The following is a 72089-nucleotide window of genomic DNA, read 5'->3' as shown; positions in this document are numbered from 1 at the left end:
GCATATTATCTTTCTTATTAATATTCTTAGATTTCTGAGTTGATTTTTGTGTATATCTGGATTACTGGTTTCTACCACTTTTGGAGGATGGCTTTCTCCTTTAAATGTGCCTTTGAATATTTGTTTTATATATTGTTTTAGCTTTAGTTACAGTTGTATTTTGTAATATAATCTCCCTATACCTTTGTTTGCTATAGTTGATGGTAACCATAGTAGGGACCTGGGATATTCCTGTGATTCTTTTTGCTCACTGAGATATATAACAGACTGGTTCCAAAATGTCTTATGAGGGAGGGATAGGAGTGAGGAGTTTCTCATGTGTTGGGACCACTCCCTGCTTGTGCTGCGGATGCACCTGGCACACAGACTCCCAGTTAATATGCACCTCAAGAGCTAGAGATGTGAGATATGTTCTAGCTCCATAAGAACATGGTATCATGGACTCTTAATCATTGCGTCACTCAAGAGCTCCAATAAGCACGAATGCTGAGTAGAGGAGGCAGCTCCCACAGATGCTGTATGAGAGGGTTGCTGGATCCAGAAGAGTAACTTCAGCTCTGTGACATCAGTGCAAACAGTCATGGGCCACTCCTCATGGATTGTTTGCTGCATTGGGTGGGATTTAGGATTCTCAGGACTGAGCATAAGTGAGCAACAGCACCTGAAACCTATCAGCCTCTGTGAGAGAGTGTGAAGCCCTGAGCCCCAACAGGGGCCTGGATATAACATATGGACTCTGCACCAAAGAACCCAGGAAGCAGGGACAATGTACTATTTCAGGAGGACCCCGAGAGAGAGTTCACTTCAAAGCCTCAATGAGCAAACTGCTGGTAGGGTAGGCGGGGCACTGAAGGCTGTCATTCCACTCATACTCATTGATTACCTCTTTATGAGTTTGGAAGCACACCTACAGGTATGATAGCCATAAACATTTTCTCGAAGACATGTGAGGTGGGTTAACTTATATAAGCTATTCTAAAAGTTCTATTCCATGCCACAGTTGTAAATGAAGAGAGTGTCATAAGAAATGTTGTATTTTATGCCTTGGTTTCAATGACTGATTTCATAAATAAAGAGACGATGACATTGGAAAGTGTTTTTTCTTTTTCTTTTTCTTTTTCTTTTTTTTTCCCCACAGGCAGAGTGGACAGTGAGAGAGAGAGAGAGACAAAGAGAAAGGTCTTCCTTTGCGGTTGGTTCACCCTCTAATGGCCGCCGCGGTGGCGCACCACGCTGATCCGAAGCTAGGAGCCAGGTGCTTCCTCCTGGTCTCCCATGAGGGTGCACGGCCCAATGACTTGGGCCATCCTTCACTGCACTCCTAGACCACAGCAGAGAGCTGGCCTGGAAGAGGGGCAACCGGGACAGAATCCAACACCCCGACTGGGACTAGAACCCGGTGTGCCAGTGCCACAGGCAGAGGATTAGCCTATTGAGCCGTGGCGCCGGCCTTTTGTTTTGTTTTGTTTTGTTTTTGGAAAGTGGTTGTTAACACAAGTTTTATTCATGGATCTAGAATGTATTTTTATTGAAATTTGCATGGGTATGCACAAGGAATTGCTGACATACATTAATTTAAACAAAATAATGAATCCATGGAAAAGTAGAACTACTAAATTTCCTAAAATATATCCCATATATAAGTATGATAGCTTCTCCTTTCTGGTAATAATTTCTTCCTTTTCTAAAACAGATGAAATATAGCACCCAAAAGCATTAATTTTTTGATGATATTCTCATTGTCTTTAGAGTTCACACTTCCCTGAGGCACCAGAAGTTCTTTGCTTAGAAAAGATTTCCTTTCCCTTTCTGTTAGATAAATGTAAATAGTAATTGTGGTAAGGACTTAATTAATCAGAATAGGTGACATGAAACACATTAGAGCAAGATTTGCAATTCAAGTGGTTTGAATACTGATAAAGACAACAACAAACGGTTTCTTAGGTAGGACAAAAATAAAATTGGCAAGTTAACTGTAATGGTTTCCTAATTGAAAGTAATAACCGAATATTAAAAAAAATACCCTTTGCTATACACCCAAATTTAATGAAAATGTTAATGGGTGAGTGAAGCATTGAATGAAGTCTTCCTTACCCTTGTCCTTGTGGCATGATACGCATTTACAATTTATAAAGCTTAATGTTTTGACTATCATACCTATATTGCAGGTCTCCAAATCTCTTTATTTTTAGATTGGAATTAAAATTCATAAGCATGCTGCTCATACATATCAAAGAAAGACATGGAAAGTGTGTGTTTGAGAAAAAAAAAAAATTAAAAAGCCTGCCACTCGCTCCAAGCACATATACACCTGGTGTCCTAATTTTTGAGTTCCTTTTCTAAAACAGTCACTCTAGAGTTTAACAGTAGTAAGATTACACACAGGACAGAAAAAATATAGTGAGGTCTATCTGGTATGCTGATATCAATATGGTTCTATTTTTAAAATAATAGATAAAAACACTCAACAGTTATTATTTGTGTACAGACAAAATATATCAAAGGACATATTTTAAAAGTTTAATGAATATATTAACTGGTGATTGTTGTACAAAAACAAGTCAGAGGAAAGTTATAAAACTACCAAATTATTTGAGCTGGTCATTGAGTTGTAGTGGGTAAAGTCACTGGGACATTCACATTCTATATCATGGTGGAATGGATCTTGTCCTTCACCATCTGCTACCAATCCAGCTTCCTGCTAACCCATTATAGGTGCTTGAGCCCTGCCACCCACTTGGCAGTGGGTGACTGGAAGTACTAGGCTCCTGATTTGGCCCAACTCAGACCTGGCTGCTGTAGGCATTGGGGGAGTGTACCAGTGAATGAAAGATCAGTAAGATCAGTATCTCTCTCTCTCTCTCTCTCTCTCTCTCTCTCTCTCTCTCTCTCAGAGCAAGGGAATTTCTGACCACCATTAACATATATATATATACATATATATATATATATATATATATATATATATATTTACTTTGAACATACGTATCATTTCATTTTTCTTGTAGGTATGGCTACAGCATGTTTTTATCTCTCAGGAATTCCAGGAATTAACCTAAATGATTGGTCCATATGGCAGATTCTTAGTAGATCCTTAGAGTCTCTACTTAGGGAAAATTTATAGTGGTGATTCTTAAGGAGTCTGGAAATTTTCCACATACTGTTGGTAATTTTACTTGGAAAAGGTATTATAATTATCTAAGTGCTCAAAATAAAGAGAATTTATCTGTGATATTGTGTCAGGAACCGCTGATTTTGTAGTCCAAAGGCATTTCTAATTATCCTCTCTCTTACTACCTTCCTTTGTATTTCCCAGAGAGCCATATACTTACTGTCCCAATCTCCCTTGCAGCTAGTTGCAGCTAAATTACACATTTTTAGCACATAGTAAATAAGCAGATATATTTTGTGATGGAAATGCTTGGGGGAGAGCTTCTACTTTTAGGACTAAAACAAAGGCCATATCTAATATATCCTTTCTTTCTTTTCTAGCTTGAGGACAAAAACCATCCTGCAACATCACTGAATTTTTTTTTAAGATAACCTAAGAAATAGTAGTGATGCAACTGAGCTGCTAAAACAACAATACCATTTTATATCTTTAGTCCTATGTTTCTGTTCCTTGTGGTTCAGTTATTTCTTAGCTGATTAGTGAATTTATAATTCAATTAACACCAAGCAAAGATAGCACTGACATGATCGTGGGTTGAAATGATTGGTAAATTTGACTTTGAAAATATTAAAAGTCTACTATATAGTATCAGCAGAGATGTCTTTTTAAAAAAGGTGTTCAATGCTTACTAAACTTTTATGTTTATTAAAATCACCTGGGGAGCTTGGTAGCATGAACATTCCAATTCTGTAGCCCAAGTGTGGGGCCTGATATTTTTGAATTCTCACATTCTTTTGCTTAATTGGCAATGATTTTGGTCTACACAAAATACTGTGAGCAACAGGTTCTATGGCTCTCATTTTTCTGCATTGAAATCTCTGTTAGTAACACAGAAAAAGGTACTATTCTTTTTGAATATGATTTGTCCCCACCAAAAAATCATTTGAGGATTGTTCTCCCAGTGTTGAGCTGCACTGAGGATTTAAGAGGTAATTAGATAGCTAAGAGATATTAGTGCATTTCTCACAAGAGTGTTTCCATTCTTGCAAACATGATTGGTTACTATGAGGGTCAATTGTTTTAGGCAAAATCTCCACTCGTCCTCCCCCATATCCCTCTACAGCACATACTTTTCTACACTTTCCCACTTACCCTTCTGTTTTCCATTAGGAGGCCCTCATTCTGCTCCTAGACTTCCAGAATAATGAGAACAATAAACCTTATTTCTATATAAAATGATTTAGTCTCAAGCATTGTGATTTAGTCGTAGAACTCAAACTAAGACATCTCTCACAGAGGTCATATACTCTTTAGTTCATTACTGTGTCTTCATTGTTGGTGATCCTTTCTTCCTTTTTGCCGTTGGTTCACTCTCCAATGGCCGCTGCGGCTGGCGCATAGCACTGATCCGAAGCCAGGAGCCTGGTGCTTCTCCTGGTCTCCCACACGGGTGCAGGGCCAAGCACTTAGGCCATCCTCCACTGCCTTCCCGGGCCATAGCAGAGAGCTGGCCTGGAAGAGGGGCAACCGGGATAGAATCCGGTGCCCCAACCGGGACTAGAACCCAGTGTGCCTGCGCCGCAAGGCGGAGGATTAGCCTGTTAAGCCACGGCGCCGGCTGGGTGATCCTTTCTTAAAGGTAATGACTGCTGAATAAACATTTGTTTAAGTAATAAATATCTCTTTCCAACTGGATGATAAATGCTAAAATAAGCTGCTGACTTGGCGGGATTAAATACCTGATTATGATCAGTGTAAGGTGTTGGGGGAGCTGAACAAATGGAAGCTTTGCATGTGAAAATATCTTTGTAGACACTTAGGGACAATAAACTGAGGACCATTGGAATCAAGAGAGAGCTATTTGTATGTATTGGCATCACTCTGTGTGTGTGTGTGTCTCCCTTTATCACTCTCTTTGTATCTCTGCCTTTCAAATAACTAAAATAGATCTTTAAAAAATTTCTCTTAAAATATCATGTCACATCATAAAAAATGTTCTGTTAATTATAGTATTTTACAAAGTTACTCGAGTATCACAAGATGACAATGCATTTAAAGATCATTATCTTCTTATACTATTCCATATCATTTGTTTTATGTTTCATTTATTGCACAATTTTTTTTTTAACAGCATGACATATTCGTTTACTAGGGCTGCTAAGACAAGAAACATAGACTAAGTTACTTTCACAAGAGAAACTTATTTTATCACAATTCTAGATCCTAGAAGTTTGAGATAAGGTTTCAGCATTTTAAGTTTTTGTCCTAAGACTTCTCTCCTTCAATTCTGGGTAGTATGTTTTCCTTCTATCCTCTTGTAGTCTTCACTTGGTGTGTCCTGTATCTTTATCTGCTTTTTTGTTTTAATAAGGAAATCAGTTTTATTGTGTTAGACTCCATCCTCCAATGATTTCATTTTAACTGATTATCCTTATTTTTAAATTTCTCATCTACAAATAGTCACCTTCTATTCTAGCAGTTAGAATTTCAAAGCATGAATTTAGAGGAGACACAATTTATCCCATAACACATAACTAAGGATTTTAAATTATTGTCAAATATTTTGTCAACTAAAAAGCTACAAAGATATTAAAGAATCAGCCAGTGAATAAGGAATTCCTTTTCCTAAACAGGATAAATAGAACATATAAAATCCATGTCTAATATGTTTCTTTGATATAAGTGTATTTCTATTTTTCTGGTGTACATTGTCATTGTTAATCAGTAAATAAATGTCTTTGCCCCAAAATAAACAAACACAAAACAAACACAGAGACCTAATTAATTAATGTAACTCTTCAAGTGTAAATTTTCAGTATATCTGTATCGATACAATACCTCATCATGCTCATCTCAGGTCATTACATTCTGTTCTTGACTTGGAGGAAGCAACTCTATATTGTGAATTTCCATTTCCCTTTTTAATTTTTTTAAAAGATTTTTTTTTATTTATTTGAGAAGCAGAGTTACAGAAGAGAGGAGGAGAGCATGTGTGTGCATGTGTGTGTGTGAGAGAGAGAGAGCAAGAGAGAGAGAGATAGGGAGAGAAAGAGAGAGAGAACGAGCACAAAAAGAGATCTTCCATCCGCTGGTTCATTCTCCAAATGGCCCCAACATCCAAGGCTGGGCCAGGCCAAAGACAGTAGCTTGGAGCTTATTCAAGGTCTCCCCCATGAGCACAGGGGTCCAGGGACTATGGCCATCTTCCAATGCTTTCCCAAAAGCATTAACCAGGACCTGGATCAGTGGATCAGAATTTGAGCAGGAACAATCGGGTCTTGAACTGGCACCCATAAGAGATACCAGCATCACAGGAAGAGGTTTAACCTACTATGCTACAACGTTGGCTCCTCCATTTCACTTTTATTAATCTAAATCTGGATACTGGTTATGCTGCTAAAGCCAATGCAAACATGATAGTTGAATTTAAGAATAGCAGTGTGTGATTCAAAAAGGCTAACTTCTTTAAAAGATTTTATGATGTTTACTTTGCACTTCATTGTGTGTGTACAATTCTGACAATGTTTAAAGGGTACTATAAGGAATAGTTTCCATCATGAAAGAGTAAAGAAACAAAATTGATTGAGCGACCATGGTGAGAGATTTTAGCATTTTTTCAAATATAGTATTTGTACAGTTATAGATGTATTTTCAAGTCTCTACTGGCATTCAGAGAATCTAGTGGATTTAAAATGAAAGAGAGGGAGAGGGAGAGGGAGAGAAAGAGGGAGAGAGAGAGAGAGAGAGAGAGAGAGAGAGAGAGAGAGAGAGAGATGAGCCAGGTGGGAGAGACCTGGAAGGAGCTCCTGGCTCCTGGCTTCAGATCAGCCCAGCTCTGGCCATTGTGGCCATTTGGGTAGTAAATCAGCAGATGGAAGACCTTTCCTACTCTCCCACTCTCTATCTGTAACTCTGCCTCTCAAAGAAATAAATCTTAAAAACAAAAACAAAAACAAAAACAAAAAATCAGGCATTGTGGCACAGTAGGTTAAGTAGCTGCTTGCCAACCAGATATCTTACATCATAATTCTAATTTCAATCCTGGCTACTCTGCTTCCTCTCTAGCTTCCTGCGTATGTGCCTGGGAAAGTAGAGGGTGACAGTTCAAGAACTTGGGCCATCTGCGATTCATGTAGGAGACCAGAATGGACTTCCTTGCTAGTGGCTTCACCCTGGCTCAAACCTGGCTGTGTTGTGGCCAGTGGGAGAATGAATAAGTAGATGGATTCATTCTCTCTCTCTTCCCCCACTTCCCTTTCCAATTTTACTTCCCTCTCTCTGTTGCTGTTCCAAATACATTAAAAGAAAAACACTTTTAAAATTACAATGACTAAATTACAAACAAAAAAAATCAAACACTAAAAATAAATCCTGGTTTCATGGTAATGAAATTGAATACTTTTATCATATTTTTATTAAGGTAATTCACGATTGTATTCTTAAATAATTTCAATATACTTGTCTCAAAATACCAAATAGGCTTAAATTATCCTAAAATAGCTTTTTCTATTTTTAAGTTTTTATTCATAAAAATGTATTTAGTTGAAAGCAGAATAACAGAGAAAGGAGAGAGAGAGAAAGAACGACTCTGCTATGGCCTGGGAAAGCAGTAGAAGATGGCCCAAGTCCTCGGAACCCTACACTCGCGTGGGAGACCTGGAGAAAGCTCCTGGATCCTGGCTGCGGATCAGTGCAGCTCTGGCTGTTGCGGTCATCTGGAAAGTGAACCATCGGATGGAAGATCTCTCTCTCTCTCTCTCTCTCTCTCTCTCTCTGCCTCTCCTCTGTCTGTGTGACTCTGACTTTCAAATAACTAAATAAAACAAAAGAAAGAATGAAAGAGAGATATCTTTTCTTTGCAGTTTTTTAGAAGCTTTTATTCAATAAATATAAATTTCATAAGTACAGCTTTTGGAATCTAGCTGTTCTTCCCATACCCACCCTCCCACCCCCACTACCATCCCACCTCCTACTCCCTTTCCATTATATTCTTCATTAAGATTCATTTTTAATTATCTTTATATACAGAATATCAACTCTATACTAAGTAACGATTTTGCCAGTTTGCACCCACATAGACACACAAAGTACAGTCCTGTTTGAAGACAAGTTTTACCATTAATTCTCATAGTGCAACTCATTAAGGATAGAAAGATATCTTTCACCCACTAGTTAAGTGTGTTTCTGTAGACATCTTCTTTTCCCATGATTATAACCAATAAGGGAGTGCACAAGAAAACAAAAGTGAACAGAATCATTGCAAATCACTGAGCACTTCTTTGTGTACAGTCAAAGCATTGGTAAAGGCACATTCTCAGTCTTTTCCTACAATCCTATCTATCTATTTCTTTTTGTGTGAAATTCTGGAGGACTCCCCAACCATGGCTGCCCAGCAGAAGATGGCCACAAAGATGGCCTCCCAGCAGAAGTGCTTGCAGTTCATGGTATAAAATATTCACTACTGCCAGCCATCTTCTAGCCCTTCACACAGCTGTGGGGACAGCAAGCAGCAGGGAACACAGCAGCAACAGTGGTATAGCAGGTGGTTCATATATGTAAAGGAACATCTCAATAATTTTGTTTTTGTTGTTGTTGATACTCACAGAACTACACAGTCTTACATACACTATCCCAGAGACTACCAATCAAAACTTAATTATCTGTGTCCGATGGGTAGATACTTGGTATTTACACAGTAATTTGTAATTTTGATGTTAGCAATACTGCTACTCTGAACTTCTTTGTATATATTTCCTTGGACAGGCTGTTTCTCTAATGTAGGGATTAAGTAGAATTATTGTGTAACTAGAAATGCATATTTTAAATTTAAACTTTTTACATTATTTTGTAGAACTTCTGTATTGTATCTCTGTTTTATCATTGCCATGATACTGACATTGTATGTCTAATAAATACAGAGGAGTGGACATCTGGCACAGTGGTTAAGTCACCACTTGTGACATCTAATTCCCAGAGAGAAGTGTCTGGTTCAAATCCCATTTCCCTGATTCTAATCCAGTTCCCTGTTAATCCTCAAAGGGAAGACAATATATGATGGCTCAAGGAATTTGGGTTCTTACCACCCATGTGGAAGACACAGACTTAGCTGTGAACTCTTGCTTTTAGCCTGTCCTAGCCTTGGCTGTTGCAGACATTTGAATATAAACCAGTGAATGGGAGATTTGTGTGTGTGTGTTTCTGTTTTTCTGACTGTGTCTCTCTTCCCATGTCTACCTTAAAAGTAAATAAATTAGATAAATAAATAAATACTTAAAAGGAGAACTTGTGCTGTTAAATATGTTGTTATTTTTACAGTGCTTATTTTCAATGAACCATCTTTCTATAACGTGTATTAAATATTGACTCTATATCCACACATACATATATTTGAATTTATCATCTCATTCAATTCACCAATGCCAATCATACTCATTGTGATCCCACCTGTACAATATCTTCATCTGCAAAACATACAACGAGGAAAAAAGAAAAATTGAAACCTTGCTTTCTTTATTATAATTTAATGAAATTCCCACTAGAGGACAGTAATATTTTGGATAAGATAAATTAAGGTGAGCCATGGGGCTGAAACAGCTCAGTTGGGAAAGCGTTAGACTAAAGGTGAGCCATGTGTTTAAGCAAATGTTGAGGGGTTATCAACATCAGCTGTTTATGCCTTCATTCATTCATCATTTAGTATACGCCATTCACTGTTCAGTGGTTTATTTTTTTAACCATTCAAAAATGTTAGAATTTTTAAATGGGGAAGAATTTATCATAGTAATACTGGGACTTAAAATCATACAGAAAATTCTGGTCGGCAAAGATTTTGCCGTTATTTAATTTTTTTTATTTATTTTTTATTTTTTTTACTTTCTGACTTTTCATTATACCTTTTGTGTGATTGAGATGATGAAAATTCCTGGAGTCCTTTTCTCCATCTGAAGTACCTTTCATGCCCTATTCACTGGAAATGATCTGCCAGCAACATAGATAAAGAGATACATCTTTAATCTCACAAGCTGTCTCCTTGTGCAGGATCAGGAAAATGATATTTCTTTTAACAGTTGTCAGCATGCTTGACATCTGCCACAAAGGCTTAGGCTCTATTTTTATTTTTCCTATTGAAATCATGCTTCGACACCTGCCCCTTTGATACTTTAGACTGATGCAGTAAGAACCGAGTGCTATTCAAAGAACTCAATATATTTCTTTTCTTTTTTGTTTGGTTCAAAAATAAGCTTAAAAATAAAACTTTTCAGAAGGATAGATACGTGGAAATTTTTAAATTGAACATAATACATCATTATGCTATGAAACATATTTTCTTGATAAGCATATTTTCTTGACTTTAACATATTTTATTTTCCCCCAAAATCCTAAAAAGATATTCAAAATTATCTTCTATTTTTTCAGAAAAAAACATTTACAGCATTAAGTATAAAAGAAAAGGCATATATTGTTGAGTTCAATCAACTGACAAGTGATGTAGTAATCTTATACACATATATAGTAAAAACAATTATTGGTTTATGAACACTTTAGGTTTATGACACTTTGTAGTGTTTGAAAAAGTCATTGTTTAATACAAATAATAGGAGAGTATATAAATAGTCTAGAAGTTAAGAATATGATAGTAATGATTATCATTGAATGTTACCTTCATCTTCTAGTAAAGAAAATATGAAAATAATGTCCCTCCACAGCAAAAGCAGTGCTAAGAGGAAAGTTTATAGCAATTGGTGCCTACATCAAGAAGCTGGAAAGGAACCAAACAAATGAATCTCCATGCACCTCAAGGATTTAGAAAAACAGCAACAAATCAAGCTCAAATCCAGAAGGAGGAAAGAAATACTAAAGATCAGAGAGAAATAAACAGAATTGAAACAAACAAACAAACAAACAAAAAACAATACAAAAGATCAACAAAACCAGGAGCTGGTTCTTTGAAAAATAAAAAAAAAAAATGACATACGATTGGCCCAAATAATCAAAAAAAGGAGAGAGAAGACCCAAATCTATAAAATCAAAGATAGTAATGGAAATGTAACAGACACAATAGAAATAAAAAGAATCATCAGAAACCACTACAAAGAGATGTATGCTAACAAATTGGGGAACCTGGAAGAAATGGATAGATTCCTGGACACATACAACCTTCCTAAATTGAGCCGTGAAGATATAGAAAATCTAAACAGACCCATATCCATGGAAGAAATTGAATCAGTAATAAACACGCTACCAAAAAAGAAGAGCCCATGACTGGGTGGCTTCACCACCGAAATTTACCAGACATGTAAAGAACAACTAACCCCAGTTCTTCTCAAGTTATTCAAAACAATTGGAAGGGACGGAATCCTCCCAAATTCTTTCTTCAAATCCAATATCACCTTAATTCCTAAGCCCAGAAAAGACACAACAGAGAAAGAAAACTACATACCTATCTCCCTGATAAACATAGATGCAAAAATACTCAACAAAATTCTGGCAAACCGAATCCAACTGCACATCCCGGACTAAGTGGGATTTATCCCTGGTATGCAGGGATGGTTCAATATTCGAAAGTCAATCAATGTAATACATCACATTAATAACTTGAGAAATACAAATCATATGATTATCTCAATAGATGCAGAAAAAGCATTTGACAAAATACAATACCCTTTCATGATGAAAACCCTAAGCAAATTGGGGTTAAAAGGAACATTCCTCAACACAATTAAGGCAGTCTATGATAAACCAATGGCCAGCATCATATTGAATGGGGAAAAGTTGGAGGCATTTCCATTGAAAACTGGCACCAGACAGGGATGCCCACTCTCACCATTGCTATTCAATATAGTCCTAGAAGTGTTAACCAGGGCCATCAGGCAAGAAAAAGAAATTAAAGGGATACAAATGGGAAAGGAGGAAGTTAAACTATCCCTATTTGCAGATGACATGATACTATATATAGGGGACAATTGGAACTCATAGAAGAGTTTGGTAAAGTAGCAGGATACAAAGTCAATGCTCAGGAATCAACAGCCTTTGTATACACAGATAATGCCAGGGCCAAGGAAGAACTTCTAAGATCAATCCCATTCACCAAAAAAAAATAAAGTACCTTGGAATAAATTTAACCAAGGATATCAAAGACCTCTATGATGAAAATTACAAAACACTAAAGAAAGAAATAGAAGATGACACAAAAAATGGAAAAACCTGCCATGCTCATGGATTGGAAGAATCAATATCATCAAAATGTCCATTCTCCCAAAAGCAATTTACAAGTTAAATGCAATACCAATCAAAATACCAAAGCCATTCTTCAAAGACCTAGAAAAAACGATGTTGAAATTCATATGGACAAACAGGAGACTGAGAATAGCTAAAGCAATCCTTTACAATAAAAACAAGGCCAGAGGCATCACAATTCCAGACTTCAAGACATACTACATGGCAATTATAATCAAAACAGCCTGGTACTGGTACAAAAACAGATGGATAGACCAATGGAACAGAATAGAAACACTGGAGATCAATCCAAACATCTATAACCAATTCATATTCAACAAAGGACCTAAAACCAACCCCTGGAACAAGGACAGCCTCTTCAACAAATGGTGCTGGGGAAACTGGATGTCCATATGTCAAAATATGAAGCAAGACCCCTACCTTACACCTTATACAAAAATCCACTCAACATGGATCAAAGAACTAGAGATGCCCCACGACACCATGAAACTAATTGAGAGCATAGGGGAAACCCTTCAAGATATTGGAATACCCGAAGAATTCCTGGAGAAGATCCCGGAGGCATGGGTAATCAAAGATAAAATAAACAAATGGGATTACCTCAAATTGAAGAGTTTCTTTACAGCAAAGGAAACAGTCAGGAAAGTGAAGAGGCAACCAACAGAATGGGAGACGTTATTTGCAAATTACACAACAGATAAAGGATTAACAACTAGAATCTATAAAATGATCAAAAAACACCACAGAATCAAAACAAACAACCCAATTAAAAAATGTGGCAAGGACCTTAACAGACATTTTTCAAAAGAGGAAATCCAAATGGCCAACAGACACATGAAAAAATGCTCAGGATCCCTAGCCATCAGGGAAATGCAGATCAAAACCACAATGAGGTTTCACCTCACTCCGGTTAGATTGGCTTACATACAGAAATCAACCAACAACATATGCTGGCGAGGATGTGGGGAAAAAGGGACACTAATCCACTGTTGGTGGGAATGCAAACTGGTAAAGCTACTATGGAAGACAGTTTGGAGAGTCCTCAGAAACCTGAATATAGCACTACCACAGGACCCAGCCATCCCACTCCTTGGAATTTACCCAAATGGAATTAAAGGGGAGAAAAAAGAGCCATTTGTACCTCAATATTTATTGCAGCTCAATTCACAATAGCTAAGACATGGAATCAACCTAAATGTCCATCAACGGATGACTAGATAAAGAAACTATGGGATATGTACTCTATGGAACACTATACCGCAGTAAAAAACAATGAAATCTGGGCATTTACAACAAAATGGAGGAAGCTGGAAAATAGCATACTGAGTGAAATAAGCCAGTCCAAAAGGGACAAATATATGTTCTCCCTGATCAATGGCAACTAAACGAACATCTAAAATGATACCCATTGAAGTGAAATGGACACTATGAGAGACAATGATATGATCGGCCCTTGTCTAGACTGTTGAGGAACAACTTACTATTTTATTCCTTTTAGTATTGTTGTTGTTGTTGTTGTTGTTGCTCTGTTTGTTCTACATAAGACCACTGGTTGAACTCTGTAATCAATGCACAATCATTCTTAGGTGTTAAAATTAACAGAAAAGTGATCTCTGTTAAACATAGGAGTGGGAATAAGAGAGGGAGGAGATATATAGGTTGGCACATGCTCATTCAGACTTACCTCCAATGGTGGAACTAGAAATGTGCCAGGGGCTTTCAACTCAATCTTACCAAGGAGGCAGGTACCAATGTCAGCGCACTTGGTAAAGTGATAAGTATAAATACACAGCCGATCAAAAAGATAGGGTATGTGTCAAAGAGATTTCACAAATAAGACCAGTGTAAGCAAATAATGAAGGATAGAATTAAAAGGGAGAGAATGATCCCGCAGGGGAAGCAGGACACACAGCAGACTCAGAGAATGGTAAACGCCCAAAACAGCACTCCTGCCTCAGAATCAACCCTTGGGACATTCGGATCTGGCTAAAAGGTCCCTGAGAGTCTCACAGGCATGGAAAGCCATGACACTGTGGCAAAAACAATCTGAATGAAAGATCCTGGTGAACAAGACCCCAGCAGAAGGAACAAGCCATCAAGGAGAGAGGCACCTTTCTCTGAAGTGAGGAAGGAACCTCCACTGTGATACGGCCCTGACTAAACAAGTTCAGAGTCGGTGAACTCAAGGGACTTCCATAGCCTAGACAGCTCATAGCAAGAGTCTCGGGTGATTGCTGATGTCATAAATAAGAGTGCCAATTGTTAAATCAACAATGGGAGTCACTGGGTACATGCTCCCCACGTAGGATCTCTGTCCTTAATGTGTTTTACTATGAAACTTAAAAACACTACTAGTGGAACAATACCCTATACCTTGTGCGGTTGTGTGAATGCAGCCTGTTGAAATCCTTGCTTAGTATATACTAAGTTGATCTTCAGTATATGAAGTTAATTGAAAATGAAACTTGATGAAGGGCGGGATGGGAGATGGAGTGGGAGAGAGGAGGGCCACGGGAGGGAGGGAGGTGGGGGGGAAGCCACAACAATACAAAAGTTGCACTTTGTAAATTCACATTTATTAAATAAAAAATAATAACTATAAAAAATAAAATAATGTCCTTCTAGTAAAGGATTCATTATGTATGGTTATTATTATATTCCAAAAATAAATAATAAATAATATGTGGGGAGTGCAATAGTTGAAATTTGGTTTATTCCTCCAAATTCACATTGAGGCTCAATCTTCTTTTGTAATATTGTTGAAGTCATGTGGTCGATAAGAGGCATTTGGGGTTTTGAGGGCTCTGCCTCATGAATAGATTAAATGGATTAGGGCTTTTTTCAATAAACTAGGTTAGTACTCTTGACACTGTATTGGGTTCTTAGGACTGTTTAGTTATTGTGAGAGCAGGTGATTAATGAGTTCATTTTCCTCCATTCAAACACTTGCTTCCTCTATCACCATGCGATCTCTTTCTCTCTCTCTTTCTCTCTCTCCCTCTTTCTCGTGCATTCTGACTGTGTTATGCTAGCCATCATGAGGCCTTCACCAGAAGCCAATGGCCGTACCAAGACTTGTAGCCCCAGAATTATGAGTTAAATAAATCTTCTTTCTTTAGAACACACCCCATTGCTTGTGTTTTGTTATGGCAACACAAAGTGGACCCAACCAAAGGAGTGGTATCAGTGAAAAATATGTATTATGCAGTTCCAATCTTTTGTCCCCCATGGAAAATTCCCTTCATCACACACACACACACACACACACACACCCCAGAAAACTCAAAGAAAGTTCTGACACATGATGCAATATAAATTAACCTGAAAAATACAATGCCAACTGAAATAATTCAAAAGCAAAAGGACAAATTTTGTATGATTCCACTAAAATTGTACTCATAAAACTGGTAAATTATAGAAACAGAAGGGGGTTGCCAGGGTTTGGAAGGAAAGGTACATTGATAGTTATGGATACTTACAGAGATTTGTTTGGAGTGATTAAAATTTTAAATACCTATTATAATTATGGTCATATAATATTGTAAATGTAATTATATCATTGAATAATTATATGTCTCAAATGGTTAAAATAAAAATGTGCATATTATATATGTTGTATCACAATAAAAATGTTTTAAAATCAAAATAAGCTATGATTATCTTTTAGAATTTTTTTAACTTTTGATAAAATAGAATTGATGTGTCTATGTTAGTGGAGAGTACTGTACTAGTTTATTACTGTGTAGCAAATTAGTGAGAAATTTATGGCTTCTCTCCAAATTATTTATAAATCTAGTTTCATTTGATTCTTTATTAGAATATCATACATTGCAGTCAAATTTTTGCTGCCTCATCTGAAGCTTAAATGGGGCAGGATCCACTTTCAAGCTTTCATTGTAATAGGCTGAATTTCATTTATTCAAGTCCTGTTGCACTGAGGACCTGAGTTCCTAGTTGACTACTCCCAGAGGCTATTTTATCACACAAGCATCACCCACATATCCACATGCTTCCTGCTTCCATAGTCAACAAGAAAGAAAATATGCTATTAAGACAGAGTCTCAAGTGTATATAATCTAATCATGGAAACTGTTCCATACCTTTGCTGTATTCTGTTGATTAGAAGCAAATTACTAAGACATACCCTATTCTAGTAAAGCAAACACCTAGAGGATGAGGTCATTGTAAACCATTTTAATGATTTATAGGACTTCCATAAGTTCTGTGAATTTTAATAAATATATAGACTTTTTTGACAGGCAGAATTAGACAGTGAGAGAGAGTGACAGACAGAGAGAAAGGTCTTCCTTCCATTGGTTCACCCCCCAAATGGCCGCTACTGCCTGCATGCTGTGCTGATCCGAAGCCAGGAGTCAGGTGCTTCCTCCTGATCTGCCATACAGGTGCAGGACCAAGCACTTGGGCCATCCTCCACTGCCTTCCCGGGCCACAGCAGAGAGCTGGACTGGAATAGGAACAACCGGGACAGAATCTGGTGCCCCAACAGGGACTAGAACCCGGGATGCTGGCGACACAGGTGGAGGATTAGCCACCCCACATATAGATTTGTTTAACCATGTCAACATGGAAGATAATATATAGTCCCAATGTCCCTGAAAACATTTCTCTGACTCCACTGTATAGCCATAGCCATCCCTACACTGAACCCTGGCCAACCACTGGCCTCTTGCCCATTGTTAAGGTTTTATCTTCTAAAACTGTCAAAATATATTTAGAATCACACACTGTATGATGTTTTGAAATCTGCTTCTTACAATCACCTATGTCTTTGAAAGTCATCCAAACTTTTAGATGTGCCGAGTTTGTTTCATTTTCCTATTGATTAATATTCCACTGCATGAGTGTGACATCCTTTGTTAATCCCTTCATTTTCATATGTGTTCATCCCTTTCACATTTGGACAGTTTGCTTTATTACTATTATGGATACAAGTGTTATGAAATTTTTGTAAAGCTTTCTTTGAGAATATTCATTCTCATTTTTTAGGCCGACACTGAGGAGATTACAGAAAAAATGTCATGAGGTTATAAGAAGTTGTTGAAATATTTTCCAGATTGCATGCTGTTTTGTATTCCTATAACCACATAGAGGAGATAAACTAGTTCCTTATCTCAATTGCACTTAATATAGTAAGAATTTTGCTTTCTCTTTATTCTATTTTGCATTATCTACTCTAGCAGTTATGGAATGGTGTCATATTACATTTATAATTGTATTGTTCTAATGACTAACAATTCACTAATTTTGTGTGTGTTTCCTTTTTGTCCTTTATTCTTTTTCTGGTGAAATCTATATTCAAGTCCTTTACCTAGTTTTTAATTGATTTGCTGTTTTTCTTAGGATTATATTTTAAGAGTTCTTTACTTGTCATTGACATAAGTCCTTTTTTATGTACACACTTTTCAAATATTTTCTTTGCAGCCTGTCTTTTGTTCCTCAAGTACAGAAGTTTTAATTTGATAAAGTTTAAATTATAAAATTTTCTTTTATATATCATGTTTTGCACATCATGTTTATGGTGAACCATTTCCCTAACATATATTATGAATATTACATCAACTTGATTTTCTTTTAAATGATATAGATTTATTTTTTTATTAAAAAAATTATTTTAATCAACTTTTGTGTACTGTCTGAAATTTTGGTAATTTCTTCATTTTGTATTTTCTTCCTTTTTATATATTTAAATGATTTTTTAAAATAGTATTTCTAATTTATTTTTCACTTTCACTCAATATCAAAATTGTCACATTTGTTTGGTTGTATTTTTGGAGATCAATCTAGTATATATTAAGTAAAGATTTCAACAGTTTACACCCACACAGAAACACAAAGTATAATATACTGTTTGAGTACTAGTTATACCATCATATCACATAGTACAACACATTGAGGACAAAGATCCTACATGGGGAGTAAGTTCACAGTGACTCCTGTTGTTGATTTAACATTGACACTCTTATTTATGGCGTCAGTAATCACCGAGGCTCTTGTCATGAGCTGCCAAGGTTATGGAAGCCTTTTGAGTTCACCAACTCTGATCTTGTTTAGACAAGGCCATAGTCAAAGTGGAAGTTCTCTCCTCCTTTCAGAAAAAGGTACCTCCTTCCTTGACGGCCCATTCTTTCCACTGGGATCTCACTCGCAGAGATCTTTCATTTAGTTGTTTTTTTTTTTTTTTTTTTTGCCAGAGTGTCTAGGCTTCCCGTGCCAAAATACTCTCATAGGCTTTTTAGCCAGATTCAAATGCCTTAAGGGCCGATTCTGAGGCCAGAGTACTGTTTAGGACCTTTGCCATTCTATGAATCTGCTGTGTATCCCACTTCCCACATTGGATCATTCTCTCCTTTTTAGTTCTATCAGTTAGTATTAGCAGACACTAGTCTTGTTTATATGATCCCTTTGACCCTTAATCCTATCATTATGATCAATTGTGATCTTAAACTGATCACTTTGAGTAGTGAGATGGCACTGAATTTGGAATCCCCTGGCACGTTTATAACTCTACCGTTTGGGGCAAGTCCAATAGAGCATGTGCAGAACTTTAGAGCATGTGCAGAACTTTACATCTCCTCCCTCTCTTATTCCAACTCATATTTATCAGGGATCATTTTTCAGTTAAATTTATATACCTGAGAATAATTGTGTGTTAATTAAAGAGTTCAACCAATAGTATTAAGTAGAATGAAAAAAATACTAAAAGGGGTAAAGTATTTAGTTCCTCGACAGTCAGGACAAGGGCTGATCAAGACATTGTTTCTCATAGTGCCCATTTCACTTCAACAGGTTTCCTTTGTGGTACTCAGTTTGTTGTCACCAACCAGGGAGAACATATGATATTTGTTCCTTTTGGACTGGCTTATTTCACTCAGCAGGATGTTTTCCAGATCCCTCCATTTTGTTGCAAATGACCGGATTTCATTTTTTTAACTGCTGTATAGTATTCTATAGAGTATATATCCCATATTTTCTTTATCCAGTCTACATTGATTAAAGATCTAAATCTACAACCTGACACCATCAAATTATTAGAAAACATTGGAGAAGCCCTGCAAGGTATAGGCACAGGCAAAGACTTTTTGGAAAAGTCCCTGGAGGCACAGGCACTCAAAGCCAAAATTAACAATTGGAATTGCATCAAATTGAGAAGTTTCTGTACTGCAAAAGAAACAGGGATGTGAAGAGGTAAGCAACAGAATGGGAAAAAATGTTTGCAAACTATGGAACCGGTAAGGATTAATAACCAGAATCTAAAAAAAGATCAAGGAACTCCACAACAACAAAATAAACAACCCACTTAAGAGATGAGCCAAGGACCTCAATAGACATTTTTCAAAAGAGGAAATCCAATGGCCAACAGACACATGAACAAATGTTCAGGATCACTAACAATCAGGAAAATGCAAATTAAAACCACAATGAGGTTTCACCTCATTCCTGTTAGAATGGCATTTTTCACATTTAAAACCATATATTTATAATTAATATGTATTTGAACTAAATTTTATTAGCCCTTTTTTAATTTCCAGATTATTACATGATCTAATATATCAATGCATTGAGATGGAAAAAAACAATTCCTCTTTGGAGCTATTGTCCTCCTATGAAATTAATGACCATTTATTTGACCAGGTTGTAATAACTTGTCATGAAGATTTAATGTGAATATGTCTTTGAGATCCTAATTTAAGACTTTTTTGGATGCATGAGAATCCCTAGAATTGGGATCAGATCAGATAGTTTATTTTTTGACAGTCCTTCATACTCTTTTCCATAATGGCTTCACTTTATTACATTCCTCTCAACTGTTTACAACAGTTCTAGCTCCTCTACTTCCTCGCCAGCACCTGCTATTTTTTTCAGTTGCTGATAGTAACTTTTCTAACAGATAATGGCTGATGCTTCATTGTTTTTCAAAAGGTTTACATGTCATTTTCAGAAAGTGAATTATTTCTAGAGCTCTACTATAAAATGTAATGTCTATAGTCAAAAATTTAGTATTATACACCTAAAATTTATCAAGATGGGAGATCCTATGTTAAATATTCTCCACACAAAAAGGAACAGAATAGGAGCAAATGAAAAATAAAACAAAAATCAGAAGGGCAGGAAGTGATGCAAATATTTATTAACAATGTGATTGTTTACAGGTGTATTCATATTTCTAAACTTACCAAATTTTTTATTATCTATTAGATATGTACTGATGCTAATATGTCATTCATATTTCAATAAAGCCATTTTAATAGTTACTAAGTAAAAAATGTTTGAATACTTGTAATTCTATTATACAAAATATTGACAACAGGAAATGCTCATATTTATGTATCTGTTACAGCTTCATCAGTCTGTAACTCTGTCATTGAAAAGGAAACAGAATAATCACAAGACTAAAAGAGAAAACATTATTAAGAAACTGGGATTGATCTCAGATACAGCTCAGTTTTCTACTGTTGTACCTGAGCGAGTATGAACAAAGGAGCTCCACACATTGATAAAATTTGATGGTCCTTTATTTGCCGGCGGTGGAGAGTGGGCTCACGCCCTAAAGAACTCTCGACCCTGAAGCCTAAAGCAACAGGGTTTATAAAGGCAAAAACCACAAAATCAGGAGGGGAATTCATGGTTGCTAGGAACAGGGGGGAATACATGGTTACTGGGGTCAAGCTGACCTAAAACCTATGGGAAACTAGTATCAATTATAATCTTGACAATACCTGTTACAATCTTATAATCCTGACATTAATCCAGGTATTGGTTTTAATTATATGTAGGACATAGACAAATTACATTTTTATCATTAGCCCAGTTGCAACCTTTTTACTTTCAAGCTTGAACAATCATGCTAGGGGGTTTCTATGCTCTGCCAAGTGTGATGTAGTGGACTGCTATTGTTCTACTGTTTTAGATCATAGTTTCACCAGAGTCTCACGGCGGGGGGGGGGGGGGGGTGCTTTCCCAGAATGGAGTCTTAAGTGCTCCAAAATGGAGTCCCTACTGTCAAGGTGCTACTTCACTACCTTCTTAAAACATGGTTTTGCTGGCCCCGTGGCTCAATAGGCTAATCCTCTGCCTGCGGTGCTGGCACACAGGATTCTAGTCCTGGTCGTGGTGCCAGGTTCTGTCCCAGTTGCCCCTCTTCCAGGCCAGATCTCTGCTGTGGCCTGGGAGTGCAGTGAAGGATGGCTCAAGTGCTTGGGCCCTGCACCCACATGGGAGACCAGGAGGAAGCACCTGGCTCCTGGCTTCGGATCAGCATGGTGCGGCCATTGGGGGTGAACCAATGGAAAAAAAAGACCTTTCTCTTTGTCTCTCTCTCTCACTGTCCACTCTACCTGTCAAAAAAAATAAAAATAAAAAAATAAAAACATGGTTTCACTTTTATGCAGTAATGATGTTAGATTAGGTTAGGAAAAAAAAAATGTTGTTTATATTTCCCCAAAATTTTTTGTTGTTGATTATTTTTCATGAAAGAGGAACTCTGGATACCTGATATAATGTCAATAAAAATAAATTTTATTTTTTTACAAGAAAGGAATAACAATAACTCTTAAATATTTTTCTCTCAACATAACAATCCCCATGGAATTTGCATTGTATTTGTACTTTCTGAAAAAAACAACTTTAAATTCTAATCTTCCATTTTTTTATATATTTTTAATTTTATTTTTATTTTATAGATTATTTATTTGAAAGTCAGAGTTACACAGAGAGAGGAGAGGCAGAGAGAGAGAGTCTTCCATCTACTGGTTCATTCCCCAATTGGCCGAAACTGCTGGAGCTGAGTTGATCCAAAGCCAGGAGCCAGGAACTTCTTCTGGGTCTCCCACGCAGGTGCAGGGGCCCAAGAACTTGGGCCATCTTCTACTGCTTTCCCAGGCCACATCAGAGAGCTGGATCAGAAGTGGAGCTGCTGGGATGGGATTCCAGCTGGTGGCCGTACGGGATGCCGGCACTGCAGGCTGTGGCTTTACCTGCTACACCACAGCACTCACCCCACTTTTTTATACCTTTAAAGCACTTACATATATATTGGTTTCTAAAAAAAATTGTTTTTATTTTTATCTTCCTATTTTTAGTAACATTTAACATGATATTTATCTCCAAGCTTTTAACACTGCCTTAAAATTTTGCATTACTTATTAAAATCATCATAGCAAAAAAATATGAACAGCTAGTCTTCTGAATGTGTGTGTGCATGTACATGTATGTAATACCTAAATCTCTGATAATAAGTTACATAAAAGGTAGTTCCGGGATAAATTATTTTTATATTTGTAACACATTAATGTACAAGCAGTTATTCGTGATTTTTTTTTTTTTTTTTTTTTTTTTTTTTTTTTTTTTTTTTGACAGGCAGAGTGGACAGTGAGAGAGAGAGACAGAGAGAAAGGTCTTCCTTTGCCGTTGGTTCACCCTCTAATGGCCGCCGCGGTAGCGCGCTGCGGCCGGCGCACCGCGCTGTTCCGATGGCAGGAGCCAGGTGCTTCTCCTGGTCTCCCATGGGGTGCAGGGCCCAAGCACTTGGGCCATCCTCCACTGCACTCCCGGGCCACAGCAGAGAGCTGGCCTGGAAGAGGGGCGACCGGGACAGGATCGGTGCCCCAACCGGGACTAGAACCCGGTGTGCCGGCGCCGCAAGGCGGAGGATTAGCCTGTTGAGCCACGGCGCCGGCAGTTATTCGTGATTTTAAAATGAAACTTGCCACAGTGACAAATTTAAAATGTTTCATTCTGAAAGCCTCTTTTAAAGTAGTTTCTGATGTGAAAAAGCACAATCTTGCAAATATTTTAGGTATTTTGGCCTTTTCCAGTTCTTAAAATAGCCTTTAGAATTCCTTTTGACTTTTAAGAACTTATCCAGATGATCTTTTTGCTGAAAACTTCGTCTACCAAAAGGTCAAGAAAACTATGGAGATCACTTAAGGAGCTATGTAGGTTAGATGCTTAATCTTAACGACTGTTACTAAGAAAATGATCTAGTTAAGATGATGAATATTCCTCAATTGATAGGAATAATTGAGGCTTTTTCAGAGTTATTTGAATATTCCCTCTGTTTTAAAGAATAATATATTTTTCAATGAAATCAGAGTTTAAAAAGTTCAAAATGATTTTTTTTCATTTAATCACAGGTTTCTTCAATTCATGCATTGTGTCAAACTTTAAAAGAAATTAAATCTAGTTATCAAATATTTAGAACTGTGACCTGCAAATTATTTTAAACATTACAGAGAAGTTCCAGAGTGTGATCCCAGTGATTTTCATGGTAAGGTGACAAGTGCAAATGTTCCAACATTAAACAGATTTATGGAAACTAGCTCCATGCTCTGCTTCTCTGTCTCTCTCCAAGAAATGCATGGTAAGTTCAGCTGTGCATGTCCACTGCTGGGACATTAGAAAATCTGTGCTAACTCTTTTTTTTAGCTGTATATAGAGAAGTCATCCAATTTTCTCTGAGAGCTGTCACCCATATACCCCTTCCCTTTTTTTGTCTTCATTTTGTCTATTCTTATGGAATTGTAGAACTCCAATTATTAGTTATTTATACTGTCTTTTAGTCACAGCTGGAATTGGTTTTGCACAGTTATAGGAGAACACAACAATCAATTTATGCTCAGACTCACTTTGCATATGCTACTATACTGATCCTTTTGGGTATGTGTCATAATTTTTATCTATATCTGCAACAACCACTTTTTCATACTACATTTTAAAATTAATGAAGCTTATGACTATTTTTTAACAATTGCAGTATTTGAGCCTACTTTAAAATGTTAGAATATAAAAACTGCTGAAAATGGTTTCCTGATTCATTAAATAGTCTATGCTTTATTTTTTGGTCAGAATATGGTTTTCAGATTTCATTAAGATCCCCCTTTCTGAGGGCAATGTCATCTAGGTGGCGCTGTGAAGACTTTCACCCAGGATGGCTCCCTCCTGGGAGTCTCCCCTCTAGTTCTTGAGTCCCCTCTTCCTATAGACTTCTGGAATCTGATAAAATGGGTTGAGGTAAGAGCAGGCCCCGGGAGGGAGGTTACCACTGAGGAGCTCGGGCCGCTATCAAGATGATGTAAGTACTCATAACTGGCTCTCAGAAACCGCTACAACAGCAAACACTGCAGGAATGGGAGTCTAGATGTCAGCCAAAGTCTGCGGCTTGAGTCTCCACACGCTAATGCCTCAGAATGACTCCACAACTGAGGGACTTCAAAGCAAAATATCTTGTTAGACAAACTCAGTGTTTTGGCTTTGATATGGAGACATTTTCTCTAGCTCTGAATTTACTGGACAAATTTTTATCTAAAATGAAGGTACAGATCAAGCACCTTGAATGTGTTGGTCTGAAATGTTTTTATTTGGCTGTAAAATAAATAGAAGAAAGGAATGCTCCATTGGCAACTGACTTGATCTGAATAATTCAGTATAGGTTCACAGTTTTAGACTTGAGAATGGAAAAGATTGTATTGGAGAAAGTATGTTGGAAAGTCAAGCTACTACTGCCTTTCAGTTTCCTTCTTTTTTTTTTTCATTTATTAAACTTTTATTTAATGAATACAAATTTCCAAAGTACAGCTTATGGGTTACAATGGCTTTCCCCCTCCCATAACTTCCCTCCCACCCACAACCCTCCCCTTTCCCGCTCCCTCTCCCATTCCATTCACATCAAGATTCATTTTCAATTCTCTTTATATACAGAAGATCAGTTTAGTATATATTAGGTAAAGATTTCAACAGTTTGCCCCCATATAGCAACACAAAATGAAAAAAATACTGTTGGAGTACTAGTTATAGCATTAAATAACAGTGTACAGCACATTAAAGACAGAGATCCTACATAATATTTTTTTTAAAAAAATAATTAATTTTCCAATTTAACACCAGGTTTTTTTTTTTCATTTCCAATTCTCTTTATATACAGAAGATCGATTTAGTATATATTAAGTAAAGATTTCATCAGTTTGCACCCACACAGAAACACAAAGTGTAAAAATATTGTTTCAGTACTAGTTATAGCATCACTGCACATTAGACAACACATTAAGGGCAGATCCCACATGGGATGTAAGTACACAGTGACACCTGTTGCTGACTTAACAATTTGAAACTCCTGTTCATGGCGTCAGTAATCTCCCTAGGCTCTAGTCATGAGTTGTCAGGGCTATGGAAGCCTTTAGAGTTCGCTGCCTTTGGTCTTATTCTGATAGGGTCATAGTCAAAGTGGAAGTTGTCTCCTCCCTTCAGAGAAAGGTACCTCCTTCTTTGATGGCCCCGTTCTTTCCACTGGGATCTCACTCGCAGAGATCTTTCATTTAGGTCTTCTTCTTTTTTTTTTCCCCCCAGGGTATCTTGGCTTTCCATGCCTAAAATACTCTCATAGGCTCTTCAACCAGATCCAAATGCCTTAAGGGCTGATTCTGAGGCCAGAGTGTTGTTTAGGACATCTGCCATTCTATGAGTCTGCTGTGTATCCCGCTTCCCATGTTGGATCATTCTCTCCCTTTTTGGTTCTATCAGTTAGTATTAGCAGACATTTGTCTTGTTTGTGTGATCCCTTTGACTCTTAGACCTATCAGAGCCATCAATTGTGAACTGAAATTGATCACTTGGACTAGTGAGATGGCATTGGTACATGCCACCTTGATGGGATTGTATTGGAATCCCCTGGCACATTTCTAACTCCACCATTTGGGGCAAGTCTGATTGAGCATGTCCCAAATTGTACATCTCCTCCCTCTCTTTTTCCACTCTTAAATTTAACAGGGATCACTTTTCAGTTAAAATTTAAACATCTAAGAATAATTGTGTGTCAATTACAGAGTTCAACCACTAGTACTAGAACAACAACTACAACAACAACAACGAATACTAAAAAGGATATAGTATTACATTGTACATCTAGAGTCAGGACAAGAGCTGATCAGGTCATTGTTTCTTATAGTGTCCATTTCACTTAACAGGTTTCCCCTTTGGTGCTCAGTTGTCACGGATCAGGGAAAACAAATGATATTTTCTCTTTGGGACTGGCTTAATTCACTCAGCATGATGTTTTCCAGATTCCTCCATCTTGTTGCAAATGACCGGGTTTCATTGTTTCTTACTGCTGTATAGTATTCTATGGAGTACATGTCCCATAATTTCTTTATCTAGTCTACTGTTGATGGGCATTTGGGTTGGTTCCAGGTCTTAGCTATTGTGAATTGAGCTGCAATAAACATTAATGTGCAGATGGCTTTTTTATTTGCCAAATGAGAATGGAAAAGATTGTATTGGAGAAAGTATGTTGGAAAGTCAAAGCTACTACTGCCTTTCGGTTTCTGCAACTCAATCATTCACTCATTCAAGAGAACTTGTCATTTGAAAGGAGAAATAGCCCTTAATTTTGAAAGACTTGAAGCTCAACTTAGGGAAGGTATGTCACTGCAGCATCATATTCTCTAGAACAAAGTCTCCTGTGTTGGCTTTTTGTATCATTTTATTAGAGATCCAAGCACAGAAGTGTGTAGAGCTAACAGAAGGAGTAGAATATCTTCAGAAACATTCCAAGATAAATGACAGAGATTTGACCATCTAGCAAGACTTTGTATCCAAGTGTTTAACTCTGTATTCATCAAACAACTGTTCAAAGTCAAATATTCAGAATTTGAAACGGATTGTTTCTGGGCCTACTGCATGACAATTGAGGCATGATACTATAGAATAACTCACTTTTCAACAATTCCTGAAATGGCTCCTCTCCTTAATTCATGAATTTTGATCATTGTAATTCTCCATATAGAGAAAATTACCCAGGGCTATAATTTTCTTACAACTGAAGAATTAAAATATCAATTGTATTCAAAGTCAACAAATGGAGTTGCAATAGCAAAGGGGAAGTGACTTCGCTGATCTGGTCAGCTATATTTGAAACTATTTACCATATACAGTACCCCAAAGGTAAAGAATTATTCAACTTCTAGTAAGTATGTTAGTCATTTCATTAATCAGTTTAAGAAGGTATCTTCCTCAACAACCCAAGTTTTAAAAGTAGTAGTAATATCACATTTTCTTATTGCACATTATCTTTCTCTATATAGGCTGAAGCTCTGGCTCATTTAAAGATATACTAGCTGAGTATCAAACTTTTGGATTAAACTTTTGGATCATATATGGACTAGTTTGAGAATGTTAGCTTATAAGTAAGATCAACATGAAGTTGGACAGTGTATTTTATAGAAAGCAAGATACAGCAGATCATTGTTGACATTGGGTGTCTGGAAACTGCAAGGTGTTTCAACACTGTAGTTACTATGATATTTAGAATTCTAGAAAAGTAGTTACATGCATAAAATTAAATTTGGGGTCACTGCATATCCATTTTTGCTGTTTAAATTGCTTAAATAGTAATAATGGTTTATCTTTTTCCACTCAAAATTAAATTAGTGTTTAACATAAAAAAATCCCCTCTTCCTGCAGCATTTAAATAGTTGATGTTTTATTTACTTATTTTTTTTTGTATTTTGAGTGTTACCATTAATTTTGCTATTGAATTCTTATGTATGTATTTCATACATACAGATTCAGGAAAATAGTGATACTTCCCTCCCTCCTACCCATACTCCAACCCTTCTTCTTTTTCTCTTCCATTACTACTCTTAATTTTTTCAAAGATCTATTCTTTTAGTTTTAAATATAAATGCCCAAGAAAGCACTGACAGACACATAAAAGATATAAAACTAAAGAGGAAATAGCAAAATGAAGAGTGGAAATCACTGAAGAAAATATTGATAAAACAATTAGTGTCTTTGAGAGAACTCCAAAACATTCATAGAAAAAATGGAATTGAAATACATTTATTTTTTTGCAAATTTTTAAATGCATGTATGATTTATTTTTATGATACATATTTTTGTGAATTTTTTCCTATTTTTAAAAATTTATTCATTTATTTGAAACACAGAGTGACAGGGAAAGTCAGAGAAGACAGAGAGAGAGAAAGAGAGATCTTCCATCTGCTGGTTCACTCCCCAGTTGGCTGCAACAGTTGTGTCTGGGGAGGTGGTTGCCAGAGTCAGGAACTCCAGGACTCATACAGGGGTGGCAGGTATCATTCACAGATTTCTCAGGCACATTAGCAAGGAGCTACATTGGAAGTTAATGGTTTGTGAACTTTTTTAAGAAATCTGATATGCTTTTTTATTTTTATTTATTTATTGATTGATTTTTTAAACTTTTATTTAATGGATATAAATTTCCAAAGTACAGCTTATGGATTACAATGGCTTCCCCCCTCCCATAACTTCCCACCCACCCACAACCCTCCCCTTTCCCACTCCCTCTCCCCTTCCATTCACATCAAGATTAATTTTCAATTCTCTTTATATACGGATCAGTTTAGTATATATAAGATTTCAACAGTTTGCCCCCATATAACAACACAAAGTGAAAAATACTGTTGGAGTACTAGTTATAGCATTAAATCACAATGTACAGCACATTAAGGACAGAGATCCTACATGATATATTTTTTAAATTAATTAATTTTCTATGCAACTTCCAATTTAACACCAAGTTTCTTTTAAATTTCAATTATCTTTATATAGAGAAGATCGATCCAGTATATACTAAGTAAAGATTTCATCAGTTTGCACCCACACAGAAACACAAAGCTTAAAATACTGTTTTAGTACTAGTTATAGCATCACTTCACATTGACAACACATTAAAGACAGATCCCACATGAGACGTAAGTACACAGTGACTCCTGTTGCTGACTTAACAATTTGACACTTTTGTTTATGGCGTCAGTAATCTCCCTAGGCTCTAGTCATGAGTTGCCAGGGCTATGGAAGCCTTTAGAGTTCGCTGCCTTTGGTCTTATTCTGATAGGGTCATAGTCAAAGTAGAAGTTGTCTCCTCCCTTCAGAGAAAGGTACCTCCTTCTTTGATGGCCCCATTCTTTCCACTGGGATCTCACTCGCAGAGATCTTTCATTTAGGTCTTTTTTTTTTTCTTTTCCATGGTATCTTGGCTTTCCATGCCTAAAATACTCTCATGGGCTCTTGTGCCAGATCCGAATGCCTTAAGGGCTGATTCTGAGGCCAGAGTGCTATTTAGGACATCTGCCATTCTATGAGTCTGCTGTGTATCCCACTTCCCATGTTGGATCTTTCTCTCCCTTTTTGGTTCTATCAGTTAGTATTAGCAGATACTTGTCTTGTTTGTGTGATCCATTTGACTCTTAGACCTATCAGAGCCATCAATTGTGAGCTGAAATTGATCACTTGGACTAGTGAGATGGCATTGGTACATGCCACCTTGATGGGATTGTATTGGAATCCCCTGGCACATTTCTAACTCCACCATTTGGGGCAAGTCTGATTGAGCATGCCCCAAATTGAACATCTCCTCCCTCTCTTTTCCCCACTCTTATATTTAATAGGGATCACTTTTCAGTTAAAATTTAAACACCTAAGAATAATTGTATGTTAATTACAGATTTCAACCACTAGTACTAGAACAAAAAAATACTAAAATGCATAAAGATTTACATTGTATATCAACAGTCAGGACAAGAGCTGATCAGGTCATTGTTTCTTATAGTGCCCATTTCACTTCAACAGGTTTCCCCTTTGGTGCTCAGTTAGCTGTTACCGATCAGGGAAAACAAATGATATTTTCTCTTTGGGACTGGCTTAATTCACTCAGCATGATGTTATCCAGATTGCCCATCTTGTTGCAAATGACTGGATTTCATTGTTTCTTACTGCTGTATAGTATTCTATAGAATACATGTCCCATTTTTTTAAAAAATTTTTGACAGGCAGGGTGGACAGTGAGAGAGAGAGACAGAGAGAAAGGTCTTCCTTTTGCCGTTGGTTCACCCTCCATTGGACACCGCAGCCGGCGGGCTGTGGCCGGCGCACCACGCTGATCCGATGGAGGAGCCATGTGCTTATCCTGGTCTCCCATGGGGTGCAGGACCCAAGTACTTGGGCCATCCTCCACTGCACTCCCTGGCCACAGCAGAGAGCTGGCCTGGAAGAGGGGCAACCGTGACAGAATCCGGCGCCCCTACCGGGACTAGAACCTGGTGTGTCGGCGCCGTTAGGCAGAGGATTAGCCTGTTGAGCCGAATAATTTCTTTATCCAGTCTACTGTTGATGGGCATTTGGGTTTGTTCCAGGTCTTAGCTATTGTGAATTGAGCTGCAATTAACATTAATGTGCAGACGGCTTTTTTATTTTCCAATTTAATTTTCTTTGGGTAAATTCCAAGGAGTGGGATGGCTGTGTCCTGTGGTAGTGCTATATTCAGGTTTCTGAGGAATCTCCAGACAGACTTCATAGTGGCTTTACCAGTTTGCATTTCCACCAACAGTGGGTTAGTGTCCCTTTTTCCCCACATCCTCTCCAGCATCTATTGTTGGTAGATTTCTGAATGTGAGCCATTCTAACCGAGGTGAGGTGAAACCTCATTGTGGTTTTGATTTGCATTTCCCTGATTGCTAGTGATCTTGAACATTTTTTCATGTGTCTGTTGGCCATTTGGATTTCCTCTTTGGCAAAATATCTATTGAGGTCCTTGGCCCATCTCTTGAGTAGGTTGTTTGTTTTGATGTTGTGGAGTTTCTTGATTTCTTTGTAGATTCTGGTTATCAACCCTTTATTGCATAGTTTGCAAATATTTTTTCCCATTCTGTCGGTTGCCTATTCACTGTTTCTTTTGAAGTACAGAAACTTCTCAATTTGATGCTATCCCAAATGTTAATTTTGGTTTTGACTGCCTGTGCTTCTGGGGTCTTTTCCAAGAAGTCTTTGCCTGTACCTATATCTTGCAGGGTTTCTCCAATGCTCTCTAATAATTTGATGGTTTTGGGTCGTAGATTTAAGTCTTTAATCCATGTTGAGTGGATTTTTGTTTAAGGTGAAAGTTAGGGATCTTGCTTTATGATTCTCTACATGGAAATCCAGTTTTCTCAGCACCATTTATTAAATCGACTGTCCTTACTCCAGGGATTGGTTTTGGATCCTTAATCAAATATGAGTTGACTGTAGATGTTTGGATTGATTTCTGGTGTTTCTAGTCTGTTCCATTAGTCTATCCATCTGTTTTCAGGACATAGTACAGGGCAGTAGTTATCAATACCAGCTTTCTGATATGCTTTTAAGAGATCTACTTAGAAAATAAGGATACTCTGAATAAGATATTTTCAGAATGAAATTGCAATTAATTGAGATAAGTAGCATTTCTAAATAAAGCAATAGCAAGAATGCTTGGTAGGTTAACTTCAAGATTTGTATAAAATAAACAAAACAAATACATTTAATAGAGAAGAGAAAAATAAATGTCCCAGTGTCACCTATCTAAAGTTTCATCAAAAGAAATCAGAGCATGGGAGAGGAAAGGTGTTAATAATGCAACAACAATTTAAAAATGAGTAAAGAAATATTTTAAAATTTGAAAAATCCATGCAATTATTAACAAGAATACAAATATCTCTGATATTGTATAACACCAAGGATAAAATAGACAAACCCAAACGTTTTAAAAAAATCAGAAATAAAATTAACCAAGACACAACAAATGAAAACATACTACAAAAGAATGAAAACCATTTTGACATCACTCTTCTCATAAACAGATTACTTCTAAAACTAGAATTCTAAAACTTAAGTTTGCTAACAGGCGTGAGCTCACACCCACACACACCCACTCAAACATACATTCTGTTGTGTTGCTTTCACATGATTTCAAACTCTAAGTGATATGGGATTTGTTGTGTTAAGAACATGTAGTAAAACATTCCTCCCCATGAGAAAGCTATGTCACATCATAGAATTAATATGTTATTTACATCAACTATTGGACATACATATATACATAAAACATACATACATACATCAAAACATACATAAAATCAATTTTTTTTGACATGCAGAGTGGACAGTGAGAGAGAAAGAGACAGAGAGAAAGCTCTTCCTTTACCGTTGGTTCACCCTCCAATGGCCACCGCGGCCTGCGCGCTGCGGCCAGTGTGCTGCACTGATCCGAAGCCAGGAGCCAGGTGCTTCTCCTGGTCTCCCATGCGGGTGCAGGGCCCAAGCACTTGGGTCATCCTCCACTGCAGTCCTGGGCCACAGCAGAGAGCTGGCCTGGAAGAGGAGCAACCAGGACAGAATCCGGCGCTCTGACCAGGACTAGAACCTGGTGTGCTGGCACCGCAGGTGGAGGATTAGCCTATTGGGCCATGGCGCCAGCCATAAAATCAAATTTTTACAAACAACAGCAAGACCTTAAGCTGCAGCAATCAACTCTCTATCAGTCACTCTCCAAAGGCTGAGTGCTCAGTTTGCAGCAGTGCTGTTTTCTACCAGCCTTGCAGTTATTATTCAAACCCTTTACTCAAGAAATTTGACACTAGTATCTAGAGTCCAGGGACCTTGCATAAAGTCTGAGAACTTTGTCACGTTAGTTAGTACAGAAATGCATGCCTCAATATCTGATAAGACTTTACATTCATAGGTGCCTGATTTAGTTCCAACTGAACAAATGGAATTTAACAATTGGACTTTGTAAATGAATATGGAACTCACTATCTATAAGTTCATTTTATTAATCTATAATGTATTTCTTATTCCTTCCTGTAATTTTTCTCCTGTTTGTGAACCACGGGAAAGAAAACAATCACTTTGCAAGAAATAAACCATGTGGGGCCAGTGCTGTGACATATCAGATAAAGGTGCTGCCTGTAGTGCCAGCATCCCATATGAGTGCCAGCTTGAGTCCTGGCTGCCTCACTTCCAATATAGCTCTCTGCTGTGGCCTAGGGAGGTTGTGGAGGATGACCCAGATCCTTGGTCCCCTGCACCCATGTGGAAGACCCAAAGCAAGCTCCTGGCTCCTAGCTTTTGATAGGTGCAGCACTGCTGTTGCGGCCAGTTGGAGAATGAACCAGCGAATGTAAACCACCCCCCCACCGTTTCTCATTTCCTCTTCTGTCTGTAACTCTGCCTTTCAAAAAATAAATCAGTATTTCAAAAAAATAAACCATGTGATTCATAAAAATCATACTTAGAGCATCTTCTTATTTTAACTGTGCAAAAACTTATATACATAAAATGCATACATACACTTACATATACATATATATGTATATATATATATATAGTACATATGAGTATATGAATATGTGGATATCTTCTACTTCTCCTTCTCTGAATGACTTAGAAATGAACAAATGGAAGAAACAGCCACAAAAAATGAAATATGAGATTTGGAAAATAGTATACTAATACTGAATTGTCATTTAGGAAAATACAGTGCTGCAAATAATTAAATTTTCAAGCAAGCCATTTTAATATCTGATTCACATTTATGCAGAAAGTAAGAAGTGTTCATAAGAAAGAACACCTTGTAAAGAATATAAATTTTATTTTTCAGAGAATACAAGGTGATGATATGGAAAAATTTGAAGATATGAACAAGTATATTTTATAGAAACATAGCAAATTAAGTAAAAAAACAAAACTTCAGAGAAAACAAAAGGCAAAGTGGAAGAGATTAAAAAGTGCAGACAGGGCCGGCTCCATGGCGCACTAAGTTAATCCTCCACCTGCAGCGCCGGCATCCCATATGGATGCTCTCTGCTGTGGCCTGGGAAGGCAGTGGAGGATGGTTCAAGTGCTTGGGTGCTTGCACCCGCGTGTGAAACAGGAGGAGGCACCTGGCCCCTGGCTTTGGATCGGTGTAGCTCCGACCCTTGCAGCCATTTGGGGAGTGAACCAAGGGAAGGAAGACCTTTCTCACTGTCTGTAACTCTATCTGTCAAATAAATAAATAAAAATGTTAAAAGAAAAGAAGTGCAGGCATTTGGACTAGCAGTTAAGAAGTCTGTAGGGATACCTGCATTCCGTATCAGAGTGCCAGACTTCAAGTTATTGCTCCCAATAACCAATTCCTGCACTTTGTGGAAGACAGTGGTAATGACTCAAGTAGTAGAGTACCTGCCATGTATGTAGATAACTGGCTTGAGCTCCTTGTACAAAGCTGTTCTCCCCTTTCCTTGGGTCCATGGAACACAACTTGGAAGTAAAGCAGTAGATTTGAGCTCTGTATGTCTCCTTCCCTGTCTGTTTCTCTCTGTCTGCCTCTCAAATAAATACATAATAAATAAAAATTGCACAAAGAATTATAATCAAATATTCAAAAAATTAAAATTTGGTATACATTTGCATAATTGATGTAATATAAAATAGCCCAATCCATATACCATGGAACATCCTGTTTTGATTTTAACAAGAATAATGACTTGGGGCTCAGAACAATATTTACATGTTAACCATATATTAATGTTCATTTTTCTTCTCCTGTAGGGGAAATTTAGAATTTAATTATGACAACTGTACAGGCATTTAATGACATAGTAGCAACAGGCACTTAAAAGATAAAATTAATTATGCCTATGAAATAATTTTGGTTAAAATATGAAAATCACGGGGCTGGCGCGGTGGTGCATCAGGTTAACACCCTGCCTGAAGAGCCAGCTACCCATATGGGTGCCGGTTCGAGACTCGGCTGATCTACTTCCCGTTCAGCTCTCTGCTGTGGCCTGGGAAAGCAGTAGAAGATGGCCAAAGTCCTTGGGCCCCCGCACCCACATGGGAGACCCGGAAGAGGCTCCTTGCTCATGGCTTCGGTTTGGAGAAGCTCCAGCTGTTGTGGCCATCTGGGGAGTAAACCAGCAGATGGAAGATCTATCTCTTTCCCTGACTCTCCTTCTCTCTCTTTATAACTCTGAATTTCAAATAAATAAATAAAGTTGCTTCTACATATATACAGATGTTCATAATCATTGTGATTTTCATTTTTTTTCTTTTTTCCTTTTTTTTTTTTTTTTGACAGGCAGAGTGGACAGTGAGAGAGAGAGAGAGAGAGAGAGAAAGGTCTTCCTTTTCCGTTGGTTCACCCCCCAGTGGCCGCTGCAGCCAGCACTGATCCGAAGCCAGGAGCCAGGTGCTTCTCCTGGTCTCCCATGTGGGTGCAGGGCCCAAGAACCTGGACCATCCTCCACTGCAGTCCTGGGCTACAGCAGAGAGCTGGACTGGAAGAGGGGCAACCAGGACAGAATCCGACGCCCCGACCAGGACTAGAACCTGGTGTGCCGGTGCTGCAGGCTGATGATTAGCCTATTGAGCCATGGTGCCGGTCGTGATTTTCATTTTTTTAAAGATTTATTTATTTAAATCAGAAGTGGAGCAGCCAGGACTTGAACCAGTGCTAAATGGGATGGCGGCACTGCAGGTGGTAGCTTTATCCACTACGCCACAGTGCAGGCCCCACAGAAGTAAATTCACAAAGCTTGATAATGTGCTTATTGCTAGCTGTAGGTACAAGGTTCCATGCCTTTTAGAAAAGGCCTTAGATGAAAATAATAACAACTGGTTATTTTGAGAAGCTCTTATTTATATCCATGTGGCCCTCCTGACTGTTCTATAGATTCTGAGCTTGTATGCTGAAATGTCATACAAATAATGTAAAATAAACACAACATGTTCAGAAAGCTGAAACTGACATTAGATTAATCAAAAATAAGTTTCACGCCTGCCTGTCTTCATGGTAGGACCAATCTTGAGAGCTGAATGCATGCATTGTTAATATAATCAGTGATAGTTATAATAATGTTCACTGGATTTGTACAGTGTAACTGGGGACATATAAGTGGGAAGAAAAGTACAGGATGTTTAAAATCACATAACATTGACGAGGAAGTCAAAAGAGTGTCAAAATCTAGAACAGTATGATACAGAAATTCAGAGTGAAAATAACAAGACAATGTAACTGAACACATGAGAGACAAATGCTGGGGGAAGTGAAATTTATCTAAGATGTAAATCTTACATCTGCATATTTTATTGTTGTGCAGATATAGTGTGTCTACAGTTATCAAAATCAAGAAAGATATCCATACATTATTTGAACTAATGAAAGGAGTTTCATGAGCAACAGAAGGCTAAATTTAGAAATGGAGTGGTTGATGTCTATTCTAAGTCCCTCTGTGTAGAAGTTTCTTGTTAGGTTTTGTTACTTATTTCAATAATACTGTATAACAGAACTCCAAAAAATCAGTGGTATAAAAACAGTAAGCATTTATTTGTTAGCCTGACACATTTTAGCTGGTGACTTTTGGGCTATGGGGCCATTTATTTGTGGGGGTTCCATTGTCTCATTTGGGAGGTAAATTGCAGAGTAAGCCATACATGAACAATGATATGGAGATGATAAAAGGTCATAATAAATATATCATTTCTTTGACCTTTCAAATATCCTATTTTCATTTGAGTAAAAATGTCTAGAATAATTAATTTACCCTAAATTGCATTCATAAGGCAGCATTTACATATGTAATCTCATTTTGGAAGAGAGCTGTATTTATTAATCATATCACACTTTTCTTTAGTCTTGATATATATATGCTTTCCATCAGCAGGTATTCTCTTTCATTCTACCTGAAGAGCTACTCACATATGTGTTTGGCTAGCTAATTCTTAATTTTTCTTTGAGTATACCTTGGCTTCAGTTTAGTGATTGACTGTGTTTGTTGTTTGATTGAGTTATTTTCTATGCTTTCTATAAGAAGCAATAAACCATCATGAAATTATCTAATATTTTTCTTCGATAATAAGATTTTGCATGCAGAAGGAATTGAATTTTTGGAGATAATTGTAGTATCATTACAATTAAGTATATTACCCAGTATATGTTTATAAAATTATCAGTCTATTAGGAGTTTCAGTGCATAAAATGCACTCATTTCTAACTGGGAAATTCCCATGAAAAAGTGGAGGATTTTAAAAATTGTCTTGCAGATGCTTAATTTATCTTGGCAGCACAACCTGTAAGCATTGTTTGACATTTGTTATATTGGTTGTAATTAATGTTTACAATTCTTTTGTTGACAGAACATTTATTTATTTATTTACTTATTTTAAGATTTAGAGGCAGAGGCAGAGAGAATTCTTCCATCCACAGGTCCACTCCCAAGAGTCCTCAATTACCAGAACTGAGCGGGTACAAGTCCAGGAGCCAGGAGCTTCTTCCAGGTCCCCCACATGGGTGCAGGGGCCCAGGCACTTGGGTCATCCTCTACTGCTTTCCCAGGCCATAAAAGAGAGGTGAATTGGAAGTGGAGATGATGAGTCTCAAAGTGGTGCCCATATGGGATGCCTGCACTGCAGGTGATGGCTTTACCTGCTATGCCACAGCGCTGGCCTCCAGAATATTTATTAAATTAATCATTGACTATATTTACTTTGTAAATGAGTTTATAAAACTTGCTATTAACTGACTTTAAAAGACCTTAATAGACATAAATAAAGTGCTAATAATATAGTATTGATGTACTGAAAAAAGAACTGTATTGAATACTGAACGATACATGAAATGTACCTATTTAAAACTATTATTTCTCCAAACTAAATGCCAAGATATATTTTCAGAGTTTTCATCTTATATAAATTAACATAAAAAGCTTAAAAAATTAACTGATCCTATCCATTTCTCCTCACATCTCACATTCTTCAGAGCATTCTGGGATTTCAATCATGCCAAACCAAAAATTATCTATATTTTTGCTTTAATGATTATAAAACTAACACCAGACATGAATTATTTCCATTCATTTTTTAAAAAACTTACCAATACTTTTTTGAGTATCTGGTTTATATGAGCTTTGTTGAAAATTTATGATTGGTGGTACAATTGGTTAAAAATTGGTAATAAGCAAATGGATACATTTCCTACCTACATATCATATTTATTTTAGAGGGGGAAAGGGAAAGCTAATACACATGTATGCATACATGCACACGTTATAATATTAGTCATCAATAACAACAATGAGATAAATAATATTTTATAGTTTGATTTAGATAGAGACATTTGGGAATGCTTCTCTGAGAAGAAGGGTGAAGAAAGGTGAAGTATGAGTGAAGTTAGGGAGGAAGCTATGTGAATAACCTGGGTAAAATCTATCAGTAGAAATGATTTTGGTGCAATGGATTGTGCTATGGTTTTGAATGGAAACATCATTTTTCTGAGTGCAGGCTCAAGTTCCTGCTGCTCAGTTTCTACTCCTGCTTCCTACTAAAGTTCCTGAGAAGGCAGCAGAAAATGACCCAAGTATTCAGGTCTCTGTTGCTCAGGTGACAAAGCTGGATGGAGTTCCTTGCTCCTAACTTCTGCCCAGAGCTGGCACAGACATGGCTGTTCCAGTCATTTGGGAAATGAACAAGCAGATGGAAGACCCCTCTGTTTCTCATCTCTTTATCTCTATCTCTCTACCTTTGAAATAAATAACTTTTTTTTTTTGACAGACAGAGTGGACAGTGAAGAGAGAGAGAGACAGAGAGAAAGGTCTTCCTTTTGCCGTTGGTTCACCCTCCAATGGCCGCCACAACTGGCGCACTGCAGCCAGTGCACCGCGCTGATCCAAAGGCAGGAGCCAGGTGCTTTTTTGATGAAAACAAACCCACACATTGAGAAACTGAAGAATCAAGCTTGGTAAATTGAACTGAGATATTCATTTCAATAAATTATTAGATTTTGAATTAAAATGACCAAAGGCATTAATTTATTCTTATATTGCAGTGTTACTGTATAAACAACACTTGATTCTATCTTTTATTGGATTTTAAATAACTCAAAGCCCTTGAAGAGCTGTTCACTAAATTATGAAGCATCATCATTATCATCATCTCCTATCTCACTTGGCAAACAATAGAATGATTATTTAAAGTTGCTTGACATTTTTAACTACTAAATGAAACTTCAGAAAATAAACTCTACCCTTTAAAAGACTTAACTACCCAAGTACTAGGTAATGCAATTGTGTACATATGAACACTGTCCTTCAAAGTCCGAACAAACCAGAAGTCTTATTATGACTGTGATTATCCTCTAACACTTCCTCACCAACTCTACAACTATTCACTGTCCATCCACCAACATCTGTGTTTATTCATGAAGACGGTTCGATAATGTGTTCAGTGATTCATCACACTCACTTATACGATTTTTATCTTTGTATGAGAGACAAACTATACGACTGACCAATTCAATGCATTTAAAAGTAGCTTTCATTGTCAAAAAGACTTTCTTGTGACTTGCAGAGAAGGAAACATTAGTTTCTCATACATACAATTGGGATTATATGAACATAAACATAAAGAACCCACTTGTAACACAGAACTTATGTTAGGAATTTGCCACTTTTAAAGTATGAATGAATCCAGAATAGACAACTAACAAAAAAAAATCATTAAATAGGAAATTAAGCATATAGTAGTAGTATTTTAAAAGATAATTAAGATGAAAAACCATAAAATATTTCTTTTATTTGTTTAAAGATTTATTTATTTAAAAGTAAGAGTTACACAGAGAGGGAAAAGCAGAGAAAGAGAGAAATAGATATTCCATTGTGACTATGACCTTGTCTAAATAAGATCGAAGCTGGTGAACTCGAAAGGCTTCCATAGCCTTGGCAACTCATGACAAGAGCCTGGGGTGATTACTGATGCCATAAACAAGAGTGTCAATTTGTTAAGTCAATGACAGGAGTCACTGTGCACTTGCTCCTCATGTAGGATCTCTGTCCTTAATGTATTGTACAATGTGAATTAATGCTATAACTAGTACTCAAACAGTACTTTATCTTGGTGTTTCTGTGTGGGTGCAAACTGTTGAAATCTTTACTTAATATATACTAGATTGATCTTCTGTATATAAAGGTAGTTGAAAATGAATATTGATGTGAATGGAATGGGAGAGGGAGTGGGAGATGGGTGGGAGAGAAGTTATGGAGGGAAAAAAGCTACTGTAATCCAAAAGCTGTACTTTGGAAATTTATATTTGTGAAATAAAATTTTAAAAAAAAAGAACATAGACACAGGACCGGCGCTGTCTCTCACTTGGCTAATCCTCCGCCTGTGGCGCTGGCACCCAGAGTTCTAGTCCCAGTTGTGGCACCGGGTACTAGTCCCGTTTGTTCCTCTTCCAGTCCACCTCTCTGTTGTGGCCTGAGAGGGCAGCAGAGGATGGCCCAAATGTTTGGGTCCCTGCACCAGTATGGGAGACTGGGAGGAAACACCAGCTCCTGGCTTCAGATTGGTGCAGCGCCGGCCGTGGTGGCCTTTAGGGGACTAACCAATGGAAGAGAGACCTTTCTCTTTGTCTCTCTCTCACTGTCTATAACTCTCTGTCTCTCTCTCTCTCTCACTGTCTAACTGCATGGTTAAAAAAAAAAAAAAAAAAAAACATAGACACAAAAAATCCTCAGTGAAATACTCCATAATCAAATCCAACAACACATCAGAAAGATCATTTGCCCAGACCAAGTGGGATTTATCGCTGGTAAGCAGGGATGGTTTAACATTTGCAAATCAATAAATATGATACATTACATTAAGTAGCTGAAGCATAAAAATACTATGATTATTTCAATAGATGCAGAGAAAGAATTTGATAATATATAAAATCCTTTCATGATGAAAACCTTAAGCAAATTTGGTATAGAAGGAACATTCCTCAACACATGTTAGAGGGAAAACTGGATCTCCATGTACTGAATTATGAAATAGGACCCATTCCTTACACCTTACTCAAAAATCCACACAAAATGGATCAAAGTCCTAAATCCACAACCTGATACCATCAAATCCTGATACCATCAAATCCTACAAAACATTGGCATGAGCCAAGAATTCTTGGAAAAGACCCCAGAAGCACAGGGAATTACTTAAAAACAACCAAAGATTTCAGCAAAATGAAGAGGCGACCAACAGAATGGGAGAAAATATTTGCAAACTATGAAACTGATAATGGATTAATATATGAAATGTATAAAGAACTCAAGAAACTCAACAACAACAAAGATAAACAATCTAGTTAATATGTGGACAAAGGACTTGAACAGGAATTTTTCAAAAGAGGAAATTCAAATGGCAAACACACACAGGAAAAAGTGGTCAGGGGACCGGCACTGTGGCATAGTGGGTAAAGCTGCAGCCTGCAGTACCAGCATCCCATCTGTGCACCAGTTTGAGAGCTGGCTGATCCACTTCCAATCCAGCTCTCTGCTATGGCCTTGGAAAGCAGTAGTAGATGGCCCAGGTCCTTAGGACTTGCACCTGCATGGCAGACCAGGAAGAAGCTCCTGGTTCCTGGCTTTGAATCAGCACAGCTCCGGCAGTTGCAGCCAATTAGGGAGTGAACCTGCAGAAAGAAGAACTCTCTCTCTCTCTCTCTCTCTCTCTCTCTCTCTCTCTCCGTCTCTCAGTGTGTAACTCTGACTTTCAAATAAATAAATAAATCTTTACAAAAAATTAAAATTGGTCAGGATCACTAGCCATCAGGGAAATGCAAATCAAAACCACAATGAGGCTTCACCTTATCCAGGTTAGAATTGCTCTCATATGGAAATCCACAAACAATAAATGCTGATGAGGATGCAAGGAAAAAGGCACCTTAATCCACTGTTGGTGGAAATATAAACTGGTGCCATCACTATGGATGACACTATGGAGATAACTCAGAAAGCTAAAAAAAGATATATCATATGACCCAGCCGTCCCAATCCTGGGAATTATTCAAACAAAATGAAATCAGCAGATATAAGTGTAATCTGTATCCTCATGTTCATTGAAGCTCAATTCACAGCAGCTAAGCTATGGAATCGATCCACATGCCCATCAATTGATGACTGGATAAATAAAATGTGGCACGTATACACTAGAGAATACTACTAAGCAGGAAATAAAATCCTTTCTTTTGCAACAAAATGGGTGCAACTAGAAACAATTATACCTAGTGAAATTATCCCGTTCCAATAAGACAAATATAATATGTTTTCTCTGATCTGTAGTAAATAATATATATCTAAAAAGTAATGTATGGGGCAAAATTGACATTTTGAGATTCAATGATTGGTTACAACCCTTGCCTCTACTGTTGTAGAACAATGTTTTTTATTTACTCCTCCTATTTGTTGAACTATTTACTTACTGTATGCTTAATCTTATGTGCATAAAATTGTAAACAAATCTTTATAAAAATTAATAGTGCAAATAAGAGAGGATAAAAGATGGGACTGTAGGTGAGAAGGAGGGTAAGGGGAGAAGAATTACTATGTTCCTAAATTTGTATATGTGAAATGCATGAAGTTTTTGTACCTTAAGTAAAATTAAAAAACAATAAAAATGAACAGAAAAATATTATATTTATATTCATTACTGGAATGATGAAATAAGAAAACTACATATTAATAGAATCTCAAAAAAAGTAAATAAACATCTAGCAAAAAACCTTAGACAGTAAAATTAGCATTGCTCTGCCAATGCAAAAAACCATTAACTGTCAACTTTCAGAATAAAGTTCTCAACTAGCATTATAAATATCCCTAATTATTGTTACAGAAATTTAAATAAATGATAACAACATTAGCAGGAAACCACCATACAGAATGTAGAAGATGGGAGAGAAAAAAAATGGCAGTATTACATAAAGGAAACTAAAGAAACTAAAATCTCTATCTTTTAATATAGAGATTTAGAAAAAGCATCTATAGTTTATGAACTAGTAATGAGCAAACCCATGTTTTAAAATAGTACAAAACAGAGATATGAAGTAATAATACTCATAATTAAGCTATATCTTGAAGGATGGGATCTTTAAAGGAGATGAGAGCAAGTAAAGTTTTTTTAATCATATCAGAAAATCAAAATTTTAACCTGTAAAAATTAGGACAGCATAGTACATTGCATACAAGAAGAATAAAGGCTTCTATTATTCAAAGCACTACCCTTGCCCTATGTTGCTAAAATTTAAGCAAGTTTTAAAAATGCACTAAATGTTTTAACAAGATGTAATAGAGCTGAGCTAAATAAATTTTATGCATTTAGTTTCTTTACATACAGTTTTCATTATTAAAATTGTAAACTAATATTATCGCGTTGATACAAAGTTTGAGTAAACTGAACTAATGAAAAGGTATTTAAATATTTGTCAACTTTGTTAAGACCAAATGATTGGCTTTTATGTGAGCCTCCAACTTCTTTAATATACCTTCCCATTAAGAAACTTTAGCATTGAATTTTTAAAAAAAGTCACAAAGTATTTATATATGATGGGAAAAACTAGTGTGGATGCTGAGTTGAATAAAATATTTCACATCAAGAAAAATGATATTGTAAGTGACTCAACATTTGAATTTGTCAAATATATTTTAAAATGCAGTTATAGTTACTTATTTTCTTGCAGTCTATGTCAAAACAAGTATCTATGTATTATTAAATTCAGTTTGTTGTGAAAATTATAGCATTTGCTACGTTTTAAAATCAAACTACTCAGTTTTTAGAAAACAAAGCATTTTCTCAGCCTTCAGAAACAATTACTTTTCATGAGGTGACAGAGGTTTTGATTGAGTCTGTCAGAAAAACAAGTAAAGTTCTTTATCTGTAATAAATGAGATATCCAGGTTCTAATTTCCATAAAAATAGATTTTAGAAAATAACAATTCTGGGATTTATTGGATTTTTCAGTAAAGCATTGTAATTATCTCATACATCAACTGTAACTAGTGCTTATTACAAGTGCCAGTTGTAATCATTTGCTGATTTTGTTGATGTTCAAAGAATACTGAAAATATATTTTCACTTTATGTTAAACTGATGAGTTCAGAACCCTAATTTTTCTCTTAAAATATTGATGAATATTATATAGTGAATATAATGATTTTCCATCAGAATTTGCATAATAGCATGAAAGCTCAAATGATTATTGTCCTTTTGATCCTAAGAAATCATTAAGTACCTACCTCTAGGGGTATGAAATTCAGAAGAATTACTTTTTGTTTTCTTCAATTTAATGATTTTTTGGCTGTGTACTTGAGCTGAAGCTTTCAATTGTAAGAAAGCTTGGATCCTGATAGAAAATAAGATTATTGTTAGAATCCAATAAAGATTTAAATGAATAAAGGAATTAACAAAAATGTGGCCAAATAAAAGTTCCATGTCCCCTTCATTCAATTCTAAGAACTCAGAAAAAACTTCTAAGCCAGTATACACAGACTAAAATTCTGGTTTTATGAGCTCTTTCCCAGTGACATGTAAAGTTATGAATTTGTGAAGAAGAAAACAAAAAGTATGTGGTATCCATCTTATCTTCAATTAGTATAGCAACATGTTGGCAAGATTTTTCAAATTTTATTAATTGTTCCTGTATATATACATATATAAATACATATATATACACTATGCTGATAATGATTAATAAAAAGTATATTGTTAAATATCATTGCAAAACCAGGAAAGTTATATGATTTATAGGTTAGTGACATAAACTAGAGTTATACTTTCTTTGTTTATTAAATTTATTAATTCATTTATTTTCCAAAGAAATCTTTATTTAAGGAATTCAAACTTCATGCATTTTATGTGTACAGCTTTAGGAATATAGTAATTCTTCCCTTAGTGCCTGCCCCCCAACCACATTTCCACAGCTGTTCTTCCTCCCTCTCCAATTCTCAGTCTTATTTTATATTATGATCTATTTTAAATTAACTTTATACATAAAACATTAAGTCTATAGTAAGTAATGAGTTAAAAAATTTGAATGACAAAAAATAAAAATAAAACAGAAAAACTGTTTCTCAATAGTCAACACAAGGACTTTTCAATGTCATTGCATCTCGCAGTTAATTTGACTTCTTTCTTTCTTTCTTTTTTGTTTTGAGAAACTTAATTAACTTTAAAGATGCACCCAAGAATGACACATCTATTGCAAGCACTTAGACATAAGAGTAGCTTATGAGATGTAAGAATATCCTCCACTTAATACATTAAAAGAGAGTAAGTCTTTGGGAATAGTTGTATCTTAAATTAAAGAAACACCTAAGAAAACAAGCAATGAAGTTGGACATATTAGAAAATCTAAAACTTATGAGACATAAGAATATCCTTCACTTAATATGCTAAAATAGAATAAATGTTTGAAAACAATTTTTATTGCAAACTCTCCTAATACAACTCCTTGAGGGCAAAGATCTTGCATGGGAAGTTAGTGCACAGTGATGCCTTTTGTTAATTTAACTGTTTACACTCTTATATATGATGTCAGTGATCACATGAGGCCCTTGACATGAGCTTCCTAGGCTATGGAAGCCTTTTGAATCCACAAAGTCTGTCAGTATTTAGACAAGGGCATAAGCAAAGTGGAAGTTTTCTCCTCCCTTCAGAGAAAAGCACATCCTTCTTTGATGACCACTTATTCCACTGCAGTCTCACCCATGGAAGTCCTTCATGCAGGACATATTTTGCCACTGTGTCTTGGCACTCCATCCCTGAAATGCTCTCATGGGCGATTCAGCCAGACCAGAATGACTTAAGGGCTGATTCTGCAGACAGAGTGCTACTTAAAGTGATTGTCAATCTATGAGTCTACTGTATAGACTACTTCCCATGTTGGAAAATCCATGTTGGAAAATTCCTCCTTTTAAATTACCCCCCTTTTTTTTTTACAGGCAGAGTGGACAGTGAGAGAGAGACAGAGAGAAAGGTCTTCCTTTGCCGTTGGTTCACCCTCCAATGGCCGCCGCAGCCAGTGCGATGCAGCCGGCACACCGTGCTGATCCAAAGGCAGGAGCCAGGTACTTATCCAGCACTCCCAGGCCACAGCAGAGAGCTGGCATGGAAGGGGGGCAATGGGGACAGAATCCGGCACCCCGACCAGGACTAGAACCCGGTGTGCCGGTGCCGCAAGGCGGAGGATTAGCCTGTTGAGCCGCGGCGCTGGCCCCTCCTTTTAAATTCTGTATGTTATCATTACCAAATGCTTAATCCTATTTACATGATCATTTTAACACTTAAACTTATATATATATATGATCATTTTAATGCTTAATCCTATACACATGATCACTTTAACACTTAAAATGCTATTTTTAACCCCAGCTTGAGAGGATTTTGGGTCCCAAGGCAAGTTTTTAAACTAAAGCATTAGAAGGTAAGTCTATAGGAATGTGTGCAGAACTCTACAGCTTTACTGTTACAAACTTCATAAATTTCCTAATTATAACTTTATGAACATGGTGATTATTCCTATCCTGCCCAGGCTGTAACCCAAACTTCCACCCCTCTTTTTCCTCTTCCTCTTATCCCCACTCTTATTTTTAGAAGAATATATTTTCAATTGAATTTATACATATATGATTAACTCTATGTTAAGTAAAGTGTTGGGCAAATAGTTACAAAAAAAAAAAGAAAAAAAAAAAACTATTCCTCAATTGTCAAGACAAGGGCTGTTCAGAGTCATTGCTTCTCAGAGTGTCAATTTCACTTCCACTGATCGCTTTTTCGGTGCTCTATTAGTTATCATAGGTCAGAGAGAATATATGATATTTTTCACTTTGGGATTAGCTTATTTCATTAAGTATGATGTTTTCCAGTTTCACCCATTCTGTTGAAAGTAACAGGATTTCATTTTGTTATTTTACCATTGTGTAGTGTTCCATGGTGTACATATCCCATAATACCTTTATTCAATCTTTAGTTGACAGGCATTTGGGTTCATTCCTTGTCTTACATATTGCAAATTGATTTGCAAAAAAACATGGAGGTACAGATAACTCTTTCACATGCTGATTTCATTTCTCTTGAGTAAATTTCCAAGAGTGGATGGCTGTTTCATATGGTAAGTCTGTATTTGGATTTCTGAGATATCTCCATACTGTCTTCCTTAGTGTCTTTAACAGTTTTCATTCCAACCCAGAGCGGATTAGGTTATTTTTTCTGCCATATCCTCAACAGCATTTGTTGTTTTTTTGACTTCTGTAAGAAAGCCATTCTATACCAGCACCATGGTTTAACAGGCTAATCCTCCACCTTGCGGCGCCGGCACACCGGGTTCTAATCCCGGTTGGGGCGCTGGACTCTATCCCGGTTGCCCCTCTTCCAGGCCAGCTCTCTGCTATGGCCTGGGAGTGTAGTGGAGGATGGCCCAAGTTCTTGAGCCCTGCACCCACAAGGGAGACCAGAAGAAGCACCTGGCTCCTGGCTTCGGATCAGCGAGATGCGCCATCCGCAGCGGCCATTGGAGGGTGAACCAACGGCAAAAAGGAAGACCTTCCTCTCTGTCTCTCTCTCTCACTATCCACTCTGCCTGTCAAAAAAAAAAAAAAAAAAAGGCATTCTAACAGGCTTGGGGTGAAATCTCATGGTGGTTTTCATTTGCATTTCCCTGACAGCTAGTGACCCTAAGCATTTTTTATGTGTCTCTTGGACATCCTCTTTTGAATAGTATCTGTTTAAATCCTTTGCCCATTTCTTAACTGGGTAGTTTGTTTTGTTGTTTCTGAGTTTCATGATCTCTTTATATATTCTGGTTATTCATCCTTTATCAGTTGTGTAGTTTCCAAATATTTTCTTCCATTCTGTTGATTGCCTCTTTGTTCATTTTTTTCTTTTGCAGTACAGAATCTTCTCAATTTGACAGAATCCCAATTTTCAATTTTGCCTTTGATTACCTGTACCTCTGGGATCCTTTCTAAGAACTCTGTGCCTATGCTAATATCTTTTAGAGTATCTCCAATGTTCTCTAACAGTTTTATGGCATCATGTCATAGATTTAAGTATTTGTTCCATTTTGAGTGGATTTTTGTGTAAGGGGTAAGGTAGGGATCTTGCTTCATACTTCTGCATGTGGAGATCCAGTATAGCACCATTTGTTAGAGACTGCTCTTGCTCCAGGAATTGATTTTAGCTCCTTTGTTAAAAATAAGTTGGTTGTAGATGCTTGGATTGATTTCTGACATTTCTATTCAGTTCCATTGGTCTATCGATCTGTTTTTGTCTAGCACCAGGCTGTTTGGATTATAACTGCCCTATAGTATGTCTTGAAATCTGGTATTTTGATGCCTCCAGCTTTGTTATTGTATAATATTTCTTTAGTTTTTTTGGGTCTCCTGTATTTCCATATGAATTTGTTTCACTTTGTCTACATCTGAGAAGAATGTCTATGCTATTTTGATTGGTATCACCCTGAATCTGTAAATTGCTTTTGGTAGAATAGACATTGTGTTGGTATTCTTTCTTTCAATCCAAGAACATAGAAGGTATTTCCATTTTTTAAAAATCTTCTTCTATTTCTTTCTTTAATGTTATGTAATTATCATTGTAGAGAATTTTGACCTCATTGGTTAAATTTAGTCCAAGTTGTTTGATTTTTTTGTATCAATTGTTAATGGGATTGATCTTAGAAGTTCTTTCTCTGCCATACCATTATCTGTTTATAAAAAGGCTGCTGATTTTTTTGTGTTGATTTTATATCCTGCTACTTTACCAAACTCTTCTGCGAGTTCCAATAGTCTCTCAGTGGTCTATTGAATCCCTTATATATGGAATCATGTCATCTGCAAAGAGGGATAGTTTGACTTCTTCCTTTTTGATTCATATGCATTTTTTGCTTGTTTGTTTGCCAAATGTGTCTGGCTAAAAATTCCAGGACTATATTGAATAGTAATGGTGAGAGTGGCATCCTTGTCTGGTTACAGATGTCAGTGGGAATGTTTCAAACTTATCCCCACTGGCCGTGGGTTTTTCATAGATTGCCTGATTGTGTTGAGGAATGTTCCTTCTATACCCAATTTCATCATGAAAGGGTGCTGTATTTTATCAAATGCTTTATCTGCATCTACTGAGATAATCATATGGCCTTTGTTCTTCAATTTGTTAATGTGATGTATCACATTGATTGATTTGTGAATGTTGATCCATCCCTGCAAACCAGGGATAAATCCCACTTGATCTGGGAGGATGATCTTTCTGATGTGTTGTTGGATTCTATTGGCTAGTATTTTGTTGAGTATTTTTGCATCAATGTTCATCAGGGATACTAGTCTATAGATATCTTTCTCTGGTGCAACTTTTCCTGGTTTGAGTATTAAGGTTATGCAGACTTCATAGAAGGAGTTTTGGAGGATTCTTTCCTTTTCAACAATTTTCAATAGATTTAAAAGAATTGGAATTAGTTCTTTAAATATTTCATAGAATTCAACAGTGGAGTTCTCCAGTCCTGTTGTTTTCTTTGTTGGGAGGATCTTTATTACTGATTTAATTTCTGTCTTGGTGATTGATTTATTTAGGTTTTCTATATCTTCATGACTTAATTTTTGTAAATTGTATTTTCAAAGAAATCTATACATTTTTTACTAGATTTCCTAGTTTATTGGCATTCAGCTCTTTGTAATAATTTCTGATGACTCTATTTCTGTGCTGTTATATTTCCTTTTTCATCTCTGATTTTATTGATTTGGGTCTTTTTTTTTTTCTTGGCTAGTTGCACCAATTGTGTATAAATTTGGTTTATTTTTTCAAAAACCCAGCCTTTCATTTCACTGATTTTTTGCCTTATTTGTTTCAATTTTGTTTATTTCTTCTCTAATTTTAATTTTTTTCATACCTGTTTTGGGTTTAGTTTGTTGTTAATGTTCTAGGTCCTTGGGATGCATAAATAGCTCATTTATTTGTACCTTTCCAGTTTAATCATGTAGGCACTGATTGCTATGAATTCTCTCTTAACACCGTTTTGCTGTATCCCATAGGATTTGATATGATGCATTGTCATCTTCATTTGTTTCCAGAAACTTTTCAATCTTTCTTTAGATTATTTTCTATGATCCTCCTTTCATTCAGGAGTATGCTGTTCTGTCTTCATGTGTTTATGTGTGTTCTAGTTATTCCTGATTTGATGATTTCTAACTTAATTCCACTGTGGTCTGAGAAGGTATATGGAATGATTTCGATTTTTTGGAGTATGCTGAGACTTACTTTGTGGTCTAGCATATGGTCTATCCTAGAGAATGTTCCATGTACTGATGAGAAAAATTAGTATTCTGCCACTGTGGGGTGAAAGGTTTTGTATATATTTGTTAGGGCCAACTGGTCTATTGTATCAATTAATTTGGATATTTCCTGTTGATTTTCTGTCTGGTTGATCTGTCCACTGATGAAAGTGGGGTTGAAAGTCCCTCATTAATGTTGTATTGCAGTATACGTCTCCCTTTAGGTCTATTGACATATTTTAAGTAGCTGCATGCCCTATAATTGGGTGCATTTACATTTATTATAGTCACATCTTCCTATTGGATTCATCCCTTAATTGTTATATAGTGCCCTTCTTTGTCTATTTTAATAGTTGTTATGTTAAAGTCTATTTTGTCTTACATTAGGGTAACAACATCAGCTCATGTTTGGTTTCTGTTAGAATGGAATATCTTTTTCCATCCTTTCACTTTCAGTCTGTGTGTATCTTTGTTGGTGACATGTGTTTCTTGTAAGCAGCAAACAGATGGGTCTTTTTCAATCAATTTGGCAGTCTGTATCTTTTTAGCTGGAGAATTGAGACCATTTACATTTAAGGTGACTATTGATAAGTAACTACCTGGCCCTGACAATTTCCCATAAATATTCTTACTGCTTACTTTGGATTTCTTTTTTATTTCTATTGGTGGTTTTTCTGCCTTCTCATTCTTTCATAATGATGGATGGTTATCTTTCTGTGTTTCTGTGTGTAGAACATCCTTATGAATCTTCTCTAAGGCTGGACAAATTTGAAAAATTCTTCAATATCTATTTGTTATAGAAGATTTTTATTTCTCCTTCATTCATAAAAGCAAGCTTTATGGGGTACAGTATTCTGGGTTGACAGTTTTTTTTTTTTTTACATAATGAAATAGATTTCTTCCTCTTCTTTGTTATGTAAAGAATTAGAAGTTGTTTATGAATGCAGTCTCAGGCATAGGCATTTGGTCCAGAAACTAAGATACAGGTTAGGACGTTCATGGCCCATATTATTGTACCTGTCTTCAATACTGACCCAGATCCACTTCCAATTCCAGTTTCCCATAAACGTGGACTCCAGGAGGTAAAAGGTGATGGCTTAGGAAGTTGTTTGCCTGTCACCCATGTGGGTGACCAGGATTGGGTTGCTGGCTTCCAACTTCAGATTGACCCTGCCTTGGCCATTGCAGGCATATGAAGAGTGAGCTGGGAGCTCTCTCTCTCTCTCTCTCAAAATAAATAATCTGTATATATTAACTCTCTTCTCCCTTCAACTGGTTGAATGAAGTTCAATAGCAAAAAAGTTCTTACAGAAAGTTGAGCACCATACAGAAATTTAGCAAACAAAACATTTGTAATACCTAAGCTTACAAATAGAGTACAACTTAGAAATATTTAACAACTTAGAAATCCTAAAACTTTTTGATCAAGCAGTTCACCTGTAGGATATCTTATTGATCATTGATTTTATTATTTTTATTTTTTAATTTTAATAAATATAAATTTCCAAAGTTCAACTTTGAATCACAGCGGCTTTTCCCCCATAACCTCCCTCCCACCTGCAACCATCCCATCTCCCATTCCCTCTTCCATCCCATCCTTCATCAAGATTCATTTTCAATCATCATTATACACAGAAGATCAACTTAGTATATACTAAGCAAAGATTTCAACAGACTGCATACCCACACAGACACGCAAAGAACAGAGTACTGTTTGAGTAGTAGTTTCACCATTAATTCGCATAGTACAACATATTAAGGACAGAGATCCTACATGAGGAGTAAGTGCATAGTGACTCCTGCTGTTGATTTAACAATTGGCACTCTTAGTTATAATGTCAGTAATGACCCGAGTCTCTTGTTATGAGCTGCCAAAGCTATGGAAGCCTCTTGAGTTCACAAACCCTGATCTTATTCAGACAAGGCCATAGTCAAAGTGGAAGTTCTCTCCTCCCTTCAGAGAAAGGTACCTCCTTCTTTGATGGCCCATTCTTTCTGCTGGGATCTCACTCAGAGATCTTTCATTTAGGACATTTTTTTTCCAGAGTGTTTTGGCTTTCTGTTCCTGAAATACTCTCATGGGCTTTTTAGCTGGATTCGACTGCCTTAAGGGCTGATTCTGAGGCCAGAGTGCTGCTCATGGCATTTGCCATTCTATGAGTCTGCTATTTGTCGCACCTCCCATGTGGGATAATTCTCTCCTTTGTAATTCTATCAATTATTATTTACAGAAACTGTTCTTACTTGTGTAATCCCTTTGACATTTAACCCATTTTTTTGATCAATTATGAACTTAAACTGATCACTTTAACAAGTAAGGTGACATTGTTAAATGCCACCTTGATGGCATTGAATTGGAATCCCCTGGGACATTTCTTTTTTTAAGACTTGGACTATATCTCACCAATTCCCTTCTGGCCAATAAGGTTTCTGATGAGAAGTCAGCTTTGAGTCTAATTGGTGATTCTCTCAAAGTGACCTGGCATTTCTCTCATCTCCATTTTAGAATCCTTTCTGTATGTTTTACAGTGGAAAGTTTGACTACAATGTGTCATGGTGAGGATATTTTCTGGTCATGTGTGTTAGGAGTTCTATGTGCTTACCTACTTGAACATCCCTTTCTTTCTCCAAAATTTTCATCAATTCTTTTACTAAATAGGCTTTCCATTCCCTTTTTTCTTTCCACTTCTTCAGGAACTCCTAAGACTCGTAAGTTGAATTATTTGATAGTATCTCATAGATCTCCAACAGTGTTTTTAAGTTTTTTATTTTCTTCTTTTTTGTCTTGCTGTAAGATTTGTCTTCTAGTTCAGATATTCTTTCTTCTGCCTCATCAAGTCTGCTGTTAAGATTTCCCACTGTGTTTTTTATTTGATCCATTAAATTCTTCATTTCAAAAATTTCATTTTGATTTCTCTTTATATTCTCAATTTCCTGGGAATTTTTTTTCTTTATGTTGTGTACAGTTTTCTTTAGTTTATTATTTTCCTTCTGATTTTTTTTTTCCGAGTGACCCTATGAGGTGGAATGAGAAGGCCATGCCAAAATGGCTGCTGGCAACAGAAACTGCCTGGCAACAGGTTGCGATTGGATGGCTTCAGAAACCACATGACAATGGAGCCTGCCTGGCAACATGCTGTGATTGTTTGGCTTGGGAAACTACATGGCAACAAGCTGCGATTGGTTAGGGCATAGACAGCCCCTTGACTAGATTGGCTGCCTTGGCTATTTAAGCTGCTGTACCAACTGATGTAAACGACTCTGTGGACTGCTCACCTCTGGCCTGCTTTCACCTGACTCCCAGGGTCTGTGTGGTGACTCTGTGCCTCTTGCCCCGACCACACTCCTCCTCTTAGAACAAATTCATAGCAACATCTGGCACCCAACGTGATTGAGAGAGAGACAGCGTATCAGACTCAGTGAGGGCCCCCTTGATTTCAGCAAGTATGCCCCTTGGTGTTTTGTTTGCTGTTCAGTTTTGTGAGAGTGAGCACAGAAACCCCTCCTATGCCCCTTTCCTTGTCCTTGTCCTCAATCTAAGTGACCCCAGCTTAGGCATACATCACCCAGAAGCCACTTCTCAGCTCCTCCTTTTACTTTTGGTTCACCCAGCAAATTCACATAAGGGACTGATCATCCCAGAATTTGGAACCAAGTCATCTTCCCTCACTTGAGGGAGGTGACGCTCTGGAGACACTGTGTGGGCATACGGCATTGTCCTAATGAATCAAGGAAGTTCCCCACTAAGCACAGGACATACATCTGATCTGATACACCACTGTCTGTTCATCTAACGTAGGGAACCCCTGCATAATTCCATCAGCTGCTGAGGTGCTAAGAATTTGTTTTGTTATGGCAGAAGTGCTGTGCGTCTTTCCTTTGTCTAGAGTTGGCATGGTGTGCTGCTCTTAAACACTCAAACATAGAAAAGATACCCACCTCTCAGAAGCACACACATATTACCAAACACAATGAATCTTTGAGTGATAAGAGCCTGTCACTCCAGGCCTCTGCCTTACACACAACAGTTGATGACTTAGGGAGAGAAAGCTCCGGCAGTGAAAATGACATGAGAGCAGACAACGTAGCACCAAATACCCGTGGGATGAACTTAGACAACCTCAAGTTAATAATCCATGCAAGGTAATCCCATCCACATCCAGTGAGGATATCCACATTTGTGGCAGTCCCCGGGCACCCCAGGCTCTCAGAGCACCTGCTAGATCCCATCCTACCCATATGTTTACTATTAATGTAGGAGCAGATGCAGAATTCAGGCCCTGGGTTAACGCTCATAAATGACCTTACTATGCTAAAAAAGGCTTCTCAAGAGTCAGGCCCTGACTCTCCCTACTTCGAGCAGGTGCTCACACAATGGGCAGCAAACCTCCAAACTCATTTTAACTGGGTGACACTGCTCAAAACATGTTTGTTGAGACCACAGTTCTTGCAGTTGAAAGCCTCCTATGAGGAAGAGGCTTAAACTGTGACAAGGAATAATGCTGCCTATAGAATTGCAGTTTCCTTTGATATGCTTACAAGCCATGGCACCTACATATATCCTCATGAACAGGCCCGCATTGGAGTAGTTGCCTCTTTTGATCAGGTCAGAGATTTGGCACTTAGAGCCTTAAAAAATATAAATCCTCCTAATTATAGTCAGCTCTTCAGAAACTTAGTTCAAGGCTCAGATGAATGTTTCCCCAATTTCCTTGCCAGAGTCTTGGAGGCAGTAGAGAAAAGATTACTGCTTGGCCCTGATCCAGACAATTTGATCAAACAATTAGCTTGGGAAGGTGCTACCAAAGAGGCAAAAGCTGCAATTGCCCCAGTCCATAATGAAGAAAATTCTAAATGGATAGTAGCTACAAAGGAGGTAAACTCTGCTGATACACCCATACAAGCCCTAACTGCAGCCATTAACAAACTGAACACAAGGAAGTCTAATGATCCTTTGGTTTATTGGGGATGTCAGGAAATGAGACCTATGGTGAAACTGTCCAAACGCTGACAGAGAGAGCAAGCCCAAAATGCCGTGTCCCAGATGTAAAAAAGGCTTTCATTGGGCAAAAGATTTCAAGACCAAGCCTTTAAACTCCCAGCAAGGCAGCACTCAGCCCAGCAGGTAAGAGGGAGTCCCACCACCATTAACTAGTCGATGCCTATCTTAAATCTGAGGCCAAAATTGACCCTATATTTAGATGACATTGCCTTTTTGGGTTTATTTGATATGGGGTCAGATGCCACTGTCTTAAAAGCTAGGGATGCAAGAAAAATGCAACATTAGAAGACAGTGCCCGGGTCCGACCTCCAAGGCATTAGAGGATTAAAATTGACTGATCAGGTCATCATGCCTGTAACTTGGCAAGATGACAATCATTACGGGAACCATCTTGCCACTAATTGCTGAAGTTTCCATGACCTTATGGGGGAGGGATGTGTTCTCACAAATGCAAGTGGTCCTTACTATGGATCACAATTCTCCACGAGTTAACAGCTTTAATGGAGAGCCTACAAGTAAGATTCACCCTCAATTCTAGGGGCCACTGCTCATCTCATACAAAAGCCAGGCCCAATGCCTATTGAATGGAAAAAGAAAAAAAAGAAAAAAAAAAAACAACAACAACAGGAAACATCTGGGTAGAGCAATGGCCAATATTACAACCCAAACTTGGCATCCTTAGAGAATTGGTAAAGGAACAGTTGGAAAAGGGACACATAGTGCCCTCAACTAGCCCTCATGCCATGCCCATTTTTGTGATACCAAAGAAACAGGGAAAATATAGGCTACTACAGGATTTGAGAGCCATCAACAAAATCATAAAAAAGATAGGAATATTCCAGGCTGGTATTCCCCATCCAGGGGCCATTCCTAACAGAAACCACATAGTTACCATTGATATCAAAGATTACTTCTTTTCCATTCCCATTGCAGAGGAGGATAAGGCCTACTTCGCCCTTACAGTATGGGAGCCCAATTTACAGCTCCCCACAAAATGATTTCAGTGGACAGTACTCCCACAAAGCATGAAAAATAGCCCAGTCTTTTGCCAAAGATACATTTCTCATGCGACCAGCACACTTAAAGATCAGTGCTTGGTCATACATTATGTGGATGATATCTTACTTGCTCATGAGAATGCAGCAACTCTGAAGGTCTGTCTAAGTGAGACAGTAAGAACTTTGCAATTCCTGGGTCTGTCTACTGCCACAGAAAAGGTACAACATTTTCCTCCCTTTCAATTACTGGGTTATCAAATCTCCTCCTGTATATCTCCAATGGGCCCAAACCTAAAAGTCAAGCATAAATACTCACTTAATGAACTTCAGCAACTTTGAGGCCAAATCAAGTGGCTGAAGCCCTTCCTTCCCCTAACACCCGCAGAGCTTAGACCACTATTCCATTTACTGACTAATGTAAACAGTCCTTCTTCAAAAATCACATTGGCACCAGCAGCCAAATCCACTATAGAAAAGATCAATACCCAGTTGCCAACTTTAAAAACCTTTAGATATGACCCTCAGGCTTTCTCTATTTGCCATAACCATATCTACCCTCAAGGCCCCCTTAGGAGTTATTTGGCAACAAACGGACCACATTTTTGGGTGCACATAGCCTGAAGAGAATGTCATAAAATAGTTAACAAAGTAGATTCCATGCTTATGATGGGACTTAAATTAAGATATTATGCCAATAAGATATTTAACACAGAGCCAGACATAGTGGTCCTACCCCTATCACAATTGGAACTGTCCACATTGATGCAGAATAGCACACTCTTTCAAACTTTAATGATAAATTTCCCAGGACAGGTTGACAATCATCTGCCAGTGGACAGGCTACTCCAGATGTTACAAACCTTAGAAACAGACTATCCAAAACATGCTGTCCCTGCTAATCAACCTATACCCATGGCACCGTGTGTGTTTATGGATGCCAACAAGTCACTGTTTGGAATAGTGATCAAATCCTCTACAGAAAAAGATAAAATCAATGTAGAACCCCACAGGAGATCAGTACCGTTGGGAGAAATAAGGACAATAGTCAAGGTTCTACTCCTTAGCCAGGATTGGCCGGTAAATATATTTTCAGACAGCAAACACTCAGTACAGGTAGCAAAGATGATCCCTTTTGCAGTCGTTAACCCATACAATAAGCCAATTGACCAGATGTTCACAACACTTAAATAGCTAACTGAGAACAGAAAACACCCATGGTATATCTCTCACACGTAAGATCACATACTGGTTTACCTGGCTTTATTTTCCAAGGCAACAAAATGTTGATCATCTTATCTCCTGCAACACAGCTTCCATTGGACACCTAGAACAAACCCATATTCTACACCAAAATTTTAATACGTCAGTAAGCAACATAAAATTGATTTTCCCGGAACTAACCATGAGCCAATGCAAACACTTAATGTACTCTTGCAAGAATTGTGCACCCCTCATCCCGTTAGGCCCACTGCAACAAGCAGGAGTGAACCCGTGAGGCCTTGTTCCTAATAAGCTCTGGCAAGTGGACATCACACATTAACTCCTTTGGTAAACTTAAGTTTGTCAAGGTGGTGGGAGATACTTATTCAAAGGCTGTATTTGCAACAGCCCAATCCAGATAAAAGGCTAGTAATGTGATAAAGACAGTTAAGTCAGCCATGCTGGTCCTTGGTGTCCCCTGGACCATAAAGACTGATAACATATACATATACATCACAGGAATTTAATTCCTTCCTGAAATCCTGGAACATACAGTCTGCCACAGGTATCCCATGCAACTCACAGGGACAGGGAATCACTGAAAGAACTCATAGGACAATTAAAGATCTCTTACAAAGACAGAAAAAACAATCATATGCCCCAGACCCAGAGCTTGCTTTGACTGAGGTCCTTTTCACTATCAATGTTCTTACTTTTGATTCCCAAGGTATCAGCCCAGCTTATAAACACTGGGGATCCTTTCCATCCTAGCCCCCAGCCCCTATGGTTAGGTGGAAAGACCCTCTGACAGGAGAATGGAAGGGACCACACCCTCTGCTAACCAAGGGTCGAGGATATGCTTGTGTCTTTCCAGAGAATGTGGGACAGCCCATTTGGGTACCAGCCAGAAACATCAAGCCTGCAACTGACAGCCAACCAGAACCAGCTGAACAAGACTGAGAGCCTGCCTTGTTAGTAGACGCACTTGCCCTATCACCCTACCCTGAGAAACTGCCCACAGCCACATCCACTACTGTTTTATACCCCACTAGCTCTGGTCAGCCACTCAAATGGTCCACAGCCTGTGTGCGGTCATGTCATTCCTGATTACCATTTTTTCTCATTTACCCCCATCTGAGCAGACACTCCTGTGGTCTCCTATTTTGAGCACTGGTAATCAACTATGGGTAAGAGCCCCTGGGGGACAACCTAAGACAGGCATAGCCATGTACAGAGACCACATGGAAACTGGGTCAACAACAGTATGGCCAAGAATCATGCCTCCCATTGCTCAAAAATAAATGAAAAGGGGAAATGTGGTGGAATGAGAAGGCCATGCCAAGATGGCCACTGGCAATGGAAACTGGCTGTGATTGGTTAGGGCATAGACCACCCCTTGACCAGATTGGCTGCCTTGGCTATTTAAGCTGCTGTATCAACTGAAGTAAACGAGTCTGCGGACTGCTCAACTCTGGCCTGCTTTCACCTGACTCCCAGGGTCTGTGTGGTAACTCTGTACCTCTTGCACCCACCACGCTCCTCCTCTCAGAGTGAATCCACAGCAACAATCCTATGATTTATTTTCTAAATCCATTTCTGGCATTTCCTACATGTCCTCATATTCACATTCTAATATTGAAATGTGTTCATCTGGGCTGGGGAGGTCATGGTGACTTCCTTATTCTTATTTCTTGAATTTTGACTCTTACTTTTTGGTATTTGTGGAGCTGATTTTTAATTTTTTCTTCTGTGGGATTTTGTGTTTGGGGTTATGCTTCTGTGACTTCATGGAATGTCTGTCCTTCCAGTGAATACCAGGAGGTGTATGGTGGTTGTGGTCCGGGGACTTTGCTTAGTGCTCTAGAATGTGGTTAGTTTCCAGGTTAATACCCACATTGGACATGATAGAACTCCAAAGCCAGCTATGCCCTACACCTTTTCATGTAGCTACGAAGATCCCAAGGTCTTAGCATATAGGGTTCCCACAGATGCCGAGCCCAGAGGGCACTGTTGGTGCTGGCACTCCTCTGTCTCTTGTAGTTGCCCAGCCACCTTCTTGCTGAGCCTTGAGGCAGTGGGTGCTGTGGACCATTCCCTCTGTTGGTAGCTCTGGATCACACACACACACACACACACACACACTAAAATCTCTGATCTAACGCCTACCCTCTGCTGCTGGTAGAGCTGAGTTCAGGTGTCCCATTTCAGTGCTCCTGAAGGCTTCTGTGTTGTAACACTGATTTTAAATGATGCCAGCCCCCTCTCTCATCTGGGTCTTGGGTTTTATTTTGGAGAGATTGGTTTGAATCAGCTGTCCCCTTCCACTTCCACTAGGACCCCAGGTGACCACCAGCAGCCACCAGCTCTCCAGACTCCAGTCCTGACCTACACCACACTCTCTGGTTCTACCCCACAGAGTGGTGCAGATTGACCTCACCGTGCATTCTCAGTGGTGCAATGGCTCAGGCTGTCCATGGCTGCAGTTCTCTGGGTGAGCGTTAGCACTCACCATGCAGTTTCAAGCCATTTCTCCTCTTCTGTGGGGTTTCTTGGGGGCAGTTTTCTCTCCTCTTTTCCATGGAGCCTTTACCTCCCACCCTTTTTCTTCCTAGCCCTGTGTAGCGTGCTGCTCCTTAATCTGCCTTTTTTTTTTTTTTTTTTTTTTTTTTTTTTTTTTTTTTTTTTAGCAGAGATACACTGTTTTAAGCAATGTTATTAGGAGATTTAACAAACGGTCAAAGTAAAAGTATTGCTGATGGGGTCAGCGCTGCGGCTCAATAGGCTAACCCTCCGTCTGGGGTGCCAGCACACCAGGTTCTAGTCCTGGTCAGGGTGCCGGATTCTGTCCCAGTTGCTCCTCTTCCTGTCCAGCTCTCTGCTGTGGTCTGGGAAGGCAGTGAAGGATGGTCCAAGTGCTTGGGCCCTGCATCCGCATGGGAGACCAGGAGGAAGCACCTGGCTCCTGGCTTCAGATCAGTGCGGTGCGCCAGCCGCAGCGTGCTGGTTGCAGTGGCCACTGGGGGGTGAACCAACAGAAAAGGAAGATCTTTCTCTCTGTCTCTCTCTCTCACTGTCCACTCTGCCTGTCCAAAAAAAAAAAAAAGTATTGTTGATGTATACTGTCCTTATTTATCTCCTTTTTGTAGATTTACAACAAATAGTAAGTGATTTTAATGATCCAAAATAACTTGTAATGGAAAATCCTTACATTTGAATATCAATAATTTAAAAAATGAATTTAAAGCTTATTTACTTTGGAAATTATATTGTTGAAACCTCGTATTAACACTACTTAAAATCAACTTCTCTTTGAGTTAATTGTAGTCAAGAGGAAATTTAATATAGAGAAGGCAAAAATTGATGGATCTTCATCTGCTCTCTCATGCAGACCTGGTTTTAATTTTAAATGTGTAAGATAGCAGCAAAACACATAGCTAAAGTTAGAACCAATAGAAGCCATTTATTACTCAATAATTACTGAGTAATAATAATTATTATTGGACCAGCTTGATTTTCACATCTTGGTGAATGACCACATTAAATTTTAACATTTTAAAGCCTCGTAATTCCTACATCTACTTTATTCAAGAAGATGTGTGATCAAGTATATACAGAGATTTGTAATATAACTACATAATTCTCATTATAATTTAGTAACTAGTGACCAGAATACTAGTGTCATTTTTTTTAAAGATTTATTTATTTATTTGAAAGGTAGAGTTACAGGAAGTGACAGGGAGAGACAGAGAGAGAAAGGTCTTCCATCCACTGGTTCACTCCCCAAATGGCCACAATGTCTGAAGCTGCACCAATCCGAAGCCAGGAGCCAGGAGTTTCTTCTGGGTCCCCCATATGGGTGCAGGGACCCAAGGACTGGGGCCATCTTCCACTGCTTTCCCAGGCCATAGCAGAGAGCTGGATTGGAAGAGGAGAAGCCGGGAACCTGGCGCCCATATGGGATGCGGGCACTGCAGTAGAAGAATTAACAACCTGTGCCACAGTGCTGCCTCCATAATTTTAAAATTGTTTCATATTACCTTTAAAGATTCTATTAATAGTAATAATTCTCAATCTTGGATAATAATAATCAGATCAGTAATTTCTTTCTAATTTCATCTTCTTCTCCTTCTCCATTAACCCTAAACTATACAAAACAGCAACACACACATTTTATTACCTGATGAGACCTTGTATTTAACATTTCAACTTACATATAAAATAGGCAAATTATAGGGGTCAGCCTGCATGGTGGTTTAGCAGGTAAAGCCACCAACTTCTACCCTGGCACCCGATATGGTGCCAGTTCATGTCCAGGCTGCTTCACTTCCAAATCAGCTCCTTAGTAATAACCTGGGAAAAGCAGCAGGAGCTGATATAAATGCTTGAGCCCCTATTAACCTTGTGGGAAATCTGGATGAAGCTCCTAGCTCCTGGCTCTGGCTTAGCCTAGCCCTGAGCCACTGTGGCCATGTGGAGAGTAAACTAGCATATGGAAGATCTCTCTGTGTCTCTCCCTCTCCACTGTAACTATATCAAATAAATAAAAAAAAATCTTTTAAAAAACAAAATAAAATAGGCAGATGTATATTTACAATTTCAAGTTCAGTGCATATATTTTTCTAATTACCCTGGTTATGCAGTGTGATTGTACTACATTGTATGTTGATATTATAAGTTAAGTAAATTAAACTATGTTTCGACTAGTTTTCTGGGACATGGATAACATAAACATGTTTAATCTATTTTAATCATATATTAATTTGTATGCACTAAGAAAATACTTGGTGGGAAATGCAATAGTTTTAGAAAAATTAGTCAGATTTTTACTTTTCCTTAGATATTAAAAACAGTTTAATATTTTATTATTCTGGATTTAGATTCCTATTAAGGATGAAAATATAGCTCAGTAGATTTTTAAGAGCACATGAATTTAAAGATAGAGATAAATCCTTTTAAAGACACAATTACATGCCTACCCTGTGCATAAGCTTTCATAGGTTATTGAACAGAAGACAGACACCCAAAACCTGATATGTGAATTAATGAGAGAATTTTACAGAGACTATATTCTTATCAAAAAATAAAATTTCAGAGGTAATATCCAGGTGCCTTTTGGCGTGTGACTGATTGTTTTTTGAAACATAGCATAACCCCTTGTTGAAGAAGTAGAGTTAAAAGCTAAAGTCTAGACATGAGGTCATCTTTCTTCATTATCACTTTCTATGGGAAAAAAAAGTGTTGTCTTGCTCATTAAAACACAGATACATGTTGATACAGACTTCCACTGAAAACTTATCTATTCTTATTTGAATTTGTCACAATTCTGGAATCCCAGTGATCTAGACAATCACAACTGTTATCTTTTCAATTAATATTCAATCTTCTCCACTATGACCTCTAAAATTCTATCTAATTGTTATTGGTTAAAAAAATTATTATTGGTACTTCTCACAGCTTTGGAAACCTGTTTATGTTGTCTTACCTCCAGGATCAACATTGATAATTTCTTTTTTGGCTCCTTTGATGGGCACTAGAATTGTTGTGCGTTTGCTAAGATGAAAGAAGCCTGAGTTTGGCAGTTGCAGTAAATTAGTAGCTGAAGAAACAGTACAACCTCACTAAGTATGCTTGTATTCGGAATGGTTCTGAAATCAGCTGGGACTTTTGTTTGCAGGTCACCATAAAACACACAATCTACTACTAGAAAATGGAGGGGAGAGGGTATAATCTCAAGGGTACTTGACCACATAAGATGCATATTTTCCAAATCGTCTTGTCATTTGCTTCATTTTCCATTTTTTCCTCTTTTCTGTGTTCACAAAAAAGTTGTTCTTCAGACTTTCAACTCTCAATATATCTCATCCTTTCTACATCTTTTATTGATTATTTAAAAATTTAATTATTTCAAAGTGAAAGATACAAAGAGAAATGGAGAGAGAGAGAGAGAGAGAGAGAGAGAGAGAGAGAGAGAGATCTTGCATCCACTGGTACTGGCTCCCTCCCCAGATGAATGTAATGGCCAGGACTGGGCCAGGCTGAATCCTGAATCCAAGAGATTCTTCCAAGTCCCCCATGTGGGTGGCAGGGGTGTAAGTACATGGGCCATCTTCAGCTGTTTTTCCCAAGCCAGTAGCAGAGAGTTGGATCAAAAGTGGAGCAGCTGGGACAAGAACCAGTTTCCATATGAGATGCTGGCATCACAAGCAGCAGCTTTACCCTTCAAACCACACTGCTGGCATCTTTCTACATCAATTCATTTTTTATCTTTTGACTTAATTCCCTGAATGGAGACATGGATAAATGATGGCAATTAGCAACAGCTCTGTATCATGCCATGTTGAACCCAACTATTGTATGAGCAAAATCAGCACATGATCAATGTAGTAAGGTATTGGGTGACTGTCCAAAATCTAGTAGCTCAAATTCACAAATATATTAATGGTTATTAAAATTGCCTAGAATTGAACTTAATATGAGGATTCTTCAAAGAAATTTGTAACAAAATTAATGAAATTAGACAGCATGTGCTATGTGAAATAAGCAGGTGCAGAAAGACAAATACCACATGTTTTCTTCCATATGGGAAACTTGAAAAACCTCTTTCTATATATACAAAGAATAGTTATATTACATATATACATACACGGAGATAATAAATGTATAGAGCAAAATTGCAGATGCAATGCTATTTGATACATACGTATTTATAAATGTTCTCTTCGCTGAATTATAACGCTTTTGTAATAATGCATTCTTTCTTTGCCATCAGAAAAGTTCAAGACATTGATAACCTAAACAGACAAATATCCAAGATGGAAATTAAATCACTAATAAAGACCCTCCCAACAAAGAAAAATCCAGGATCATATGCCTTCTCTGCTGAATTCTACCAGACAGTTAAAGAAAAACTGACTCTAATTCTTCTCAAGCTATTCAAAACAATTGAAAGTGAGGGAATTCTCCCAAACTCCTTCTATGAAGCCAACATCATCTTAATTGAAGCCAGCATCACCTTAAGCCCTAAACCTGAAAAAAGATACAAAAGAGAAAGAGAGCCACAGACCAATTTGATGAAAATAGATGTAAAATACTCAACAAACTAGCCAATGAAAATCCAACAACACATCAGGAAGATCACTCACCCTGACCAAGTGGCATTTATCCTAGTTAGGCAGGGATGGTTTAGCATTCACAAATCAATCAATGTGATACATCATATTAACAAACTGAAGAACAAATGCCATATTTTTGTCTCAATAGTTGCAGAGAAAGCATTTGATAAAATTCAGCATCCTTTATGATGAAAGCTTTAAGCAAATTGGGTATAAGAAGGAACATTCCTCAACACAATCAATGCAATTTATGACAAACCCATGGCCAGCATCCTCTTGAATGGGGAAAAATTGGGGCATTCCCACTAAAATCCAGAAACAGACAGAAATGCCCACTCTCACCATTACTATTTAGCATAGTCTTTAGAGTTTTAGTTATTGAATATAGAATTAAAGAGAATTTTATTTTGGTGCAATATTTTTGAAACCCATTCATAAAAAAAAATTCTTGAAAGTTAGTGAAAGTCATATATTTTGAATAAAATTACACAATGAGATGATTTAATTTGGGAAATGAAAGTTATTTGTCTTGAGAGATAAAAGAGAAACTTAAAACAGAGCATTTATAATGTCCCTCTAGACATGGTTGTTAACAGAGAGTTTTAACCCAAGTAACTTTCAAGATTCAAGATTGCACTTCAGTATAATTAATATCAAATGCATTTTAACCCAAAATTTCTCCATATGCTGAATTCCAAAAAGCTATTTTCTAAATTACAAAAATGCATAGGTATTTGCCAATTGAATATGACACTTTTGCTCTTCAAAGGGGTAAGTTTTTATAATGTATTTAAGAATATAGTCTTTTTCAGAAAATTTTCTGACTAAAAAATTTAGACATGAAATAGTATATGTGAATATCTTTATTTTTAGAACTTTTCAGCATTTCAAAAACCATTTTCCCATTAAGTAGAAAATACAAACATGTCAGTTCCACAGAAATTTGAACAAGTTTGCATTCTTCTAAGACATTTGATGTTTAATATAATTAAATTTCATATTTTCACTCACCATCACATCTTCCAAAAGATATCATACATATTAGAGGTGTATTAGATGGAAGAAAGTGTCTGATCCAAGGCCATTCCATTTCATCATCACCATGGTCATTGAAAATATCTTCATTTTCCATATCACTTTTTATTTAAATGCTGCCTCAGCTGTTTATATGACAAATGATGTTCTGATGATCCCCTTTGCTTAGCAACCTTCTGGAGATGCTTGTCATTTTGAAACCTTCCATTAGGGGAAAAAATAAGATAAGCAAAATAAACAAATTGATATTGAATCCTTTCATTTATATACAGATTCTATAGCATGCACTTTCTTTTGAACTGGTGCAAATTTGAACTTGGATTGTTAAGTCAACAACAGGAGTCACTGTGTACTTACATCTCATGTGGGATCTGTCCTTAATGTGTTGTCTAATGTGAAGTGATGCTATAACTAGTACTAAAACAGTATTTTTACACTTTGTGTTTCTGTGTGGGTGCAAACTGATGAAATCTTTACTTAGTATATACAGAATCGATCTTCTGTATATGAAGATAATTGAAAATGAAAAAAAAAACCTGGTGTTAAATTGGAAATTGCATAGAAAATTAATTAATTTTTAAAAAATTTCCTGTAGGATCTCTGTCTTTAATGTGCTGTACACTGTTATTTAATGCTATAACTAGTACTCCAACAGTATTTTTTCACTTTGTGTGGCTATGTGAGGGCAAACTATTGAAATCTTTACTTAATATATACTAAACTGATCTTCTGTATATTAAGAGAATTGAAAATAAATCTTGATGTGAATAGAAGGGGAGAGGGAGCGGGAGGGGGGAGGGTTGCGGGTGGGAGGGAAGTTATGGGAGGGGGGGAAGCCATTGTAATCCATAAGCTGTACTTTGGAAATTTATATTCATTAAATAAGAGCTTAAAAAAAACAAATTTGAACTTGGAACCTTTTTAAGGACCAGTGAAAAACAAATGATTCTTCTATTACTATCCTTTCAGGATCAGCTTCACCTGCTTATCTAATGTGTGTATAATACAGAGGGTGAGTACTAGAGCCTCCAAACTATTCTTACCAGCTTAGATCATAAATTCAAGTTCCTGTTTTGTGATACATGTGAAAAGTGGATTGGAGAAAATATTATATTTTAGGTATGCTCAGAACAGGATCCAAAAACAAATCAACAAATTGAAGTATTGCTATATAAATAGATACATTTATGATAAAGTAGTGTTTGGGAGAATAGGTCAATACTTGCTACAATCTATTTTCAATATTACCTTATATTTGAAATTTTTCATTAAACTTTGAAGAATTTAATAATCCGCATTGTTGGCTGGCACCGGGGCTCAAAATACTAATCCTCCGTCTGCGGCGCCGGCACCCGGGTTCTAGTCCTGGTCGGGGTGCTGGATTCTGTCATGGTTGCTCCTTTTTCAGTCCAGCTCTCTGCTGTGGCCCGGGAGTGCAGTGGAGGATGGCCCAAGTGTTTGGGCCCTGCATCCGCATGGGAGACCAGGAGAAGCACCTGGCTCCTGACTTCAGATCAGTGTGGTGCACTGGCCACAGCGTGCTGGCGCAGCGGCCATTGTGGAGGTGAACCAAAGGAAAAGGAAGACCTTTCTCTCTGTCTCTCTCTCTCATTGTCCACTCTGCCTATCAAAAAAAAAAAAAAATAGTAATCTGTTTTGTTTTTATGAGTTTCAAGTTCATTTTGGCATGTTAACTATGGATCTTTGATGTATGATTTCTGAGAATATATTATCTTACTGAGGCAATGGATATTCTTGACTTAAGTGAAATTCATATTATAATTAGAAAATGTATAAATGTAACAGGGTGCAAATTTGGTTGATACTATAAAATTATTTTGTGATATATATGATTATTTATAAATGAGAATTAAAAATATGTATGATTATATTAAGCAAACACATGAACAGTTTGGAGACTCACTTACTTTGTGTGTTTGTATTTTTTGACCAAGATCTATATCATAGAAATGTTTTTATATTTTGAGATTCATTTCAGTAGACAATATTTCTTTATTACACAGAGTTATGTATCTTGAACACCATAAAATTGATTTAGAGACATCTGGATTTTTTTGCCAACAGATTATTTACAAATAGCATTCATAGATAATAATGAAAAAAAGATAATTGCAATTATCATAGCTTGTAGTTGACCACAATTTATTTCTTGAGAGTTAAATCCTAAGAAATATAACTCAGTGAAATAATGCATGTATATGGAACATTTTTACAATATACTGCAATACTGCTCTCTGAAAGATTATATGTAAATATAATATATTTATATAAAATATACATGTATAAACATAAGTATATATATACATATATATATTCATGCATTTTTTCCTTTCCAAAATGTATTACAAATGTCTGTTTCAGGATGTTTCTTCAACAATTTAAATTATGTATTTGACACTTCATCAAATTTGGGTCTCCTGTGTGTGTGTGTGTGTGTGTGGGCGTTGGGGAGGCAGGGGTCCAAGCACTTAGGGTTATGTTCCACTGTTTTCCCAGGTGCCTTAGCAAAGAGTTGGATCAGAAGTGGAGCAATTGAGATTCTAACTGACACTCATATGGGATGCTGGTGTTGCAGGCTGCAGCACAGCATGCTGAACCACATCACTGGATTAAAATATACTTTCTCAATTCATTGTTTGCTTTTAATTCTATTCATGTTATAAAATAATTTATTCATTTATAACCAAACTAATCTGTCAACTTTACATTTATATATTCAAGTAATTACAGTCAGTCAGGCCTCTTGCTCCATTGACTTAAATAAATGTTAAATTGAATTATCTATTTTATACAGTTTCATTTACATTTATATTAGTATATATTTAAATTACACTTGTGATATTGACCGTTCATCCACATATCCATCTATTGTCTATCTAGCTACCATCTATATGTCTGTCAGCTTATTTATCTTTGAAATAGTTATTTGATTATAATAATTCCTTATGTCATGGATCCATTTTGGAATAATATTTCTTCACATGTTTTGTAAATCCCAGTCATGGGGCCAGCACTGTGGTGTAGCAAGTAAAGCCACTACCTCTCTGTAATTCTGCCTTTCAAGTAAATAAATAAATCTTAAAAAAAAAATCCTAGTCATAATTAAAAACTCAGGTTTGCTTCATGTACGTCTTGGAAGTCATAATTGACATGTAAAGATTTGGAAATGCATATAATGTCTTTTCTGATCTTAATTCAATAATAATTTGGTATTAGCATTTTTGGAAATTAAAGACAGATATACTAATCTGATTATCCAAGACTTATTTACATATATAAGTGAGTATTCAAAAACTGAAGCTTTCTATTTTCAATAACAATTTGGAAGTCAAGTACTATTTTCTGGAAAGAGGACTGCCCCTTTCTGTTACACCGTTACTCTTTCAACTTCCTAATAGGTCTAAATGATTTGATGATTCAGATTTTATTTCTTCCTTACAGGAGTCATATATTTTATATTGACATGCACTATCCGATGGCATTTTCACATCTGACTATCTGAAATACCTCTATTAAGACATGGCACAGAGGATAAAGAAAAGATAGAAACAAAATCGCATGCTTGCTTTTCTAGGTTCCTTCCTGGAGTCCATGCATCGATTTCAATCATATTTTATTGGTCAAAACTAATAAGATGGGATAAGCAATATTAAAGCTGAAATGTTCAAACTTAGTATATGCGCTGAAATATTACAACCATAATTAAATATTAAGTAAGTGCTGTAACAATTAAATGAGCACTTAAAATGAGAGATTGTACACCACCAACATGAAGAACATCTTTGCTGAAACAAAAAGAATGCTACATAGAAGCTAACTATTTGAATGAAACAAAGTAGAATTAAATAGTCTACACAAGAACAAAACCAAGATGAAAAATATATTTCTAAAAATGAATTAAATTATTAAATGCTGAATCCAGATGGTCTTCCTTGTGAGTTGTCTTTATGCAATCTAGACAAATGTCTGATTTTTTTATCTTTACGTATATTTTCCATTTCTCTAAACAATTCCACCATATTATGTGTAAAACTACAAACTGTTAAATTATGTAAAAGTATAAAATTAGACAAGTTTATCAAAGGAAAGATTATTAAAATTCCTCATCAAAATGCTAGTACATTTAATTCAGCAGTATGCTAAAAGATTACAACTTCACTGAGAGCAACATGATTAAAAAATGAATACCTTCCTAAAGGTAGATTAATCAACGCAAGCATCACTTTATTATAGTAAAATTTAATATTAATAGGGATTGTTCCTTATTTCTAAGAATTTAACCTATCCACTATCGAAAATAAGTGTTGCATATCATCCTGTGCAAATGGAGAGCTAAACTGGTGTTAATCACCCTTCCCAGGAGATTGAGACTAAGAAGATTTTGAACTTAAATTATTTTTTCCACATTGTTACAAAAAGTTAATTTATTTAATAAAGTTTAATTTGAAAATGGCAAAGAGGGATTTTATTCCAAATCGTTTCAATATCCAAATTAACGAAACATAATTGTATCCAATCTTATTTCATGTATGTGTTCTAAATAAATGGATCAATACAACATATTGCATTAAAATCAGCAGTTTTCATAAATTTCATTAACAGATATCTAAAAATGAAATTCAATAGTAAAATATGCAATAGTAGTTTTCAAATACAACAATAGTTTTCAAATCTACCAATAATTTTCAAATACAAATAGTTTTCTACTACAAATACCTATGAAATACCTAAGGGAAAAAAGAACTTTACAAAAGAATATGAAAGAAAGATGTAATAATAGTTAATTTCCACTAGGTTTACACTGTCCAGTTCTAAGAACTTGAACTTTCTTCTGTCCTCTACCACGTTTGATAGGTGTGCCAGCCTGTCAAATGCATTAGAGAAGACATTAAGAACTTAATACAACCTCCTGTCCCTAAATAAGGTGACATAATATTGTAAATGCATTAGTTTCTTATAAAACTCCATAGAAAATTAAAATTCATGCCATTTAAGCTATAATGGAAAAAAAAACCCTCAAGCATCCCAAAATTATTCTGATATCATCTGGAAGAATAAATGATTTGTAGCAAAATAAAAAATTTAATTGCAAAATAATTGAATGAAACTGACCTATCCGATGTGAAAACATATTGTAATCTACAATAAATTAAAGCAGTGTTTTACTGACGCAAGGTATTATATAACATACTAAAGAACAAAGTAAAGAGCAAGAGATTGACTTTACTAATTTTATCAGTACCTATGTGTTACAAAGCTTTTGATGTTTCTTAACCTGCTAGACTGGAAATAAGAGATGAGGTCCCTTCTATAACTGCAGTTAATAAATACTTTCGTAAAATATTTCATGTATTAAACATATTATAATTTCCCTATTTTTAAAGAAGTGATTTTTCTCAGTTATGTTTTGTGTTTATTATCTTAAAATATTTTCATTGGAAGTGGGTGTGATGCTGGTATCCTATATAGAAGCGCTGGCTCTTTTTTTAAATTAATTAATTTATTTGAAAGTCAGAGAGAGAGAGAGAGAGAGAGAGAGAGAGAGGTCTTCCATCCATTGGTTCGCTCCTCAATTGGCATCAATGGCTGGAGCTGAGCCTATCAAAAGCCAGGAGCCAGGAGTTTCCTCCAGGTCTTCCCACACAGGTGCAGGGGCCCACTGGCTTTTGCCATCTTCTACTGATTTCTCAGGCCACAGCAGAGAATTAGGTCAAAAGTAACAGCCGGGACTCGAACCAGCACCCTTATGGGATGCCAGCACTGCAGGCTGCAGTTTTACCCACTACACCATAATGCCAGCCCCCAATCAGCCCATTTTTTTATAATATTATTGGTGGTTCTGTAATAATATGAGAGGAAAGGAATTTAGCATTTCATTTCAACTTTTCCTCTTTGTTAAAGCTAATTTGGCGAAACTGGTTCTGCAGTAACAGTATATTATTATATATGTAACTGATTTAAATAAATATTGAAAGGTTTGTAACAATAAACATATGCTTTTCTTAAATATTATTCAATCAAGTTTTCATTCTTTTCATTGAAGATATTAATTTTATCATTAGATCTAATGAGTGATCTATAGCATTATGTTTGACTAAAACTTTGAAGAATTTGGTTTTAAATAAGTTCTCTAAACAAGTAAATATGCTTGATTTATAAAAAATAAGATTTTAGGGGAACATTTAAATTCTGAATTTTATTTTTACAATAAAACTAAAGTAATGTTCATTTTCTCTGCATATTTCAAATGGATTTATTTCTTTTTTATTTTATATTTATTTTATTTATTTATTTATTTATTTTTTGGCAGGCAGAGTTAGACAGTGAGAGAGAGACAGAGAGAGACAGACATAGAGAAAGGTCTTCCTTCCATTGGTTCACCCCTCAAATGGCCGCTACTGCCAGCACATTGCGCCGATCCAGATCCGAAGCCAGGAGCCAGGTGCTTCTCCTGGTCTCCCATGCGGGTGCAGGGCCCAAGCA

The 72089-nt window shown here is 37.0% G+C and overlaps 1 pseudogene; it reads left to right on the top strand.

Annotated features, from left to right (window-relative positions):
• Positions 1–24435: 24435 nt before the first annotated feature.
• LOC133751559 (cyclin-G1-like) lies at positions 24436–27118 on the top strand (annotated as a pseudogene).
• The last annotated feature ends 44971 nt before the right edge of the window (positions 27119–72089 follow it).

The sequence above is a fragment of the Lepus europaeus genome, chromosome 2, assembly GCF_033115175.1.
Source record: "Lepus europaeus isolate LE1 chromosome 2, mLepTim1.pri, whole genome shotgun sequence".
NCBI classification, from domain to species: domain Eukaryota; kingdom Metazoa; phylum Chordata; class Mammalia; order Lagomorpha; family Leporidae; genus Lepus; species Lepus europaeus.
This window is presented reverse-complemented; position numbering and strand designations above follow the sequence as displayed.